Genomic DNA, 72089 nt, shown 5'->3' on the forward strand with positions numbered 1-72089 from the left:
TAAAAAGATGTTGATTAGCAGAGTTGAGTCATTTCTGCATGATGATGAGATTTCAGGACATGAAATTATTCTGAAGGAGGTTTGGTATTGGAGTTGAAACCAAGAACAAGTTTCAGATAGAAAATGAAAGGGAAAAGAGAGTATTCCAGAAGATGGAGAAATTAATAGCATCAAAAACTGCAGAGAAGATGACTAAAGATGAGAATTTTTAAGGAGATCATTATGTATAGCAAGCTTAAGTTCAACATATGCAGTATAAAAGTCAATAGATTTCCCCCTCCAGCTTCCTTCTTCCTAAATTGCTTATTTCTGATTGCGACATCATCATCCTCACAGTCCCACAGACTCTCATCTTCAGAATCATTTTATACTAATCCCTCTATTGTGTTATTCTTGTCACCAGGTCTTTTCAATTTTCTTACACAGAATCTCTTAACACGCCCCTCCTTCCTCTTTTTGCATTATATGGCCATCTACATAATTCAAGCCCTCATCCCTTATCACTTGGACTATCTCAATAGCATCCTAATATAACTATCTGATTGTAACCTCTCCCCTTTTGCACCTATCCTCCATGTAGCTGCCAAATTTATATAGTAAAGGACAGTTTTGATCTGTCTTACTATGCTACTCTCCTGACCCCAACATGCATGCACATGCCCACACACACACACACACACACACACACACACACACACCAGAAAACTCCAGTGTATCCCTCTTTCTTCTCTGACTTTTAAAGCTCTTCACATCCTATCTTTCTAAACATTTCATACTCTTCTATGTTGTTCGATGTTGTTTCAGCCAAATTGGCCTCCATGCTGTTTCCTGTGTACACATTCTATTTCCCATTACCAAGTTTTTAAAAGGTTGTCTCTCATGCCTAATGAACATTCTTTTTCTGAACCTACCTTGTAGAATCACGAAAGGGCCATAATAGGCTATCCCCTCAGTTGCCAGGATCATTCTACCCATAAATTTCTGTGTTTTACATGGTATGTATTTTGTACCTTCCTGTATACAACTTTCCCCCAGTGAAATGCTAGCTCTTTGCGGGCAGGAAATTTCCTTTTTCTATTTTTATCCTTAGAGCTTAGAACATTCTAGTTGTTTACTCAATGGTTTTTTAATGAATGATCATTGGTGATCTTGGAGGGAGAAGTTTATCTATTTCTGTGTTATTCCTCCCTTAGAATATAGAATCTTGAGATTAGGAACAATTTAACTTTTGTCTTTGTGTCATCAGCACTTACCACAATGCTTTATTGTTTTAAGTCCCACTTTGGGTAAAATTGCTTATTCGGTTTAAAGCTTTTATTTCACCAAACCCAATCCCTGTTAGAATGGATTCCCTTATAATCATCCAGACATAATGTACGCTCTAGAAAACTGGGACTGAAACTCAAGTTCAAGTAAAAGATTTCTAGGCTCTCATATTAGTTTTGAATATGTCATCTTCCATATTATTTATTTCGAACTGGAAAATACTTTAAAGGTCACCATGCCCAAACACTCTCATTTTATAGATAAGAAAACTAAAGCTCAATGAGGTTATCCAACTTCTCAGAGTCACACAGTTAGTAATTAATTTTCTGAGGTAAGATTTGAACCTGGACCCCACTGATCCTAAGTATAATACTCTCTCCACTAAGTCCCTTCACCTTTCATGTGCCTATTATTTAGCCCTGATTTATTTTCATATCTCAAATATCTTTCCTTTGTTCATCAAAAAAACCACATCATCAATTCTTTTATTGTCCTGTTCTCAACTTGTCTCTGAACCTGAGTCAGTTTCATTATCTTGACACAGCACATTCCTCTTGCAATTGCTTCCCAATATCTCCCCTCCTATTTTAATGTCAGGAAGACTTTGTACCAAGAGAAGAGTGCATCTGAGTCAGAATGCGTTGAATAAATGGTAAGATAGAGCTTGAAAACCAATTAAATAATAAACACCAATTCTGCAGATGTGGACATCATCGACCCATTCTGATGTCCTACATTCTTGCTTATTTGGTCTGTTTTATTTGAGATGAAATCCCATAAGGATAAGAATTGTATCTTCTTTACCATTTTGCATAGCAGTGAATCCTGACCACCCTCCAGAAATCACATGACATTCAATCCATTGGGGATAAAAGTCATTCTCATTCTTTTAGCAACCAGTATGACAAGACTATAGGCTACAGATCAAAAGACCAACTATATAACTAGCTGTAAAATAAGGGATCATTTAATCATACTTGAATCCTTATCTAGGAGTTAATTAACAAGTAGAAAACAGGTCTCTTCCAGCTTTAACATTCTTGTATTGGAGGATAATAATACCTACCTTGTGTATGTTGCATGGTTTTTCTGAGGTTCAAATGATTCCTGGAATCTTATAAGCAGATTCGTATAGTGCCAACATGATATTCACAGCACCTATGGCAGCCATGAGTATCCTGGCGAAATTCTGAATCACGAAATACAACAGACTCTCCACATGGGAGACAGAAGAAAAACATTTATTCAGACACTATAAAGCCAAATCCCAGCACCAGAAAACCAAATCCATCACAGCAACAAACATGTATACACATTAATAATGTGGAGGACAACATCAGCCCCAAACCAGCTTCCTTAAACAAATCACAAACAAGCTTCCCTTAAACAATTTGTCCTCATCTCACTCACAACCAGCTGTGGGCTTGCCTGCATCCTTTAATTCTGACTGCTCTCTTACTAATTTCTTCTCAGCTTTGCTCTAGATCCGTTTCCTCCTGTTCCACCCTTCCTGTTTAAACCGTTCAGCAAATTCCTCTCACCACAGGGTCCACGTGACTCAAATCTCCATGTGACCCATGCAGGTGACTTTGGCCTATTAATAAATCACCATACAAAACAGTACTTTGGTTGAATTAACTAAATATCAGATGTAACCCCATGCAATGCTATTGCTGGAAGGTGATCTTCATACCTATTTTAAACTCTTTCAATGAGTAGATGCTTACTATTTAGAAGATAAACCATTCTACTATATTAAAAATAAAAATAATGATGACATCATTATTTTCCTCCTCCTCCTCCTCAACAGCAATAATAACTAGAATTGATAATAGAACTTTAAGGTTTAAGATTTACAAAGTAGATTATCTATTTTCTGATTTGATCTTTATAGTAATACATAGTATATCTTCCTTGTACAAATGGGAAAACTGAAACTAGGAGAGGTTTTGTGACTTGTCCAGGGTCTCACAGGTAGTGTATGAGAAAGGATTTGAAGTCAGATATTCCTGAATCTAAATCCAGCCACCTATCCACTATGCAACCTAGTTATCTCAACGTATAACCCTAATTGATAGAAAGTTTTCCTTATATGGAACAGAATTCTGCTTCTATATAACTTCAACACAGTCGTCTCAGGAAATGTGCTCTGAAGAAATGCAGATTAAGTCTCATCTCTCTTACAAAGGATAGCCCATCACATATTTGTGGACAACTGTCATGGTTATATTACCAGGAGCACCACCTCTTTAGATAAAATATCCCTAATTCCATCAACTATTCCTTACATGGTTTGGGTTCCAAATGCCTTCGATCACAGTGTTCACTCTCTTCTGAAACCTCTCTAGCTTGCCAGTAATGCTTTTAAAGAATGATAAACCAAGATGGGAACAGCACTCCTTCTGATGTAATTTGACCATTGGATTATACATAGGGGATTATCAATGTATTTGATTTGAATACTGTATTTATAATAATGTGTCCAAATAGCAAATAGTTTTTTGTTGATAGCCACATCACACTGCAGACAAATTAATTATATTTATGATCACCAAAAATACTGCATTTAAGACTTTATTGTATTAACTGCTATTAATTCAAATATTCTTCTATCCTGTAATTGTGCAATTGATTTATTTAGTAACAAATGCAGAAATTTATCTTTATCTCGGTTAGAAATTTTTCTTGTCAGGTTTTGACTCTGTCATCCCAAACCATTAGGTTTTATTTATACTTCATTCTCTCTTCAAATGTATTTTCTGTTGCTCCTAATTTTATATTATCTGCATATTTCATGGTGTACTTTCTTTATCTTCATCCAAGCCACTGAAGAAAATATTGAAAGGGTCAGGACCAAGGACAAAACCCTATGACATTACTCTAGCTACTTCCTTCTCAAATTGTAAATACACATTAATCACCTCTCTTTGTAACAGCTGTGCAACCACCTCTCAATGCATCTAAATGTCTCATCAGTCAGCCCTCATTTTTGCTAATTAAAAAACATTAACACTCAGGTGTAGCAGCAGGACATAGTGAATGGGGGTTTGAATTTGATGTAAGGAAGGTATGAATTTGAATCCATCCTCTGATTAACTAGCTGTATTATATTGGGCAAGTTACTTAAACTCCTTGGACTTTGTCCTTGGACCTTGATTTCCTCATCTTTAAAATAAAGGGGATTAAATATGTTGACATGTAAGATTTTTTTCAGTTCTGCTTCTATTATCCTGTGAAGTGCTATAAAATGCAAGAAAATATTCAATTTTCATTGCTAGCCCATTGTTCAAAAGATATGTCATGGCACAACTTTCTATTATTTCAAAGGAAATTTATAATCCAGATTTCACTTTGTTTCATTAGTAGTATTGTTATGATAAAGTGCTACTTGGGTTCCTGTCAGTTCTGAGTCCCCAGTAAATTGAAGCAAGCAAGTATTTTACAAGAGTTAGTAGCTAAACCAGAAATGGCTGCTTAAGTCCCTGAGGAAGAGGACTAGAGATAGAGTGGCATAATTAATTGTATGAAGCAAGTCACTGACAAGAAAAGACATTGTGGGATTAAGTTAAGAATTATATTTATTGTCTACATGAGTCACCTTTGTTCACAACCTCTGAGACATCCTCAGTTCTTCTGTGTACCTTATTGTCCAACTCTGATCAATTGTGAAATCTTGTTGATTCAATCAATCAGCGTTTACTAAGTGGGCCTACTACATGTCAGGTACTTCACATCTCTCTCACATATCTCCTTCTCTCCATTCCCATGGCCACCACCATCATTCAGATCTTCATCATCACCTGTTGCCTGAACCATCGCAGTAGTCTCCTAATCCATGTTCCTATGTCAAACTGCTCCCTATCTGTGGTTCAAAAACCTGAGAAGACTTATATGAATTGAGGCAAAGTGAAGCATGCAAAACAAGGAAAGCTTTGTACTCAGCAACAGCAACGTTGTAATGATAATCATCGGTGAAAAACTTAGCTACTCTGGTCAATGCAATGGTCCATGTCAGTTTCAAAAGACTAATGATGAAAAGCTCTGCTTACCTTCAGAGACAAAACAGATGAACTCTGAGTACATATTTAAGTATATTGCTTTTCATTTTATTTTTTCTGCCTTTTTTTTTTTGGAACATGGCTAATACAGAAATGTTTTGCCTGGCTTCACATATATAATTAAGTATTATGTTGTTTGCCTTCTTAATGGGTGCGAGAAGAGTTGAAAGGATGGGAAGAGTTTGCAGCTTCAAATAAAAGAAGAGTTAATTTAAAAAAAGTTTCTCTCCCCTCTCCATTCCATTCATCATACAACTGCCAATTTGATATTCCGAAATCACAGCTATGACTTTGTTTCCACCCTGCTCGATTCTTCATTGACTCTCCATGATTCCTTGTATAAAATCCAAGTTACTGTGCTTGACATCTAAAATCATCACAATTGTTGAGTTTTGGGGTGCTAGGGACCCCAAAATACTGACATGCTGAATCCAACTCTTCTTTCAACCAAAGTAAAATAAAGTTTATTAAAAATTTACCATATTGGGTTGACTCTTAAGAAGCTTCCCTATTTGTGGTTCTTGTATTAACAAACAGGCCAGGTACAATCTGGGCTAGATTGAGTCTGAGCTGGATTGAATCTGAGTTCCTTCATGGAATCAAGATGGATCTTATATACAGAAAGACTGTGTGAAGCATCTGAGGGTGGTCTAGTAATCTGGGGGTTCCAGGGATGGTCTTAATGGGAGTGGTCAGTAGCCTGCAGTATCTAGAGGTCTTGATGGGAATGACTAGTACCCTGGGCTGAATAAAGATGGAATCTAGGGAGGATCTTGATGGGAGTGGCCAGTAGCCTGGAAAAGGGGATTTTGAGAGGATCAAGGGTGGGAAGTATAACAGAGATTTGGGCATAGTGATAATGAAAAGCTTATGGGCCTCCTGAGACTGGCAGATGAAGTGGGAAGATTCAAGGAGAGTTCAAAGAGTTTCCCAGACTCTCTACCCCATCAATATGACTCTAAATAATTTATCCAGAATGATTTCAAGTTATTTCCCCTCACACCCTTTATACTATTCCCAATACACTGGTTTACTTGCTATTCTCTACAGATGGCATTCCATCATCTATCCCCACAAGTTGTTTTCATTTCTAGAATGTTCCCCTTCACAATCTTCATTTTTTAGAATTTCCAGCTTCCTTCAAGGCTTAGCTCAAGTATTCTTTTTCCACAGAAGGTCTTTCTTGAGTCCTTTTATTGTTATTATCTCTTTGGGCTTAAACCTCAATGTTTGTATCTTTGCAAATGTGCCAACTTATCTTGCTATTTTAAAGTTCAAGTATGCATATGTATGTTTGTGTGCATATATATAGATATGTATAAAAACATATTTACATATCTATATGCATTTATTTGATGCTTTAAGCTTTGCAAAATGTTTTATAGTATTTTTTCATTTGTCCTTCAGAACAACTCTGGGAATTAGGTGCTATTATCATCTCCATTTATAGATGCAGAGATTAAGTGACTTGCTCAGGGTCACTCATTTAGGAAGTGCCTGGGGCTGAAGATGAACTCAGGTCTTCTTGACTCCTGGCCCAGTGCTCTAACCACTTTGCCAACTAAGTGCCTATCTCCATACAGATGAATTTATGGGTCTTTGAATTAAGGACATAAGGTTCATGTACGTTAAGTGCTTTAAAATTCACAAAGTTCAAGTCTCATTTCAATTCTAAACCCTGTGATCTATAACATAAGTGTGCCACCATGCCAAGGAATCACAGGGAGTCAAATTCAGCTTGGGTTATTCACATAGTGAGTGGCAGGGATGCAGGGACAGCATTGTATCAGATATTAACACCAGCTGAGAGATGAGGAACCAGGGGACAGAAAGCTATTCAGAGTAAAGCAGCTACTGACTGATAACAAAGCTGTTAAGAACCCATGCATTTCTCATTGGTTAGTTAGATCTTAGCTTCTATGAGTATTCTATAACCTTCTGGACATTTTAATTCTACTTGTGGCTGGTGCAAATGGCAGGAATCTGCAGAATTTCAGTTCATGGAAACTACCCTGCGATTTCTAGGAGAGAAAAAGGGTCTGCTAAGGGCACAGTGGGGGCTTGCATCTTTGCAAATATGCCACTTTGTCTTGTATTCAAGTTGAAGTCAGAAACCTGTAGTCAACCACCTACTTACATCTGTGAATAAGCACACAGTCAACTGTAAGGTTGTGCCTGCAAAACAGATGGGCAGTCCTATCAGGAACAGATTGCAGGCGAGTTGGAATGTAGGATGGAATGCCACCCCCTCTGAACTGAGAAACTTATTCAGCCTGAGGAAAGACAGCCATGGTAATCTGCATATTCTGTTTTAACATTCTACATTTCACTGTTTCTGAGGGAAGGTTAAAACCTCTTCCTCCTTTGAAAAATGAGCTTGTGCTTCAGCCTTTTACTTTACTCTTACAGATTTAGACCCAATTGTTTCTTCAATAACAGTTAAAGATAGTGTGCCCTAATGTTATCCCATGTATAATCAGAAAAGTCCATTAGCTAAATTACTCAACAGAAAGGTTATGAACTAAGGACAATTCATACTTCAGAATGAGTAGGCTTCAAATATACAAGTCTATAATCTGAGGTGTAATATGATGAATAGATCTGAAACCTATCTTTGAAAAATAGAGATAGAGACAAAGGGAGAGACAGACAGAGAGACAGAGACAGAGAGAGAGAATAGTTATTTTTGCATAATATGGAAATATGGAGGTTCTAATCTGACATTCAACTGTGGGTGCAGTTTTATTCTTTTTATAAGTTGCATACGGGAAGAAAAAAATTCTTAAGAATAAATAGTAAGTTAGTGTGCTGGAAGAGAACAATTAATAATTATTTTCTAGACTTTTTTAGACAGGATTTTATAAGTGTCTGAAAATATCAATTTGTAGAAGGCCAGTTTTCTACTTTAGATTAAAAATTCTTTTTTCTTAGCATTTTAGATCTAGAAGGAATTGTAGAGATTTTCTAGCCCAACTCATTTATTTTATCAATGAGGTAACTAATGTGTCTGAAAAACACACAGCTAGTTAGTGCTGGAGTGGGGACTACAAACCATTTTCTTGATTTCCAATTCAGTGCTCTTTCATGGCTACAACTGTCTCTCTAGCTACCTCTTACAACCTTTTTTCTGACAACTGCAATTGCCAAAGGGTTTGATTAAAAGGGAAAGCACATGAACATTTAATTTAAAAAAATATGACTATCTCTAAAGTCTTATTTCTAATGTTTGATTTTTGTGATGTGAAGATGAACCTAGGTTTCTAAAGGCTTTGGTAACAGAGTGTCCTCTCTGGCTGGTACTATAAAGCTAGAAATGTGACTACTCCATCACCAATAGAGGGAGAACGCATATGCAGAGAACACATAAGATAAAGGGTCATGTGTGAAGAGCATCTATATGAAGGGAACACATGTGGCCAGAGAAAATGCATAAAAGTGAATGAAGGACATTTATGGATATGGCCAACATACATAGTAGAAGGGCATCTATGATAGTAATCCATGTGATCAGGGAATATGCATAAATAAAACATGCCAAGAGGCACATATAAACAGGGTACCCATGTGGCTGACACATGCTGAAGATCTACTGATGTCTTCTGGTGATATTGGTCTTCTCTGTGCCTCTCTCTGTTGAGTGTCACATCTCTACTTTCATGGACATTACATCATTTCTGCTGGTCTTGTATTTTTTAAAGTGATTTCTGTTAGCATCTGTTGAGCTTTACCTCCTCAGGGCCATCTGCTATTCTCTGCTCCTATCTCCTAGGAGTATGAGACCTTTTCTTGAGAAATGTCATCTGACATTATATTTGTGTACAGCTGATGCTATGAACCACCACTCCCAGAATTACAATGAGCAAAAACTAGGAGAGTGTCCTGGATTAATATTAAATCTATCCTTTGGACCACTTGTGACTGATGCTTTTTTTAAGTTCTTGGTGCTAACCAGTTATCCGATTCATGTATAGAAAGTACCCTGTTGGTTCCAAACAATCCCTATTATGAAGGTATATGTTCAAATCCTGTCTTAGGGAATACATTTCATAAGGGTCATGTGGGAAACTAGGATGACATGGCCTCCCTTTCCCTGATAATATAGGAACAGATCACAAAACTAGAGCTGGACTAGATCTTAGTGCCAATCTAGTTCAATTTCTTCATTTTAACAGAGAGAAAACTGTCTGTATCTGGCAAGTAAATGAAGCTGCAGCAGAAATAAAAGAGAGATACAGCAATTCTCAGAGTCCTTGTTCCTGCCTTAATAACGGCTATTTAGCAACACCAAAATTATTGAACCTTTCAGTGGTACTTTCCTTCAAGCACAAAACTCACTACACAACGGCTAACACAGTTAAGTTCACAAATTCTCCTTAGCAGAAGACTGGTGGCTAGAGGAACTTTTTTTTATCCTTTAATCATTTATTTATTTTTAATCATTAATTTTATTTATTTTCAGTGTTCTACAATCAGTACCAAATAACTTAGATTTTTTTTTCCCCTACCTCCCTACTCCATCCCTCCTCCTTTCCCAAGACAGTGTACAATTTTATATAGGTTCTACACATACATTCTCATTCCTTGCTCCACCAATTTGTCCATAGTGTTAATCTTTATATCTAGATCCTGTACCCATTTGAACTTTACTCTTGTGTACAGTGTCATGCATTGATCTATGCCTAGTTTCTGCCACACTGTTATCCAGTTTTCCCAGAAATTTTTGTCAAACAGTGAGTTCTTATCCCAGAAGCTGGGGTCCCTGGGTTTATCAAACAGTAGATTGCTATATTCATTGGCTACTGTGTCTTGAGTATCCAACCATCCCACTGCTCTGTCCTTCTGTTTCTTAGACAGAACCAAGTGCTTTTGAAAATCGCTGCTTTATAATACTATCTGAGTTCTGGTGGAGCTAGGCTACCTTCCCTAGAATTTCTTTTCATTAGTTGCCTTGATATTCTGGATCTTTTGTTCTTCCAGATGAATTTTGATATTATTTTTTCCAGTTCTAGAAAACAATTACCTGATAGTTTAATTGGTATGGCACTACATAAGTAAATTACTTTAGGTAGAATTTTCATTTTTATAATATTGGCTAGGCCTACCCACAAGCAACTGATGTTTTTCCATTAACTTAGATCTAACTTTATTTGTGGGAAAAGTGTCTTGTAATTGTGTTCATATAGTCCCTGGATTTGTTTTGGCAGGTGAACTCCCAAATATTTTATAATGTCTGCCCTTGCTTTAAATGGGATTTCTCTTTCTATCTCTTGCTGTTAGACTTGGTTAGTAATATATAAAAATGCAGAAGATTTCTGTGGGTTTATTTTGTAGCCTTCAACTTTGCCAAAGTTGTTTATTATTTCAAGTAGACTTTTACTTGAATCTCTGGGATTCTCTAAGTATATCTTCACATCATCTGCAAAGAGTGATAACTTAGTTTCTGCTTTGCCTATTCTAATTCCTTTAGTTTCTTTATTTTGTCTAATTCCTACAGCTAGCATTTCTAGCACCATATTGAATAATAGTGGTGATAGTGGACATCCTTATTTCACCTCCGATATTATTGGAAATGCATCTAGCTTATCTCCATTGCATAGAATGCTTGCTGAAGGTTTTAGGTAGATACTGTTTATTTTATGGAAATTTCCCTTTATTCCTATGTTCTCCAGTGTTTTTAATAGGAATGGGTGCTGTATTTTGTCAAAAACCTTTTCTGCATCTATTGAGATAATCATGTGGTTTTTGTTAGTTTTGTTGTTGATATGATCAATAATGGTAATAGTTTTCCTACTGTTGAAGCAGCCCTGCATTCCTGATATGAATTCTACCTGATCATAATGTATTATTCTCATGATAAATTGGTGTATTCTTTTTGCTAAAATCTTACTTAAAATTTTTGCATCTATATTCATTAGAGAAATTGGTCTATAATTTTCTTTCTCTATTCTGTCTCTTCTTGGTTTAGGTATCAAGACCATATTTGTACCATAAAAAGAATTTGGGAGAATTCCTTCTTCCCCAATTTTCCCAAATAGTGTATATAGTATTGGAATTAACTCTTCTTTAAATGTTTGATAGAATTCACTTGTAAATCCATCCGGCCCTGGAGATTTTTCCCTAGGGAGTTCATTGATGGCTTCTTCAATTTCTTTTTCTGAGATGGGGTTGTTTAAGTGTTCAACTTCCTCTTCTGTGAATCTAGGCAATTTATATTTTTGGAAATACTCATCCATCTCATTTAGATTGTAGAATTTATGGGCATAAAATTGGGCAAAGTAATGTCTAATTATTGCTTTAATTCCTGCTCATTGGAGGTGAGTTCACCTCTTTCATTTTTGATATTGGTAATTTGGTTTTCTCTTTTTTTTAATCAAATTGACCAAAGGCTCATCAATTTTACTAGTTTTTTTTTCATAAAACCAACTATCAGTTTTATTTATTAGTTCAGTAGTTTTCTTAATTTCAATTTTATTAATCTCTCCTTTGGTTTTCAGTATTTCTAATTTGGTATTTACTTGGGGATTTTCAATTTGTTCTTTTTCTAGCTTTTTCAGCTGCATGCCCAAGTCCTTGATCTCCTCTTTCTCTATTTTATTCATTTAGGCATTTCAAAGATATAAAACTTCCCCTAAGAACTGCTTTTGCAGCATCCTATAAGATTTGGTAAGTTATTTCATTATTGTCATTCTCTTGAATGAAGTTATTGATTGTTTCTTTGATTTGTTGTTTAACCTATTCCTTCTTTAGGATTAGATTGTTTAGTTTCCAATTAATTTTTTATCTTTCCATGGCCTCTTATTACATATAATTTTTATTGCATTATGATTTGAGAAGGATATATTGACTATCTCTGCCTTTCTGCACTGGATTGGGAGGTTTTTATGCCCTAGTACATGGTCAATTTTTGTAAAAGTGCCATGTACCACTGAGAAAAAGGTATATTCCTTTCTATCCCCATTCAGTTTTCTCCAGAGATCTATCATATCTACCTTATACAGAGTTTTACTCACTTCCTTAGCTTCTTTCTTGTTTATTTTGAGGTTAGATTTATCAAGTTCAGAGAAGGAGAGGCTGAGGTCCCCTACTAGTATAATTTTGCTGTCTATTTCTTCCTGCAATTCCCCCAACTTCTCCTCTAAAAATTTGGATGCTATACCACTTGAAGCATAGCTTGTTTAGTAATGATATTGCCTCATTGTCTATGGTGTCTTTTAGCAGGATATGGTTTCCTTCCTTATATCTTTTGATTAGATCAATTTCTGCTTTTGTTTTGTCTGAAATTAGGCTTGCTACCCAGCTTTTCATACATCAGCTGAAACACAATATATTCTCCTCCAACCTTTTACCTTTACCCTGTGTGTATCCCCCCTTTTCAAATGTGTTTCTTGTAAACAACATATTGTTGGATTACGACTTTTAATCCATTCTGCTATCAGTCTCCATTTTAGGGGAGAATTTAATCCATTCAAATTCACAGTTGTGATTGCAATCCGTGTCTTTCCCTCCGTTCTCTTTCCCACCATTTGTGCTTTTAGTTCTCCTGTCTCTCTTCCCCTCCTCAATAGAGATTTTACTTTTCACCACCACTTCCCAGTCTTTCTTTCCTTCTTTCATTCCCCTTCCCTTTTATTCCCCTTTGCCCTTACTACTTCTTCTCTCCCTTTTAGCTTCCCCTCTCCTTTCTTCCCCCTTCCCCTCCTATTGCCTATAGAGCTAGTTAGATTTATATACTTAATTAAGTGTATTGTTCCCTCCTTGAACCAAATCAGGTGAGAGTACCTCTCAAACAAAGCTCATCTCCCTTCCCTTTTTTCCTCTCTTCTAATATAATTTTGTACTGCTTCCTGTGATGTAATTTGCCATTTTCTGCTTCCTCCTTTTCACATCTCCTGTTACAATCCCTTTGCATGCTTAAATCACATTTTTAATCATCATATCATTTACTTTATACTTATTCCCTCTATCTACGTAGAACCCTTTTATATTTCATAATACATGTACAATTCTCAAGATTAACAAGTATCATCTTCCCTTATAGGGAGGCAAACAGTTTGCCCAAATTGAGTAACTAGTTTTTCTTTCCCCTGTTTACCTTCTTATGCCTCTCTTGAGACCTGGGTTTGAAGATCAAATTTTCTACTGAGTTCTGGCCTTCTTGTCAGGCAGGTCTGGAAATCCTAATTTCATTGAATGTCCATCTCCTTGCCTGAAATGTTATTCTTAACTTTTCTGGGCAATTGATCCTTGATTGTAGTCCCAGTTCCTTTGTCTTACGGAATACTCTATTCCAAGTCCTTCTATCTTTTAATGTATAAGCTGAGAGGTCCTGTGTGATCCTGATTGTAGCTCTTTGATATTTGAATGGTTTCTTTCTGGTTGTCTGTAGTATTTTCTCCTTTACTTGATAGTTCTGGAATTTGGCAACGTTATTTCTTGGTGTTTTTAGTTTGGGACCTTTTTTTACAGTCAAAAAACTCATGAAGTCCGGTAAAGATAGAGAGATAACTGCTTGGCCTGGAGTCAGGAAAACTCATTTTCAGGAGTTCTAATCTGGACTTAGACACTAACTAGCTGGATGACCCTGGGGAAGTCCCTTAACCCTTTTTGCCTCAGTTACTCATCTGTAAAATGAGCTGGAGAAGGAAATGGCAAGCCATGCCTAAATCTTTTCCAAGAAAACTCCAACTGGAGTCACACAGAGTTGGACATGACTGAAAAGTTGGAAGAGCAGGAGGAGCAGGAACAATTTCAGGAGCTCATAGCACAGAAATGGTAAAAGGGATTAGACAACTGGTCAAATAGAGATTACAGGGCACTGTTTTCTGGCATTGGCTACAGCTGGTGGCAATTGCAACTCTGTTGCCCATTCATAGCTCTGGGTTGTAGTTCCAGTACAGAGAAGAGTGCTTATGGCTAGTTATAAGAGCAGGGACATTGATCTCCCTTCCAAGGAAAAGAAGAGAGCTAGTTGTTGTGGATGCAGGAGAATAGAGGAGTTGGTCATAGCTCCAGGGTCAAGAGGAGGTCTACTACTTGTGACTAGAGGGAATAAGGGACGTTTCCTTGGCAAAAACTAGAGTACAGACCAAGAGATGTGACCATACCTCTCCTGTTTCATACAAACTTGGAAATACTAAAAACTTGAAGAACCCCAGTGTTAGTTCTGAAAATAGTAGCATGAAAAAGCTTAATGCAAGGAATAGTACCTCTCCACCTCCAGGACAGAAGAATCCACCTTCAACATAAAGTTCAAATTCAGGAAATCGTCTAGAAAAAAATGAGCAAACAAAAAAAGTAGAATACCCAGAAGGTAAAATAGAAATAGAACCCACAAATCATCTCCTGAAAGAAATTCCAAAATGAAAACCCCCAGAAATATTATAGCCTAATTCCAGAGCTTCCATTTCAAGGAAAGAAAATATTGCAAGCAGTCAGAAGGAAACAATTCAAATATCATGGATCCGCAATCAGAATCACAAAAAATTTAGGTGCTTCTACATTAAAGGAGAAAAGGGATTAACATTCCAAAAGTCAAAGGAGCTAGGAATACCAAAATTATACTACCTGACAAAATTGAGGATAATCCTTCAGGAGAATATGGATATTTAACAAAATAGAGGAATTCAAAAATTATTGATTGAGATGTCAAAGCTAAAGAGAAAAAATCTGACATTTAAATACAGGACTCAAGAGAACTATAAAAAACATAAACATAAAAGAGGAAGTGTAAGGGACTCAATAAAGTTATTCTGTTTACATATATGTAACTTCAAAGAGCATTATCATTATTAGGATAGTTAAAAGAGATTTACAAAGACATAGGGCATGGCTGGGAGTCAATTATCTTGAAAGGATCTCCAAAAAACTGAAGGAAAAGGATGAAATAGAGATAGAATGGGAAAATTTTTCTCCCATAAAAGAAGGAGAGAGAGAGAGAGAGAGAGAGAGAGAGAGACAGAGAGAGAGAGACAGAGAGAGAGAGAGACATTCATTCCTCAATTGAAAATTGACCAATGGATATGAATAGGCAGTTTTTACAAGAAGAAATCATAACTATTGTGATGTGAGAAAATGCTATAGATCACTATTGATTAGAGAAATATAAACTGAATATCAATCTGGATTGTAATCTGGAAATATGCCAGAAGGGTTATGAATCTGTACATATGTACAGATGTATGTACACCCATACACACTGAGCAATACCACTACTTGAGGTTTGAAGTGTTCAAGGAAATCTACTACCTCTGGTGTGAGGGCAGCCAAGACTTTTTCAGGCTTGCTTTCCACCTTCAGTATCTACCTGATTCACCTAACTTTCACTAGTGTCTCCAAGAATTGCAGAATGTACAGTGGTTACACGCTGGTAAACCATTTTGGCAGACTGACTGAACCAAGTTAAGGGTAACCACGGACTCTCAAACCCATGGATAAGTTGGGGGGGAGGGTATCTACTCCAAGCATGTGAAGACTTCCCATGGTGGAATGGGCCGATAAGAGTAATTTGTTCCAGAGGCCATGAAGAATGCTGAAGCAGGCACTGTGAAGTGCTTAGAACTTGTTCCAACATCTAAGATGCTATGGTCATCTACTACATCCTGAGCCATCACCAGTTATTTTAATTTTTGCATTGTCTCTGTACTCTGATGGCTCGGGAAGATAGTGAGGACAATGATTTCACACAACTTTGCCTCACTTAAATCCAATTTATGCACAAATTAAAAGACATCACCTTACAATTTTACCATTTTTACCTACTTTAATGTCCTGTGGTGATAGGCAAGTGATGAAGCAGCAGATGCAGATACACCAGGAGCTGTAGTCACAACATTGTACACAAGTGACTCAGGTCATAGGGTTCTCTTCTCCCTGGACTGAAGCAGCAGTGAGATATACCTGTCCCAGGGGTATATGAGCAGCTGTTTATAAGAACTACACAGCTCCTCCTAGCATAAGGAAGGGGCTAGAAAATATGCCCTTAAAATTTTCTGCTTTATCTAAGTCTGGTTTGTTTGCTATGGCAGCATGGATCATCCTGCAGTTAAAATAGGCAAAATATGTGTACAAAAACTTTTGCAAATATGATTCCACTCATCATTTGGTACATGGAATATGTGCATGGTTATGGACAACATAAAATCCAGTAGACCTAAGAGACAAGCAACTCTTGTGAGAGAATATATCACGTATTGCACAAAACTAGGAGTGAAACAAAGCTGACAAATGAAAGCTAGCTTACCAAAGACAGAGCTGGACACACATTTTTCTAGAGTGGCTGCAGTGATGGGAAGCACCGTGAAGGAGCCTAGGTTTTTCAATCAAAACTAATTTAGTCAACAAGCTTGTATGCCTACCAAAAGGAGTGAATGACAGACTCATGACAATGTGATTGTCACTGGCAAGACAGTACCATGTCACCATCATCAGTGCCTATGCTCCCACTATGATGGACATTGATGCAGTCAAAGAAAAATTTTAGGAAGACCTGGAGACCCTCATTATCAATGTGCCAAAACAGGAGGAGCCTATAATTCTGGGTGACTTTAATACTAGAGTAGGAACATACTATCAGGCATGATAGGGAGGCCTTGGCAAGAATGGAGTTAGAAACAGTAGCAGCAAAATGGTCACTTACTACTGTAGACTTGTGCATATCATGACCTTTTCATCACCAATGCTGTCTTCCATTTATCTAAAAATGACAAAATTCCATGGATATAGCTTTGTAGATAATATTAACATTTAATAGATTATGTCAGGTCAGCTAGGTGGCACAGGGGTTAGAGCACTACTCCTGGCATCAGGAGGACCAGAGTTCAAATCTGACCTCAGACACTTGACAGTCACTAGCTGAGTGACCCTGGACAAGTCACTTAACCTTGATTGCCTCATCAAAAAAAAAAAAAAAAGACTATCATCGTAAGCAAAAGAGATAGACAGGTTGTGAGGGTGACAAAAGTGATATTCAGTGCAGAGAGCTGGACTGATAACAGACTTATTCTCTCCAAGCTAAATATTTGCATTCAACAAAATTGGTGGCCCCAAGGCATGACTATCAAAAGGCTTAATGTCATCACATTAGAGCACTTCTCTAAGCCTGAACAGTTTGTTGCTTACTTAGAGGGAAAGCTGAGTCAGTTCATAATTGACAACAGTAGAACAGAAAAGGAGTGGGTAACTTTCAGACATTTGTTGCATAGCACTGCATTTACTCATTTGTGTCAGAACACACAGAAACATCAAGACTGGCTTGATAAAAATGAAAGCGAAATTCAGAAGCTGCTAAAGGAAAAATTGGAACTTCCCAGGGTTTGCAAGCAGAATAGTTTGTCCATATCTAGAAGTTAGTGTTTAACTCCATCAAAAGTATAGTGCATACAAAGCTTGAGAGGTGCAAGATTCTTGGCTCAGTAAGAGGATAGATGAAATTAAGCTTTACACTGGTAGTAACAATCCAAAATACTTTTATGGTGCACTGAAGGCTATTTATGGGCCAAAGACCTATGGTACATAGGGCTCATGGAAAATATGGTAAAATTTGGTTAGCTAGAGAAGTTCATCAACATTCTATGTCATTTTCATGATAGCATATGCTCATACAGTTTCTGGGTAATGGACTGTGTTCTCATGCTTTCCTAATCACCAATGGAGTGAAGCAGGACTGTATGCTTATTCTCTGTTTTTTAGCATATTTTCAGTGATGTTGCTAGACACCTTCAAGGAGGATAAAAACTGCATCAAGGTCAACTATTGAACTGATGGCAAATTATTTAAATTGAAAAGGCTACAAGCCAAGACAAAAGTGGAGGGAGAGTTGGTGTATGGCTTTTTGTTCATACATAACTGTGCATTCAATGCAGCTTCTGAGGTTGAGATTCAACAAAGTATGGATCAATTCTCTACTGCTTATGCTAATTTTGGCCTAATAATTAACACTAAGAAAATACAGGTTTTCCACCAGCCATCACTATATCATCCATACATGGAGCCATCTGTTATAGCAGCAACTGGAGAAATTTTGAATGCTCTGGATAAAGAGTATATTTTCTAGGGTTGTACATATAGATGACAAGTTTAATGCACACATTGCTGGAGCTACCTCAATATTTGTAAGACTTTGAAAGAAAGTGTGAGAGAGAAGAGGTATTAAACTGCCTACCAAAGAGAAAGTCTACATAGATATTGTGCTGACCTCATTGCTGTATGCCTGTAAAACTCCAGTGCCATGCCAGGAAATTGAATCGTTTTCATTTGAACTGTCTTAGGAAGAGTCTGAAAATCACCTGGCAAAATAAGGTACTGAACACTGATGTCTTTTCTCAAGCTGAACTGCCAAGCATTCAAACTCTACAGCAGAGGGTACAGCTCCAAATGGGCTGGGCATGGTGCTTTAATGTCAAAATTATATTTGCCTAAAAGATTATTTTATGGGGAACTCACACAAGCAAGCACTCATATGCAGGTCAGAAAAAAGGACACAAGGACACTCTCTGAAGAACCTGGAATTGATTGTGAGACATGAGAAACACTGGTACAGGACCACCAGCATGGTGTGCCTGCATCAAAGAAGCTGTGCTCGATAAGGAAAACAGAATTGCAGTAACTCAAAAATAATATAAGATGTGCAAATTTAGATATATTTCCACTCCCAATGTTCATATGGACTATTTGTGCCCGACCTGTGGGAGAACTCCTGAGAGAGAGAGGAAGAGAGAAAGAGAGACAGAGAGAGACAGAGAGAGAGAGAGAGAGACACAGAGAGAGAGACAGAGAGAGAGAGAGAGAAGAGTGTTTTCATTTCACAAAATCATGCTTGGTGCTATTATTATGGATCTTGGAGTCACAAATACCCAGATGGAGTCCACGCTTCAACAATTAGTATTCAACACACAGTATTTGGCTCATAGGGAACACTCAGTAAATGATTTTCAAGTATTCATACATTCATTCATTATTTCATTCCTCTTTGTGGCATTGGGCAAACCTCATAGCTGTTTTAATCCTCAGTTTTCTCATCTGCTAAATGTGTATAATAATGCATGTTCTAACTCCCCCATGGGTCTACTGGGATGACAATTCTTATAGGACCATTTCAATGTGAGCTTTTATTTATTTGCTCAAATATTTGTGGAGCAGATCTGTGATTTCATCAATACTGGAAATTCCTTGTGTAAAACTCCCCTAACCAAGGCAAATCAGTAATATTTCTCTAATTTAGAGGAATTCCTTTGAGTAAATCTAGATTAAAAGACTTACCCTTGGTCAAAATTGTCATATGTTAAGAGCAGGACTTGAACCAGTTCTTACTGACCTTAAGGTCACAGCTCTCTTTATTAACAGTGGCATATTACTTCTTGATTATCTTTTTTATAATTATTAAAAATGATAATCATCCATCAGGTGAGTAATGCTTCATTCCCCTCCTTTCTGTACTCTGACTCTCTGGACTTTGCCACCATGACGCAGCTGTCTTTTCACCTTGGAACTTCCCCCAGTATCTAGAGATTCATTGCCCAGGATCACCCATCTACAGTGCTTGCCCAGGTAAATCTCATAGTCAAAAGTCCTGAATATGAATGGCAAGGTCTCCAGCGTTATGTAGCCACATCAAATTCTCAGGTCCTACAATGGAAAGAATGAACTAAGTCTCACTGTTGGTCCATGATTCCATCTTGTCAACTCTCAAGTCTGTCACATATCACTGGGGAGGTATCTAAAATAACAGCAATACCAACAGATTGAGACACAGCTCATGGGACAGTCCTGTGGGAACAGCTCTTCCTTCTTCCCATTCCCATCTTCTTTCTGCTCCATCTTACCCCTGGCATTTCTTCTTCCTACTCTTCTCATTTGAATTCATGCTAACCTGTGTGATTTCTATACTTGAAGGAAAACTTCCACTAGAGTAGCTGTGAAAAACAGTTCACAAAATTGATCTGATCTGAAAAACAATGAGGGTTGGCTATAACTATTAAGATACAGTATCAAACTGAATTAGACTCAACACACAGGTAAAGCTCTGAACTTGATGTATGTAGGTCAGTGATCAAAATACATTGAGTACTAGTGTTTGGTGCCACCCAGTACTCTATCTCTTGCCTTGACCTTCTGAGAGAGTTATTCTCATTGGCAGGTCATTGTGCTACTAGTACTTCCTGGTTAAAAATAGGCTAAGCTGCAAAATACCAGACCAAAATAAATGTAGATAGTATTATTTTTCTCACTTGATGAATTAGAAAACGGAGACACTATGAGGTTAAATGATTTGCCCATGGTCACATATCTAGAAAATGGCAAAATCAAGTATAGCTCAGGCACACTGCCCCAGAGTCCAGGACTCTGTTCATTATGTCATGCAAAAGAGAAAAAAATGCAAACCCGAGGCAAAAAGATGTTTTGAGATGATTATCAATCCCTTTAATACTGCATCATTCTGAGACTGGACTGCCTAATCTAAACGTGTAGTTTAAGACTAATTATTATTTTTCAGACATCTCCAATCGAGAGACTGAGATTCATGATAATCTTCTAGCTTCTTACTTCTTTTGGTTCTCACCTCCCAGAATGTATAGAGGAGGAAGAGTTTACAGATCTCTAAGCAAATTTTATATGCCATCTTAACATGTTTATCAGTTGTTTTTCTGGCTCCATTACTTCATAATAATGGCACTGGGTAAAGTTAAAAAAAAACCTTCACTAATATGAAAGTTGCTGATATTAGTCTCTAATTAGTCCCCAAGTATTCTTGACCAAAATACAATGATGTGAGAGTTTTTAAAACTGTATTATTCAAATAAATCACTCTCAGAAAAAATAATTACCGTGTAAAATCGTCCCCTAGCTCCAAATTTCAATCCAATAAGGAACATTTGTAGGATTTTTTAAAAATTTTATTGTTGTGTTCCCAGAGTCTGGTACAGTATTTTGCACAGGGTAACTGGTTAATCAGTGAGCTTGGATTGTTTAATTACATTCAAAAACTGTTTAGGTTTTTTTCCCTCTCCCCTTGAATTAATTTCTCTTTTGACTTCTCTGATCTTCTAAGTATTTCATTGGGAGTTTTAGAAGATGCCACAGTTTAGGAATCTTGAATTCAGATATTTATGAAAATTTATGATAACCCTGTAAAAAATAGAATTCCCTAGATTTCTTGAGATAATACTATCTGGCAGTAATGTTCTGCAGAAGCCTCACACCCCTTTTTTCCTTTGGATTTGGAAAAATAATGATTAAAAGAAATTACCATATACACCCACATCCATAATACCTTTTTTATTCCCTCCCCCTTTGACTAGAAAATGCTACAGTGATAGATTATAGTTATGTTGTTAATTACCTATAATAGATTATATTTATGTTGTTAACTACCTATACATTGCTTTTGATTTTCTCAAAGATCTCCTAATACTGTTGATAAATATAGCCTAGTTTTACTATATCCGAATCTTCTTAACAAAATGATATTCATCGCATCATAATATTTACATTTTGCTAAAAAAATTTACATATTTTTTCATGTATTCTGATGAGTTATAAGGGCTTGATAAACAAATCATACTGAAATGTAGGCTTCTGGATGACAACTAGTATATGTCCCAATGCCACATATACGTGTTATATAACACCTCAGTGTCTTCCACTGACAGTGTAGCAGATGGTGACATCTTGCTCTGTTGGGAAACCAAGGATCTGGTGCTGCTTTTCCAATTAGAATGTTTTACCTCATTATAGAGCTTGTGGAACAGAATCAGAGCTCAGAGGTGTTGTTAGAAGTGAGAGAGAATTTACTTGCGATATGAACATATAAGAGCTCATGGGAGGTTTCATTGATAACAGAAGGTGTTGCAGATACAGAAAAGCCCCACAAAGCTGGAAAGCATTGCCATCTATTATCAGAGAAATACAGAGACAGAAAAAGGATACTCAATTCAAAACTCATGTAGGAGCTGTGGTCACTGAATCAAAGCTTAAGCCTCATAACTAATAAAGGTCTTGTAAAGAAGTCACTGAAATATGTGTTTAATTCAAACATTTAGCAGTGGGAGATAGGTTAGCAAGGAATACTGTGGCCTCTGATTTATGTGAGCAATTGCAGTGTACTATGGGGAAACTCAATTAGTTGTGGACTCAGGAAGTTCTAGATTCCAATACCTTCTCTGATACTTACTACCATTATGAAGACAGCAAATTTTTTCATCTATCTGGGCCTCCATTTTCTCATCTATAAAATAGCTGTAGTTTACATTTTGACATCACATGAAAATTACAAGCAACTTTTGCCTATATATTACTTCATTTGATTCTGCAACAAAGTTGTGAAATAGATGATTTTGCTTTCTCTATTTAATAGATGAGGAAACTAAGGATAGGGGGTTAAGTGATGTGTCAAGCACCACTAAGCTGTTAAGTATCTGAAGTTTATTTGAACTCTCTGACTCTAAGTTTCAACCTTTATCTACTCTACCAGCCAGTTATGGCATCTATCTTACAAGGACATTGTCAGTAAAGGAAAAGATATTTCTTATGCAGGTATGCTAAAATCCCATTTTCTTTTTAAGCTATTTTTGTTTTGATTTTTGTTAAATATTTCCCAATGAATATAAAAATATAAACTCATTTTTTAGAATATTGAGTTTCAAATTCTCTCTCTCCCTCCCACCCTCACTCCTTCTTTGAGAAGACATTATTGATCATATCAGCAACACAACTAATAGAAACCATATGATTGTCCGAATAAATACAGAAAAAGCCTTTGACAAAATACAACACCCATTCCTGTTAAAAACACTGGAGAACACAGGAAGAAATGGAGTCTTCCATGAAATAATAAGCAGTATGTACCTAAAACCATCAGCAAGCATCATACATGATGGGGATAAGCTGGATAGATTTCCAATAAGATCAGGGGTGAAACAAGTATGCCCATTATCACCACTGTTATTCAATATGGTACAAGAAATGTTAGCTGTAGCAATAAGAGGAGAAAAAGAAATTGAAGGAATTAGATTAGGCAAGGAAGAAACTAAGTTATCACTCTTTGCAGATGATATGATGATATACTTAGAGAATCCCAGAGAATTAGGTAAAAAAAAAATGACTTGAAATAATAATCAACTTTGACAAAGTTGCAGGTTACAAAATAAACACAGATAAATCATCTGCATTTCTGTACGTTACTAACAAAGTCCAACAGCAAGAGATAAAGAAAACCCATTTAAAGCTGTCTGAGACACTGTAAAATATCTGGAAGCCAATCTGCCAAAACAAACCTAGGGACTGTAATGAGCATAATTACAAAACACTTTTTGCACAAATAAAGTCATATCTAAGTAAATGGAAAAACATCAGTTGTTTCTTGGGTAGGTTGAAGTAATATAATAAAAATGACAATCTTACCTAAATTAATTTGCCTATTCAGTGGCATCCCAAATGACTGACGAGATAATTATTTTTTAGAGATAGAAAAAATATCAAAATTTATTTGGAAGAAGAAAAGGTCCAGAATATTAAGGGAACTAATGAAAAGAAATTGTAGGGAAGGTGGTCTACTACCCTATCTCAAGTTGTATTATAAAGCTGCAATCATCAAAACCTCTTAATACTGACTAAGAAAAAGAGGGGTAGACCAATGGAATAGCTTAGGTATTCAAGAAACAGCAGTCAAAGAATACAGTAGTCTACTGTTGGATAAACCAAAAGACCTCAGTTTCTGGGATAAGAACTCACTGTTTAACCAAAATTTCTGGAAATACTCGATAGCAGTGTGGTGGAAACTGAACATAGACTAATGTCAGACACTGTACACAAGAATAAAGTCCAATGAGTACATGATCTAGGGATAGAGATTGATACTATAAACAAATTAGGAGGACAAAGAACGATGTATGAGTCAGATTTATGAAGAAGGGAGAAATTTACGACCAAACAAGAGAGAGAGGACATAAGGAAGTACAAAATAGATAATTTTGATTATATTAAATTGAAAAGTTTTGCACCACCAAACCCAATGCAACCAAGATTAGGAGGGAAGCAGAAAACTAGGAAAGAGTTTTTGCGACTCATATCTGTGATAAAGGCATCATTTCTAAAATATATAGAGATCTGAGTTAAATGTACAAGAATACAAGTCATTCCCCAATTGACAAATTGTCAGAGGGTATGAACAGGGAATTTCCAGAGCAAGAAATTAAAACTATCTATAGTCATATGAAAAAATGCTCTAGATCACTATTTAGAGAGGTGCAAATCAAAACAGCTCTGAGATACCACATCACCCCTATCAGATTGGCTAACATGACAAAACAGGAAGATGATAAATATTGGAGAAGATGTGGGAGAGTTGGAACACTAATTCATTGTTGATGGAGTTGTGAGCTTCTCCAACCATTCTGGAGAACAATTTGGAACTATGCCCAAAGGGGCTACAAAAATGTGCATACCCTTTGACCCAGCAATATCACTTCTAGGACTGTATCCCCAAGAGATCATAAAAATGGGAAGGGGTCTCACATGTACAAAAATATTTATAGTAGCTCTCTTTGTGGTGGCCAAGAACTGGAAATTGAGGGGATGTCCATCAATTGAGGAATGACTGAACAAGCTGTGGTATATGAATGTAATGGAATATTATTGTGCTATAAGAAGAGAAGCCTGGAAGGACCTATATGAACTGATACAGAGTGAAAAGAGCAGAACCAGGAGAACTTTGTTTATAGCAACAACCACAGTGTGCAAGGAATTTTTCTGTTAAACATCCCTTCACTGCAATGCAAGGACCAAAAAAATTCCCAATGGACTCTTGAGACAAAATGCCTTCCACATCCAGAGAAAGAACTATGGAATTAGATCAAAGAATGAAGCAGAATATTTTCTCTTTTGTTATGTTTTGTTTTGTTTTCATGGTTTCTCTCATTCATTTTAATTCTATGCAACATGACTAAGGTGAAAATGTATTTAATAAGAATGTATATGTAGAACCTATATAAGATTGCATGCTGTCTCAGGGAGGGAGGGAGAATGGAGAGGCAAAGGTGGGGAAGGGAGGGGGGAAAATCTAAGATATATGGAAATGATTGGATAAAAATAAATGTTTTTTTTTAAAGAAGAAAGAAGGTATACCATCACATCATCTTTAAGTTTTGTTTCTTCATTGCCTATTTTTATTTGTTCATGTTTTTTCTTATTGCTTTAGCTAGTAATTCTAACACAATACTGAATAATATTTATTATAGGCACCCTTATTTCACTACTGATCTTATTGGGAAGGCTTCAAATTTATTCCTATTACAGATAATGCCTGCTCTTGGTTTTTGATAAATACTAATCATTTTAAGAAAAGGCTGCATTTATACCTATGCCTTTTCATGTTTTCAATAGGAATGCCTAGTAATTCTTCTTTCTACATGTATTGATATAATTATATGATTTCTGATGCTTTTGTTATTGACATGGTAAATTATGATAGCTTTCTTAATAATTGGATCAGCCCTAATTTCTTGGTATAAATTCCACCTGGTCATCATGTTAGATCTTTGCTATATATATATTGTAATCTCCATGCTAGTATTTTATTTTAAAAACTTACATTGACATTAGCATTTCATTAAGGAAATTTGTCTTTTTGTTTTTGTTCTCCCTTATTGAGTTATCAAAACCATATTTGTGTCATGAAGGCAACTTGGTAGGACTCAGTTTACCTATTTTTTTGTTTCAAAAATTTATATAATATTGGAATTAAGAGTTCCTTAAAGGTTTTATAGAATTCACTTGTAAATCCATCTGGTCGTTGGGATAAAATCCCACTTTCTAAAAGAAGTCATTCCCAATCTACTTTAGTGTTAATATCATCTCTCTGTTAATTACCTCCAATGTACTCATTATTTATCTTTTTTTAAAGTACACAATTGTTCTTGCACCCTCCTGCAATTAGATTGTGAACTTCTTGAAAGCAGGGATTGGTTTTTTCTATTTATTTTAATTTTTAGTATCTAGAACATAGTAATCCCTTAATACGTGTTTGCTGACTAACTACTAAATGCTTTGGACACACATGCACATGCACACGCACACACACACAGAATACAGTAGCTGACTTTGTAACGGGAATCAGGCAAAATAAAACACAAAAAAGAGTTGCAATAACGGAAAGGAATTTTGATCCAGAGAATTTCAGGGATGGTGACTAAAGTCATAGGGAAAAAGTTTGATAAATCCCATTCAGGAACAATAACAGAATTGATTTGATCATGATTCATAATTCCAGAACTAAAAGGGAGAATGAGTGGAAGCGAAGTAAGCATGAAGCAAGAAAAAGGATGACCAGGCAGTCACCACTTTGGAGGGTGATCACAGAATCAAACATGGAAATATATGTGATATATTTATAATATATGCATGTAAACATTAAAGAGCTACTTAAAAGGAACATGTCTAATTCTGGTGAAGGGAATAGTGACATAGTAAACAACATGTTTGTGTTGTTTATAAATAGCTAAAGTAACTTTATGACACCATGAACATTTCTTGCATTCTGCCAGAATTCTGATAGAATTTTCTATCAGAACTGTTTTTGAGAATACTCCTTATATTCTCTAACAGAACTAGTCTTATAAAGGATCACTCTTGGCAAAGCCCAGCTGGGCAGATTGTATCTAACAAATTAAATACACACAGATTTATCCTTGAAATACGGGGTACATATTTATCCAACACACAAGACTAAAATTTGCATTGATTATTTTAAGAATTATTCCACTACAAAAACAACATTCCAGGAGACCTGGGATTGAGCAAGGAATATGGCACAATAGCAGTGTGACAATGGGCAAGTTTGCCGTCGTCATTAAGTTGCACTTTTCTATGTGAAAAATGGAGAAAATTACAATTGCACAATTGAAGTGCACTCCCTATCCCTTACTTTGATACTCTTCTTCTACCTTATATTATACCCTACACAAAGACTTCCAATCAGTGACTCTGGCCTTCTTTCTGTTTTTCCCAGAAGATATTCTATATTGTAACACTGAACATTTATTTATTTTATTTTTTTGCTATACCAAAATCCTGGAACACTTTTTCATCATCTCAGTCTCTAGAATTCCTTCAATTTTCTGTTAAAATCCCTTTTATACAGAAAGCCATTCCTGAGTCCCCTTAAGTCTTGTGCTTTCTCTCTATTGATTATTTCCATTTTAATCTGTATAAAGTTTTTTTTTTTTTTAAACATGATTGTTTGCATGTTGTCTTCCCTCATTAGACTATGAGTTCCCTGAGGGCAGGAATTATTTTTGCCTTTCTTTGTATCCCCAGTGCTTAATACAGTGCCTGGCACATTTTGGGCACTGAGTAAATGCTTATAGACTGATTTACATAAGTATACACATATTCAAATATTTTAAAGGCTGCCATATCTTGTTTATCTCCAGTAGACAGAACTAAGAAGAGTCAGCAGAAGTTGCACAAAGGCAGATCTTAGACACGTTGTAAATAAGAATTTTCTTAGTATTTGACCTATCCAGTAGTGAAGTGAACTATTTTAGGAGAAAGGAGATTCTGTCTAATAGGAGGTTTTCAAGGAAAGGTAAGATGATCCCTTGGCAGAAAGCATAGAGGACTCATCAGGTGTACATCAGACCACTTCATCTCTCTTTTTTGTTATTATTATTTTATTTGTTTTCAATGTTCTACAATCACTTCCATATAACTAAGATTTTTTCCACTCCTTCCCACTCCTTGACCCCTCCCTCAATCCACCTCCCTGAGGTGGCATAGAATTTTATATAGGTTCTACACATATATTCCTATTAAATACATTTTCACCTTAGTCATGTTGCATAGAAGAATTAAAATGAATGGGAGAAATCAAAAATAAACCAAAACATATTACAAAAGAAAATAACATGCTTCATTCTGCAATTGAATTCCATAGTTCTTTCTCTGAATGTGGAAGACATTTTGCCTTAAAGGACCACTGGGAATTTTTTTAAGTCCTTGCATTGCAATGAAGTTCCAAGTCTACCAGAAAAACTCTCGTACACTGAGGTTGGTCATTGCTGTGCACAAAGTTCTCCTAGTTCTTCTCCTTTCACTCAGAATCAGATCACATAAGTCTTTCCAGGACTCTCTGAAGTCTTCTTGTTCATCATTATTAATAGCACAATAGTATTCCATTACATTCATATCCCCCAATTTTATCAAGCCATTCTTCAACTGATGGGTATCCCCTTGAGTTCAGTTTTTGGCCACCACAAAAAGAACTGCTATAAATATTTTTATACATGTGGGACCCTTTCCCATTTTTATGATCTCTGGGGATATGGTCCTAGAAGTGGTATTGCTGGATCAAAGTGTATGCACATTTTTGTAGCCCTTTGGGCATAGTTCCGCAGCTCCATCAACGATGAATTAGTGTTCCAACTCTCCTACATCTTCTCCAACATTTATCATCATCCTATTTTGTCATGTTAGTCAATCTCATGGGTGTGAAGTGGTATCTCAGAATTGTTTTGATTTCCATCTCTCTAATCAATAGTGATCTAGAGCGTTTTTTCATATGACTATAGACAGCTTTAATTTCTTCCATTGAAAAGTGCCTCATCATATCCTTTGACCATTTGTCAATTGGGGAATGACTTGTATTGTTGTACATTTGACTCAGTTCTCTATATAGTTTAGAAATGAGGCCTTTATCACAGATATGAATTGCAAAAATTTCCAGTTTTCTGCTTCCCTACTAATCTTGATGGCATTGGGTTTGGTGGTGCAGAAACTTATCAATTTAATGTAATCAAAATTATTTATTTTGTACTTCACAATGTTTTCTATCTCTTGTTTAGTCAAAAAGTCTTCACTTCTCAATAAATCTGATAAATAAACAACTACTTGATCCCCTAATTTGTTTATAGTATCAATCTTTATACCTAGATCATGTACCATTTGGACTTTATTCTTGTGTACAGTGTCAGACATTGCTCTAGGCCTAGTTTCCACCACATTGTTATCCAGTTTTCTCAGCAATTTTTGTTGAACAGTGAGTTCTTATCCCAGAAGCTGAGGTCCTTGAGTTTATCAAACAGTAGATTGCAATATTCATTGACTACTCTGTCTTGAGTACCTAACCTATCCCACTGGTCTGCCCTTCTGTTTCTTAGACAGTACCAAGTGCTGTTGAAAATTGCTGCTTTATAATGCAATTTGAGTTCTGGTAGAGCTAGGCCACCTTCCCTAGAATTTCCTTTCATTAATTCCTTTGATATTATGGACCTTTTGTTCTTCCAGATGAATTGTGATATTGTTTGTTCTAGCTCTACAAAATAATCATCTGATAGTTTGATTGATATTGCACTAAGTAAATTAATTTAAGTAAAATTGTTATTTTTATTATATTGGTTTGGCCTATGCTTGAGCAATTGATGTTTTTCCACTTACTTAGATATGACTTTATTAATGGGAAAAGTGTTTTGTCATTGTATTCATATAGTCCCTGGGTTTGTTTTGGCAGGTACACTCCCAAATATTTTATAGTGTCTACCCTAGCTTTAAAGGGGATTTCTCTTTCTATCTCTTGCTATTGGTCATTGTTAGTAATATATAGAAATGCAGATTTCTGTGGGTTTGTTTTGTAGCCTTCAACTTTGCCAAAGTTGTTTATTATTTCATGTAGTTTTTTACTTGAATCTCTGGAATTCTCTAAGTATGTCATCATATCATCTGCAAAGAGTGATAACTTAGTTTCTTCTTTGCCTATTCTAATTCTTTCAGTTTCTTTATTTTGTCTAATTGCTACAACTAGCATTTCTACTACCACATTGAATAACAGAAGTGGTAATGGACATTCTTGTTTCACCCTGATCTTATTGGAAATGCATCTAGCTTATCTGCATTGCATATAATCCTTGCTGAAGGTTTTAGATAGATACTGCTTATTATTTTATGGAAAGTTCCATTTATTCATATGCTCTCCAGTTTTTCAATAGGAATGAGTGTTGTATTTTGTCAAAAGCTTTTTCTGCATCTATTGAAATAATCATGTGGTTTTTGTTAGTTTTGTTGTTGATATGGTTGATAATGCTCATAGTTTTCCTACTATTGAACCAGCCCTGCCTTCCTGGTGCAAATCCTACCTGATCATAAAGTATTATTTTCGTGATAAGTTGCTATATTCTTTTTGCTAAAATTTTATTTAAAATTTTTGTATCTATAATCATTAGATAAATTGGTTTACAATTTTCTTTCTCTGTTTTGTCTCTTCCTGGTTTAGGTATCAAAGCCATATTTGTGTCATAAAAATAATTTATGAGGACTCCTCCTCCAGTTTCCCCAAATAGTCTGTATTTTAAATAATGTATGATAGAATTCACTTGTAAATTCATCTGTCCCTGGAGATTTTTTCTTAGGGAGTTCATTGATGGCTTGTTCAATTTTTTTTTTCTGAGATGGAGTCATTTAAGTATTCAACATTCTCTTCTGTTAATCTGGGCAATTTATATTTTTTAAAATAATCATCCATCTCATTTGGATTGTTGAATTTATAGGCATACTGTTGGGCAAAGTAATTTCTAGCTATTATTTGAATTTCTTCCATACTGGAGGTGAGTTCACCCTTCTCATTTTTGACATTGATAATTTGGTTTGTTTCTTTTTTTTTAATCAAATTGGTCAAAGATTTATCAGTTTTATTGGGTTTTTCATAAAACCAACTATTAGTTTTATTTACTAGTTCAATAGTTTTCCTAATTTCAATTTTATTAATCTCTCCTTTGGTTTTAAGTATTTCTAATTTGGTATTTACTTGGGGATTTTTAATTTTTTTCTTTTTCAAGCTTTTTCAACTGCATGCTCAATTCATTGATCTCCTCTTTCTCAATTTATTCATGTGGGCATTCAAAGATATAAAACTTCCCCTAAGAACTGCTTTTTCAGTATCTCATAATATTTAGTAGGTTGTCTCATTATTGTCATTCTCTTGAATGAAGTTGTTGATTTTTTCTGTGATTTGTTGTTTAACCCATTCCTTCTTTAGGATTAGATTATTTAGTTTCCAGTTAATTTTTGGTTTATCTTTTCATGGCCTTTTATTACATATAATCTTTATTGTATTAAGATCTGAGAAGAATGTATTGACTATCTCTGCCTTCTGCCCTCAAATTTGAGGTTTTTATGGCTTAGTACATGGTCAATTTTTGTATATGTGCCATGTACCACTAAGAAAAAGATATATTCTTTTCTATCTCTATTCAGTTTTCTCCAGATATCTATCATATCTACCTTATCCAGAGTTCTATTCATCTCCTTAACTTCTTTCTTGTTTATTTTGAGGTTAAATTTATCAAGTTCATAGAGGGGGAGGTTGAGGTCCCCCACTGGTATGGCTTTGCTGTCTCTTTTTTCCTGTAGCTTCCTTACCTTCTCCTCTAAGAATCTGGATGCTATATCATTTGGGAGAGATATGTTTAGTAATGACATTGCTTCATTATCTGTGGTGTCTTTTAGCAGGATATATTTTCCTTTCTTATCTCTTTTGATTAGATCTATTTCTGCTTTTTGCTTTGTATGAGATTAGAATTGTTACCCTTGCTTTTTTTTTTTTTACCTCAGATGAAGCACAATATATTCTGCTCCAACCTTTTTCCTTTACCCTTTGTGTATGCCCCCATTTCAAATGCGTTTCTTGTAAACAACATATTGTTAGATTATGGTTTTTAATCCATTCTGCTAATCCTTTCTGCTATCTCTGTTTTATGTGAGAGTTCATCCCATTCACATTCACAGTTATGATTGCTGTCCCTCCATTCACTTTCTCTCATTTGTGCTCTTAGTTCTCCCTTCTCCCTTCCCCTGAACAATAGAGTTTTAATTTTTTGCCACCACCTCCCACAGTCTTCCCTTCCTTCTTTTATCCCCCTTCCCTTTTACTCCCCTTAACATTTCCTTCTTCTTCTCTGCCTTGCAGGCTCCCCTCCCTTTTCTTTCCCCGTTCCCCTCCTACTGCCTATAGAGCTAGTTAGATTTATATACATTACTAAGTTTGTCGTTCCCTTCTTGAACCAAGTCAGGTTAGAGTGAGTATCAAATAATTCTCATCTACCTCCCCTATTTCCCTTCACTGTAATATAATTTTGTGCCTATTCCTGTTACATAATTTACCTATTACTGCCTCCTCCTTTTCACATCTCCTGTTACAATCCCTTTGCATCCTTAAATCATATTTTTAACATGACATCATTTACTTTATGCCCACTCCCTCTACCTAAGTATATCACTTTTATATTTCATAATAAATACGGTGTTCTCAAGATTAACAAGTATCATCTTCCTTTACAGGGAGGTAAACAGTTTGCCCATATTGAGTAACAAGTTTTCTTTTTTTCCTGTTTACCTTTTTATGCCTTGCTTGAGATCTGCATTTGAAGATCAAATTTTCTGTTGAATTCTGGCTTTTTCATCAGGAATGTCTAGAAATCCCTTATTTCACTGAACGTCCATTTCCTTGCTGAAATATTACGCTTAACTTTGCTGGGCAATTGATCCTTTGTTGTAGTCCTGGCTCCCTTGCCTTATGGAATATTGTATTCCAATTCCTTTCATCTTTTAATATAGAAGCTGCAAGATGATCATCTTCTGTGATCCTGACTGTAGCTCCTCGATATTTGAATGGCTTCTTTCTGGCTGCCTGTAGTGTTTTGTCCTTCACTTGATAGTTCTGGAATTTGGCAACAATATTCCTTGGTGTTTTGAGTTTGAGATTCCTTTCAGGAGGTGAACGGTGAATTGTTTCAAAGATTATTTCACTCTCTGGATGTAGGACTTCAGGGCAATTTTCCTTGATGACCTCTTGGAAGATATTGTCCAGGTTCTTTTTTCTATCATGGCTTTCTGGTAAACCAATAATTCTTAGATTTTCTCTCCTGGACCTATTTTACAGGTTGATTGTTTGTCCAATTATATATCTTACATTTTCTTCTATCTTTTCATTCTTTAGATTTTTTTTGACTGATATTTGATGTCTCATAGAGTTATTAAGTTCTACTTGCTCAATTCTAATTTCTATCAAATTGTTTTCTTCAGTTAGCTTTGGCCTGTCCTTTTCTATCTATCCAATTATTCCTTTTAAGGACTTATTTTCTCTAGTTAATTTTTGTACTTTCTTTTCCATGTGTCCAGTTTTTCCTTTTTAAGAAGCTGTTCTCTTCAGTGAATTAGTTTTTCATACTTTTAAAATCATTGGCCAGTTTTTCTTCTATTTCTCTAATTTGACTCTTAAAATCCTTCTTCAGGTCTTCCACGAGTACTCTTTGTACTTGTGACCAGTTCATAGTCCCTTCTGATGTTTCAGAGGGATTACAGTCTCAATGCTGACCCCTTTGGTATTCATTCTATGGTCTTTTCTTGCTTGCTTTGTTTCTTACTCAAGATGATGATAAACACCCTTTCCCTTGCTTTTAAAGTAGATCTCTGCTTTTAGGGTGAGAGGGGCTCTGTCCCACAGTTCTTTTACCTTAAACTTGGATCTCTCTGTGTTGTGACCTCTGGTTCTTTCAGCTAGAAGCTAAAGTGCTGCAGTTTACCTGGCGCTGAGCTGACTGGTGTGAGAAAACAGAGGCTAGGTGAAGTCTTTTTGTTTTTCCCTACATTTACCCTGGAGCTAGCCTGTTAAATGTGGGGGAGGGGTGGTCTGGGCACAGGAGGTCTCCTCTGCTGAACTAGAGCATAGGCAAGCTCAGTGGTTGGTGATCCCAGCTGCCCTAGTGTCTTCCCAATTCTGCTGTGATGCTGAGGCATGCCTGGGATCCTAGTGTTGGTGGTTATGGGACTCCAACCCCTCTGGGGTTCCAGATACCCTCCTGGTTTGCTGAGGTGGGGCTGTCTGGGACAGCTCCCAAGAGACACCCTCCTTAGTGATTTTCCTAACCTTAACTGCTGACAGACTGTTTGCCCCTTCTGCTAATCCCACTGTTACAGGATTTTTCTGGGGAAATATTTTATGGTTCTCTCAAGGTCAGCAAGGGGAGGGGGGAGAGAATTTACTGATCACTCCACCATCTTGGCTCCCAGAAGTTCAAGTAGGTGACTTACAGACATTTAACCTGTGAGCTGGTAGTCTCAGGAGCAGCTGCTCCTGAGAAATACCTGGGGCTCCATGGCTCTCACTCTCTCAATTCTGCTGGACTCCCATCCCAGGCTGATATGCCTGAGATTCCACAGTGCATCTGCTGCCTCAGACTGCCTGGGCTACCAGCTTGGCCTTGTCATGGAGTGGACACACTGGTACAGCCTGTGTGCTGTGTGCTCCTCCAGCCTCATGGAACAGATTTTTCCCATCGACCTTCCAGTCTGTCCTGGGCTGTGAATTTGCCACAGTCTGTCTCCTATTGGATTCTGTCCCTCCAAAATCTGGTCAGATTCTATTTTTCGAGGTATCTGAAGGAGTTTGTCTAAGAGCTTAGGTGAGTAGTTGCTCTCACTCCACCATCTTGCCTCAGCCCTTAGACTACTTCCTCTCTGAGCTACTTTCCCCAGCTTTAAGACTCTATGATTCTATCATTTGAATTGAACATTGAGATTCTTTTATTTTCCACATACATGTATGTTTGCACTTTTGTCAGAATATATGTATCACTTAAACCTCACTTAATAGAGTACTGAACTTGGAGTCAGAAAGACCTGAGTCCAAATTCTCTCTAAGACAGTTATTAGCCATGTGGCATTGGACAGCTCATTTAATCTTTCTCAAACAGTTTTTTTTATGTCAAAATGGTGACAATAATAGTACTCATCTCACAAAGTTGTAAGAATAAAGTGAGATAATATATGTGAAATACTTTGCAAACCTTAAAAGTCACATTTCTATGCTATCAATTAATATAAAATGGAAGGAGTTTGGTTATTTTCTAATTTTTTTCTTCTTTGTTAATTTAATCAATTGTCTATTTTGCCATCTCTTCGATGGTAGGAATTTATTAATTTATTCCATCATTTATGGCATTTCCCTTTATTTTTACTTTTATTTCACTTTTTTTGATCCCTACCCAATGTTTCCTTAAGCCTTTACCTCAGACTTAAGTAAGGATATAGGACCCAACTGTCTCCAAGGTCTACTTCCCATGTACTAATAGAGATAAAGAAAAACATTCAAGTACCATCGAATTTCACCCTATAAAATATCTCCTCATTGACCTCTAGAAGATAATTTTACCTTGAATTAATGACAAGTTGTTTCTTTTGTTGTTGTTGTAATTATGGTTTGTTTTGTTTTTATTTTTTTCCAATAAATAAATAAATTGAAAGAAAATTGTGCAAAACAAGGGCTGGAAAATATGATCAAGCTTCTGAACAAGGAATATGGACCTTAGAATGATGGGTTTCTAGCAGAGATTTATAAGGAATTGGAAGACTGTCTAAGTAAACTTCTAGCCAAGTCTATTTAATGAAATATGCTGAAATGACTAAAATGACTCAGTAGCTACTGACTGATATTTCAAAAAAGGAGAAAGGGAAGATGTAGGAAATGGAATAAATAATCTCTCCATGTCAGAGAAAGCTTGTAGAAAAAAATGGTGTGGTAGCTCAAGAGAAAAAGAAAGAAAAGTGAGAAAAACCACTAGTGTGCCTATCAGTTTGAGAACATCCAAAAAAGATAGAAAAAATCCACAAAAATATTTATAACAGCTCTTTTTTTATTATAGCAAAAAACTGGAAACACGGAGACTAATCATTGGAATGAGAACAAATTTGTTGCCTTGATATAACCAACTCCGTTTCGTAGTAGGCTACCAGCCTATGATGAAATTGTTTGATGTTTGTTTTCTAGAGCTTATTTTTTTCATTATTAAGATAATCATATCTTTGATATAGGTTGTTAAACAACATGAGAATTTATAAACCCCTGATAAATACATGGAAGCCTCAGGTAGTGGTCTTGTGTTTCTTCTGCCTAACATTGGGGTAAATTCACTAGAGATATGTGTTGATTGTTACAAACCCAACTTGCCAGGCAACCACCTTCAAAGAAGATATATGACCTCCAACAGTACAAAGCTGAAACCTCACCTTTTAAAAAAAAAAGTATAAAATGCTTACTGAGAAGTCTTATAAAAGCAGGTTGGTGATTGTTTGAAGATGCTTGATCAATAAAATTTGATTGCACTCATTAAGAAGTATAAGTCTAATGACTTTTATCCATTGTGCCAGTTAGCATGTAAAATAATTTCACGGTACACATCCTTCATACATTACAATAATTAATCAGGAAATGGCTAAATGATCATGGTATATAACTAGAATGGAATGGTATTTTAATATTTCATAAGAAACAATGAAAGGGATGATTTCAGAGAAATCTAGGAGGATTCATGGGAACTGATGCAGAATGAAAGGAAATGAAAAGAAGCAGGAAAATGATATATACAATAATGATATTGTAAAAAAAAAGAACTTTGAAAGACTTAACAACTCTGATTTATGATATCAATATCCAACCTTGATTCCAGAAGAGTAATGTTGAAGCATTCTATCCATCTTTTGACAGAGAGGTGATGTACTCAAAGTGTATGTAACGAGACTTATTTTCAGTCATGGGGAACAGAGGAAAGTGTTTGTGCATATTTCTTATAAGACCTTTCCTTTTCTTTTCAATTTGAGGAGGTAGAGTTGGTTGAGAGAATATGGCTAATGCAAAGTGTTGTTAAATTGAAAAGAAAAAAAAAAGATGGTCATTGAAGTATTTAAAAACTCACAGAATGTATGTGGAGTAGTGGTATATTTTTGCAACTCCAACTACTGGAGAGGCTGAGGCTAAAGAACTTTTTGAGCATGAGAGTTCTAAGCTATTACAATAGTTTGTTTATTTTAAGTCCGTGATTTTTGTAAGTTCAACCTCAATATAGTATGCCCATCAGAGTGAGTAGCCAACATACTTCCAAATGTGTGAATCCACCCAAATCTAAATTTTCATTCATTTGTTAAAAATAATAATAATTTGTTTAGTACCTACTAAATAGAAGAGATCATGCTAGGAGCTATAACTATAAACAAACAAACAGCCCTTGTTCTCTAGAAGCTCATATTGGAGAATATTAGCATGTACAGATAAAATTAAGTATAAAATATATACAACAAAATTTTGGGAAGATGATAGTAGCAACAGAGGTATCAAGAGAGATTTCTTATAGAAGGTGGCTTTTGAACTGAGTATTTGAAAGTAAAAAGGGATTCAAGCAATTGTAAATGAAAGGGAGTACATACTAGGCATAAGGTCAAGCTAGAACAAAGTCATAGAGACTGGAAATGGAATGTACAAGATAGAGGAAATGAATAAATTGAATTTGTCTAGAAAGTACAATGGTGAGGGCAAATCTCATGAAATGACCCATAAAAGTAATCTAAAGGCATATTTGGATGGGTTTTAAAAAGCAAATAAAAGAGTATACATTTTATTCCAGAGGTAAAAGGGAAACATTGAAGCTTTTTGTTAAAAGTGACAGGGTCAGATGGGTGTTTTAGGACCTTCAATTTGTGTGTAGGGTTGATTGGCGAATGAAGAGGCTGGTATGATGATAGTCTGATGTAAGGTAATATTAATTATATAACTAACATTTATATGATACTTTAAGGTTTCTCTATATATTCTACATACAAAACATTACATATATAATATAGATATAGATATATTATCTAATCTGCTTCTTATAACAACCCTTTGGAATAGGGTGTACTATTATCCCTGTTACAGAACTAAGGGCACTAAAGCTGAGAGAGGTACATGACTTTTCCCAGAGTCAGAGCTAATTAATTTTTGAAACAATATCAAGCTTTCAGAGGAGACAACACACACACATATATCCAGGTATCCACAAAGTATATTCATATTAAATTCAAGGTACTCTACAAGATGTAAGCAACTGAAAAAATCAGAAAAGATTTCAGGTAGAAGTTGAGTTCTAAAGCTAAGTAATTCTGTCTTGAGCCCTAGATTTATGTGGAACAGATTTCAAGGACTTGAAAGAAATTATAAGAAGAATAAAATAAGAATGTTTAGATAGAAAGTCAATCAAAGAAGAATGAAATTCATGAATGAATTTCTGATAATGTAAGAGACATAATTCTAATGAGGGGAAAAATTGTCTAAAAAGAGTAATGTGAATTAATGGGGAAGAAATCAGCAAATATTTATTTTAAAAAGACACATATAGAAACCAGAAGCAAAAATATATAATACAGAATAAATACAAAAGCAAAAATTCCAAAAAATAATACTTTCAATACTGTTAAAGTTCAGAATGAGCTGAGGCTGGAAGGAAAAAAAAACTACAGATTAATACATATCTTATTGGGTTAAAAGGGAATGAAAGTAGTGATAAGATTATTCCTGGGGGTTGATGGTAAGTATTATTAGACAGCAAAGAGGAAGTAGGCTTATTCAATTCTTAACCAGTTCAAATGAGGTAAAATATGTAAAATATTTTGTAATGCTTAAGTCTACATCCAAGTCTATAGTTTTAACAATAATAATCATTTTATGTGTATAGAACATAGTATAGGTTTAATACATTCTTATTGACTGTCTGTACCTCAGTTTTCTTTTTGTTTCTCTTTATTTTGACAAGAATAATATTATTTGGCCTATAATGGATATGATGATGACTACAAAAGGTAAGTAAGGAGTTAAACCTCAAGATAAATAAGGATATAATAAGGTATTACCTAGTTCTTCTGATGATTTTACATCATCAGGACAAAATAAGCTATTTCCCAAGCACCTGAAAGAATTAGTGGATAAGATAATTGGAAAATCATGACAAATAGAAGTGCTACAGGGTTGAAGAATGGCAAATGTGCCAATTTTCAAGAAAAAGGAGATGACAGTGCAATCTGCAAACCATGGTCCAATGGATATGAACTCAATTTCTGGAAAATAATTGAAAACTTATTATTGTTAAGGTGGTGAATTATGAAAGGTCACAGTAATTTTAATACAAGAATGAAGGAACCAACATCACTTTGCCAAGAACAGGTTATATCCAGAATAACTGGAATTTGAATTTTTGACATGGTTATAAGCACAGTAAATGAAAGTAATAACCTAGATTGAGATTAACCAATTTTTCAGCAAAGTATTAAACAAAGTCTCTTATGTTATCCTTATGGACATAGATAAATCTCTAATAGTACAGATAGGGAGATTTAGAAATAGCTGAATGACAAGGCTTAAGGAAGTCATTCATGGCTTAATTAATTATCTTTAGTAAAATTGTCCATAGAACTGCTCTGAACTCTGTGCAGTTTAATATTTTTATCAAAGAAGTATTTAAAACTAGATAGGATGCTAACCAATTTTTTAGGAGACAAAAATCTGGGAAGAATAGCTGATACGTTAGATGACATGAGGATCCAAAAAGATTTTGATAGGCTAGAATATTTATCTAAGTCCAATAAAGTAAAATTCTAATATGGATAATTAATCAGTGAATCAATAACCATTTATTAAGTGTTTACTACATTCCAGGAACTGTTTACTGAATTTTGAGAATATAACTAAAGGCAAAAAAAGTCCCTGACTTCAAGCAGTATACACTCTCAAAACTGGGTAAATGCAAAATACAAACAATTGAATAGATGAAAGAAAAAAAGGAACATGGATAGGAAAACATTACTAATGCAAGGAATGGTGAGGATGAGGTAAAGTCTCCTTTTTAAGGTGTTCTTTGAGCTGATTGCTAAAGGATAGTCAAACCTATCCTTTACAAAGATCATCTTGGCAGTCGAATATAGTACATATTGGAAGGAGGAGACATTTGAGGCAATTATATTCTCACAAGATAGTCTAGGTTAGAGGTTATAGATATATAATCTAGGGCTTTGGATGTATGAGTGGAGAGAAAGGTTCATATGTGAGATGTTTTGAAGATAGTAACAACACATTCTGGCAATTGATTGGATATGTTGATTCGATATGATTGGCTAGTGAGGAACTGAGACTAGAACAAAGCTTATGAGCCTGCATTGATTATAGTGCTCTAGACAGTGATAGGGGAATTTGGAGAGGGAAAGGAAAAAAGACAAAGGCTGGATTTAGTGATCTTGTGAAATCTTATATTGGTATTGAAAAATCAATTTCACAAATTTAAAAATTAGGGGGGAAAAGCTAGATAATAGTCCTGCAGCATTTGAACTTGTTTTTACTGGACTACAAAATGGATGAGAATCAACAGTATAATATAAAGTCAAAAATCAGTTAATGTCATCTTGATTGTATTAAAGAAGGAATAGGGGTGGAGCCAAGATGGCAGAGTAAAAGCAGGGACTTCTCTGAGCTCTACCCCAAATCCCTCCAAATACTTGTGAAAAATTACTGTAAACACCTGCTAGAGATAGAGAACACACAAAATTACAAGGTGAAACAAATCTCCAGGTCAAGACAACCTGGAAAATCAACAGGAATAGTCTTTCACACCAGGCAGGGAGCAGAAGACAGTGGAATGTGGGCCACACCTGCACAGACTGGCTGGAGTAGACTTCAGGGGACTGAATCATTGGCAGGTGTGGTAGTTTCCAGACTTCTCAACCTAAAAACAACAAAAAGGTCAGTGGGAAACTTCTGTGGGATCTGGAAGAAAGAGGAGCGAACAGTCTGATTGGGTCTGGCCCCAATCTCAGGCCCTGGGGATTGGCAGAGAAGGCCAATGGAGGTGGCAGCAGTAGAAGCAGTGGCAATGGTGGTGGCTGAAGCAGCTTTCAGAGCTCTGGGCCCACAGATGGTGAGGGATTGAGTGACTGAAGTAGAGTTCTACCATGACAAAGAGTTAGAAAGTCAAGTGTTAGGCTGAGAAAATGAATAAGGAGAATAAAAAAAAACTCTCAAACTATAGAATCTGACTTTGGTGACAAGAAAGATCAGGGCACGCAATGAGAGAAGGAAAACAGAGTCAAAACTCTTACATCCAAAACCTCCAAGAAGAATAGAAATTGATCACAGGACATGGAGGAGCTCAAAAAGGATTTTGAAAATCAAATAAGAGAAGTAGAGGAAAAATGGGGAAGGGAAATGATAGTGATGCAAGAAAATCATGAAAAACCAGTCAACAGTTTGCGAAAGGAGACCTCCCCCCAAATAGTGAAGAAAATAATACTTTAAGACTAATACAAATAGCAAAAGAAGTCCAAAAAGCCAATGAGGAGAAGAATACCTTAAAAAACAACCTTTGTCAAATGGAAAAGGAGGTCTAAAAGCTCACTGAAGAAAAGAATTCCTTAAAAATTATAATGGAGCCAATGTAAGCTAATGACTTTATGATAAATCCAGAAATAATAAAACAAAACCAATAGAATAAAAAAAAAAGACGATATGAAATATATCATTGGAAAAATGACTGGCCTGGAAATGAGATCTGGGAGATATAATTTTAAAAGTATTGGACTACCTAAAAGCCATGATTAAAAAAAGAACCTAGACATCATCTTTCAAGAAATTATCAAGAAAAACTGTCCTGATATTCTAGAACCAGAGGGTACAAAAGAAGTGAAAAGACTCCACCAATCACCTCCTGAAAGAGATTACAAAAGGAAAACTCCCAGGAATATTATAGCCAAATTCCAGAGTTACTGGTTCAAGAAGAAAATGTTTCTAGCAGTCAGAAAGAAACAATTTAAGTATTGTGGAAATATAATCTGGATAATACACAATCTAGTAGCTTCCACATTAAGGGACTGAAGGACGTGCAATATTGTATTCTGCAGGTCAGAGGAGCTAGGATTAAAACCAATAATCATTTACCCAGCAAAACTAAATATAATCGTTCAAGGCAAAAAAATGGACATTCAATGAAATAGAGGTCTTTCAAGCATTCTTGATGAAAAGACCGAGCTGAATAGAAAATTTGACTTTCAAATACAAGAATCTAGAAAAGCATAAAAGGTAAAGAGGAAAAAGAAATCCGAAGTGGCTTATTAAAGTTGAACTGCTTACATTCCTGCATGGAAAGATGATATTTGTAATTCATCATACCTTTCTCAGTATTAGGGTAGTTGAAGGAGATAGATAGATAAATAGACAGACAGACAGACAGACAGACAGACAGACAGACAGATAGATAGATAGATAGATAGACAGACAGACAGACAGACAGATACATAGATAGATAGACAGACAGACAGACAGACAGATAGATGGCAAAAGGTAAGTTGAATATGAAGAGATAATATTTAAAAATTTAAGGGTGGAAGAGGAATATATTGGAAGAAGGAGAAAGGGAGAGATAGAATGGGGTAAATTATCTCACACAAAAGAAGCAAGTAAAAGGTTTTACAGTGGAGAGGAAGAGGGAGAAAGTGAGAAGGAATGAATTAACCTTACTTTCATCAGATTTGCCTTAAGGAGGAAATAATATATACATTCAACTGGGTATCTTACCCTACGGGAAAGTAGAGGGGGAAGGAGGAAATAGGGGAATGAGAGAAGAGCAGACAGATTGGGGGATAGTCAGAATCAAACTCTTTAGAAAAGGGACAGGGTCAAAGGAGAAAATAGAATAATTTGGGGGAATAGGATGGAAGAAATATAGTTAGTCTTTCACAACATGACTGTTATGGAGTTGTTTTGCATAACTACATATATATATGTATATATATATATATATATATATATATATATATATATATATATATATATATACATATATATATGTAAAACCTATTTTAAAGGATGTATCAATGGTAAAAACTGATGATTGTAAGGGAAAATACAGCTTTCTCTAGGAAATTTCATTTAGCGCCTACATATTAGCTTTGACAAAAAAAAATTTCAATGGAACTATTTAAAAAATAACTATAGTTGACATAATGTACAATTCTAAATTACTTAAAAAGGTAAGTCTCTAGAGTAATTCTGTGATAATCATTTGGCCAAAGATGGTTATGTGAGAAGATGTTTATTGTTATTGATGTTATTCACAACAATTGACATTGATGCATCCTTCAAATTTCTTCCTCCAGCTGTTAAGGTTATTTAAACATCAATTTTAAAGGCAGAGTACTTGTTAATATGAAAGAAAGAAGAATAAGTAGCAAAATGACGAACAGGCATTTTGTTATCACTTCATTGTTCAAGATAACACTTTGCCCTGAGTGCAAATCTATTGCAATCAAAGCCATTGTTCATAGATAAGGGAAATTGTGTTAGAACAGAATATTTTTCTTAGAAGTTACTAAGTTGTATTTTTGCTTTTGTACATTTTGGAATACATTTGGGAAAATGTAAAAGAATGAATTGTAATCCTATACATTTTGTGAAAAATAATCATTTCCTTGTGTTGTGCACACAATTATACAGTGATATCTATGGATTTATGGGGACTACTTGTATTTAGTTTTGGCCTTCTAAAGAAGAAAAAGGTTCTGAAACTCTATTCCATATGACCTTTCCAAAACATTTCAATATCATGAGTCTTTACATACTTTTGATCTCCATGACCGTATTCCTTCCAGAGTTGGAGACTACAACCCATCCACACCTCAGCATCCCTTATCTATTGTCTCCTAGAAATTCCTGCAAGAGATCCTTCCATTGTTTCTTGGCATTACATAGCTGTCAATAGAGCAGACAGGTATCTATTTTTATTTTCCCTTGATTTTATTACAGAAGTAGCTCATGACCTATAAAAATACTTGCAAATGAAACCCAAGAGAGAATCCTAACGAAATTCTCGTTGAGCTGCACCTAACCTGATTCCTGGAGTTTGATGAACTGTATTTTGTCAATCCTTTGATAACCACCCCCATTTTTTGAAAATCTGAAAACTCTAAACTCAATTATCTGAATTAAGCTTGGGGGATTTAGCAGATTTTTTTTACTACCATTGAATTACTTTAGAATGGCCTGGTGTGGTAGGTATGATGATATTGAGTCAAGATGTACTTGATATGATATCAAGGCTTCAGAAGAGAACCCAGTACTATGCTTAGAGGGATGGAGGGGGAATGGATCCATTGCTGTGAAAATACCAAATAAACAGAAGAGGCATGACCTTTTTTTAAGTTGTACTAGGCAAGGTTCTTAATGAATATTTGCATTGCATGAAATCTATATGCAGGCATGAATGTTTCTGTTCTTATGAGAAATAAAGTTTCATAAATAAATTTGCTTACCCATAGACTGACTTTAGGTGGCAGTGACATTGATGGAACTAAACTTGTCAAATATGCTGATAGATTTGAAATGTCAGATCTCTCATTATGCCCCCAAGTAATGCTATTTAAATTATAACCTTTATTTAGTGTTTCTGATGAATGCATTAACTGCTCATTTTAATAAGCCTCCATGAATTTTTGCATCCTGGGAAAGTTTAATTTTCACATGGTTCCAAATGATTGCCTTAGGTTCATCCCCATGCCAGATTTAGATTGGACATGGAAATACTTTCCTAATAACTTCTCTTTCATTCCCTTTTTTCTATATAGGATCTCTTCATCTATTTAAAAAGAAAATGAGATAAGATTAATTTATTTATTACTGAAGGGTTGTCTTTTTCTCATCTGTATTAAGAAATAGCAGGAGACAAGTACTTAGCACATTCATAGAATCCAGACTTTTTTAATTTTTAATTTATTTAACACAGTTTTTTTAAAATAAATTTTGAATTCTAAATTCTACCTCTCCTTCCTATCCCTCTCCTATCACTTGAGAAGCCAATCAATATGAAACTAACTATACATGAGCAGTCATGCAAAACATATTTCCATATTAGACATGTTGGGAAACATGAAACAAACAACAAGAAGCTAAAGAAAGTGAAAAAATCTGCTTCAATTTGCAGAATTCAGAAGTTTTCTCGCTAGAGGTAGATTGAATTTTTCATCATGGGTCCTTTAGATTATTTTGGATAATTTTATTGATTAGAGTAGCTAAGTTTTTCACATTTGATCTTCCTTAGATCATTGTGGCTGCCATTTAAAATGTTCCCCTGGTTCTGCTCACTATATTTTACATTAATTCATATAAGTCTTCTCAAGCTTTTCTGGAATCATTTTCCTTGTCACTTCTTATAGGACAATTGTATTCCATCACTATCATGTACCATTCCTCAATCGATGGATAATTCTTTTGATTGTCAATTCTTTGCCACCACAAAAAAAGCTATAAATATTTTTGTACAACTAGGTCATTTTTCTTTTATCTCTCTGGCATACAAAACTAGAAGTGGTATTACTGGGTCAAAGACTATGCAAAGTTTTATAGCCCTTTAGAGGTAGTTTCAAATTGTTCTCCAGAAAGGTTGTATTAGTATACAATTCCACCAACAGCACACCAACAAATTTTTTCCTTTGCTCTCGATTCTTTATGTCATTTTCTCTTTCACTACTCATTTAACTTTGAAAATAATATTTTAGCTCTTCCAGGAATTGTTGTTGGACTTGTGTTCAATTCACATTTTTTCTTTCAGGTTTTTCTTGTAGCTATTCTAACTTCATGGTCTTCTGAATTTCGGTCTTCATCCTTTCAATGATTCCAGTAGATTTTTAAGATCAGGTTCGTCTTTCTGTTGTCGTCTCATTTTTCACACTCTTTATTTTGAAATTTATGTTAAAATTTGCCTCTGTTCTTCACATGAGGATGAAGTGGCACTGTTTAAAGGTTCAGACTATTTTGCATTGATGTTTTCAGAACTAGTTCTCAGGATTTGGAAGTTTCGGATGCTCCAAGGTTATGGGATCTGGGGGTTGAGGGGAAGCGTAGTCACTCTCCTCCTGGTCTGCAGTCTGGTCCTTACACAGAAAAAAATTTCCTAATCCCTTGACATTGCATTCTATGCTGCTTCTCAGGAGTCCTGCTCTCTTGAAATCAAAAGCGATAATGCTCCTCAGACCTACTGTTCACTCTTGACCAAAATTGCTTCTCTCTGCTCTTGAACTCTAACCCACAAGCGGGCATAGGTAATGGATTTGGTACTGCATTTAGTGTTAGGACAGTAATTCCCTGTAATCTCTTTTGAACCAGCTTTCATTTTCCTTTACCATCTCTGACTTGAGAGTTCCTGAAGCTATTAGTGTTTCTCTCATTATCACCTAATCCCACTACTGCTGTTCCTTCCACATGGTCCAGCTTCCATCGTCATATCATTCCAACTTCTTAAGTTGTCTTAACTCAAAAAATGCCTCACCCTGATTTGAGGCATTACTTTAAAGTGGTTTGGAGGAGAACGTTGAGAGAATTCAGCTGAGTGTTTACTGTAGTTGGCCATCTTGGCTCCACTCCAAGAAATTGCATTTGTGTTTCCAATGTTCCCTCTACCTCTCTTATTTGATTTTGGGGGAAAATAGTGCTTCCGGGAAGTTTTCTTTGACGTGTACAATTCATATTTCTTTTTCTTTGAAGCTTTGCTTACAGCTAAGATATTATCTTCTTTTGACTTTGTGGCTTAATTTTCCCTGTCACCATAATAGCTTCTTTTATATTCTGCTTCTTTATTATTGTTGTTGTTTGGTCTTTTTTTCCAGCTTATTTCTTGGCTTTGAATTTCATGTTAAAGTTGGGCTCTGTTCCTGGTTTGTGGGTGGGAAAGCACTGTACTAAGCAGCAGGTTTTTTTCATACTGCCGATTTTAGAGCTAGCTGGGGGCGGGGGAGGAAGGGGTGTAAGTTTTTGATGCCTTCAAGTCAGTGTGGTCACTGGTCTTTTGGTCTGTGCTCTGATCCTTACCCAGTCAGGATCCCTGAGGCCTTTCAGCCACAAGTAATACTGCTCCTCGGAATTCCTGCTTCCTTGGGAATGCAAACATTTCTCTTTGCCCTGGAACTGTAACCCAGAAGTGGGTATGGATAATGGAACTGGCAAATGATGCCCTGTCCTGCACACAGTGATAGGACAGATATTTCCTTGTAATTTTTTTCTGATCATTTGCCAGATTTCCTTACTGTCTCTGGCTTGAGAGGTCTTGAAGCTGCTGTTGCTGCTGCTGTTGCTACTTCCAAGGCCCATATCTGGTTTTGCCATCAATGAAGGTTTCAGGCCAGACCAGGATTCAAGTACCCACATCTTACACTTACTGACTGTGTGATGCTATGCAGATCACTTAACCTCTCACTAATCTAGGCAAGCCCATATGATCATAAATTGCAGAGAAGGTGTCAGCATTAATTGGTAGAGAGAGTTTTATCATCTAAGAGCTTCCTACATTTATGAAATCAGAGAGCCATTCTCTATTCCTAGCCTAAGTGAGTTCATTCCAAAATTCTAGTAACTTAATCTGTCATTCCTGCCAAGAGTAAATTACATTTTAAAAGAAGTTATCTAGAAAGAGTTATACTCCACCTAAAGGTATGAATACATAATAGTAGAATTTCAAGTATTATAGAACTGATTTGGGGAAGGAATTTTGAAAGAGGGAGTCCTTCCTGGCACCCTCAAATCCAACCTACTTATACCGCCAGGCTTACCTAAAATAACTTCCAATCTTTAAGCCATAAGCTTTGCAGATAAAACTCTGTTTGTTCGGGATATTATATAAGAGACACACCATATGCTGTGTGATGAGTGATAAGGTCTGGAAAAGACTCTCATTGCGGTCATTTTATTTCACATACCTGAATTTTAAAAGACAAGACTTCAAGACCACAAACTTAGTGCCATCCTTGAAGTAATAAATTAATTTTAAATTATTTTCAAAATTTTACAGCAATTTAAATTATTTAAAATTTTTAAAATGATTTTTATTTTACATACATACACATATATCTATATCTATATCTATATCTATATCTATATCTATCTATCTATCTATCTATCTATCTATATATATACGCTTATCATGACTGTCTCCTCCATTTAGGAATGTTAGTGATGGCTACTAAATGCAGTGTTCTGCATTGAAAGTCAAAAACCAACCACATTTATATATAAACAAATAATATCCTTTTAAAATGTTCAATATTTTTAAAGATACAATTACATGCATAGTAGGATGTTTCTGTCATAAATAAACTCTGGCAAAATGCCATATTTCCTTCCCTGCTATGAAGGATTACTTCTAGTGAGTCCTATTTAAAGGCAGCTTCATAATATGAATATATTTCTTTTTCTTATCAGGTACTAATAGTTGCATATAAACTTCATAAGAAGCATTTAAGCATATTTTTTCTCAATACGTAAGTGCTTTCAATGAGAAAGAGATAGAGAGAGACAGAAATGGAGATAGAGAGATATCCAAGTCTATCTTTATAAAAGAGATGTTATATCAGAAATATAATCTGCAAAACAGGAGTAATTAAAAGCTAGACTTGGAGTTAGGAAGGGTCTATTTGCAGCCCATGTCTGATACTCATAAACCATATGACCTGGAGAAAATAACTTCTTTTCACTAAATTCTGTTGTTGTTTTATAAATTTACAAAACTAGCACAATAATACCTCTAGTAGCTCCATCACATGGTTATTGAGAATTAAGCAAGTTAATATATGTAATGCATTTTTCAAAAATTAAAATGTGAACTAGATTACAACTATTTTTCCTGCTATTATCATCATGATCATCATGATCATGATCATGATCATGATCATGATCATCATCATCATCATCATTACTGTGAAGCACAATAGTATAGTTCAAAGGATATGAGATTTTGATTTCAAAGACTTGGATTTGAATCCAGCCTCTGACACTGACTTCCTGCATAAACTCAGAGAAATCACAGCCTCACTCAGTTTCCTCCCCTATAAAATGAGGGTGTTGAACCCATTATTTTTCACCTCCCTTCTAGCTCTAAATTTATGAGTCTATAGGGTTCTCCCATTTTTATGATTCTATTAAGAACTGATCTCTGAATCAGGATAATCAAGGTTCATATTCTCCATCTGACACAGAGTGACTCAATAAACCTAAGCAAATCATTTCATTGCAGTGCCCTAAGTGATTTTCTATTACTATATATTGAAGAGCAAGTACCAATCTTCATTGATAATCAATCAATCAATAAGCATTTATTGGCATGATTGGTAAAGATTGTTTCTTCACCAGGAATGCCCTATTTTATTGATATAAAATTGGGCCCAGTTAAAAAAAAAATCATCATTATTGCCATCATCACCATCAATGAGACTGTCAAATCATCCTATGAAGATTGGATAGAGCAGAAATTTACTTCAAAGACTATAAAGCACTTGTTAGTAGGATCCCGAGATTTTGAGACAGGGGATATAACTATGTCATACTGTCATTGCTAACCACAGTGGTTTACTTCTGCTCATTGGATATGTTAAACTATGTCACTATATGTGACTGAGTAAAATCACTTATTCTTTTTATCTTCTGATATTCTGTTATGTCATATTAGAAATGAATATTCTAATGAATATTTTTTTTCCTTTTTTCAGTTAAGAAAATAACATTATGGATAGCTCTGGTGTAATCTCATTGAGCCCCTCATTATTTGCCAAAGGCTTCTGGAGGATGTTCAGATGACTGCAGTAACATGGCCACTAATGTTGAAGAGACCACAGCTTAATGTGAGTCAAATCTCATTAGAGGAATGACTAAACATCATCAAATGGCAACCAATGAACATAAATCTGTGGAGACCCTGAGGAAGACCATATCTGGAGCTTTATTATAGTATCTTAGTCCTCCTTGTGGCAAGGAATCCTATTTGTAAGTACTAATGCCAACATCAAATGGGCAAATTTCTGTAATATTTTATATGAGTCCAACTTCAACATGGTAGGCTCTTACCAGGTAAAAAAAATACAAGAACAATTTGAATAACTCCTTCCCATCTGTTTAAAAATTCACCAAGGAACCCCTCATACTAAATTACCTTCCCTTTATTCCAATGTGGAATGTGTGCTTTTTGCTTACCCAAATTTTGTTGAATGCTTATATTTAACCTACTAAAGAACATTTAGGGCAACATTTGGAAACTACTCACATTTGGGCTCCTCTACTTGCCCTTGTTTGAACTTTATATAATGTGAGACTTAATTGAGATTGGGGGGAGCCACAACTTTTTTTTACCTCTCCTCTCTGTGAAGTGACTTAATTAAATTCTTTCTAAAAACTTTTCTTAGGTGTATGGATTTGTTCTGGACTGACAAACAAAATCTGTTCATCTTGTAATTTCCTCCGTTCCAAACAAAATGAAAAAGCAGAACATAGAACTTGTAATCACTGGACACTTCCTCCAAGTGCAGAACCCTTCCTTAAAGGGCTTCCAAACAGACTATCTGAGGAAAATAGAGGGGTAGTGTTGAATTTCTCCAGTGTAATTTGTACAGTTTATGGCATGCTAAGATGCCAACACTTAGTTGAAGGGGACAGGTTGGGAGCTTGTGCATCGAGAAAAGAAGTCAAGGAATATTAATGATTAAAGAGAGGCTTGATTGTGTTGGAAATAAGTCAAATGAAGAGTCATTCATTTGAAATAATATAGTCCTCACTTTAGTGGATAGAAAGACAGATTTGGAGTACAGAAGCCCTTGAGTCAACTTCTGACTCATACTAGCCATGGGATATTGGGCAAATCATCCAATCCTTTAGTATCCTGAACAACTCATGAGGCCAAGAGGAACTGATGTGCATCAGGAGAGAGTTGTTTCCACACAGGAAGTTGGATTAAATCAATATCCTAACCCATAACTCATCAGGAAGTGACAATGATGTGAAAAAAATCAGCATCAATAAACATTAATTTTTAAAAATATCTATATCTGATGCTTCCATTTCCTGGACACATACTTTCCTTTCAACATCTTGAAATCAAACTTCTGATCCCTTCATTCTACTGAAACTGTCCTCTCAAAGTTTACCAGTAATCTCATTTGTTCTCTGTTTTTTAATCTTCCTTGTTCATCACCCCCCTAAAGCAAATGATCCTCACTTCTACTGAATGCCCTCTCTTCCTTTGGCTTTAGATTCTCTTCTTTCCTTCTTCTCTCATCATTCTTGTCTCTAACATACTCCTTTTGTCCACTGGTTTATCATCTTCAGAGTTCTATCCCTTTAAGAAGCAGGAGTATGCCTAGTCAGCATGTGAAAGACCAAAGTTAAAAGGCTGTAATGATGGAGGAGCTGAGCATGGCAAACTGCCATTCAGTTGATAGCTCTGAGCTCTCCCTTTGACCTTTCTTCTCTAGTTTTCCTGACCTGGTCTTAGCTTGACATTCCCTACTTTTCCTAGGCCCTGCTCCTGTCTGTCTGCTTCTGTTTTAGCCACCCAGTTTGATATGTCTAACTTCCACTTATGCTGATCTGTTTCCAACTTTCTTATTTTGAAGTCTGTGGCCGTATATTTCCACTCTCACTTTGGTTAACACCAGTGTTACCGCTGACACTGAATTCTCCCTTGTGCGATGAACAGCTGCTCCTGACCACCAGGCATTTCACTCAACTGGCGTCAATTGAGAGAATGTGACATTCAGCACCATGCGTTCATATATGTATTCACTGTCCCTTTTAAAATATATTGCTTCTCCTGAGGTATTATTTTATTTAAAAGAGATTTGAACTAGACTCTAGCAGATAGAATCTAAAACAAGGATTTTTAGCCAAGGTCTACAGACCCCTAAGGGATCCCTGGAAGCATTTCAGGGTGTCTGTGAACTTCAATGGGAAAAACTACATGTTGATTTCCTAATTATTTTCCTTTGTAATAGTATGCAATTCATTTTTTATATTTGAAATGCTGCTTTGAAAAGGAGTCCATAGGCTTCATCAGATTATCAAAGGAGACCATGATTAAGAAAAGTTTAAAAATCCCTGCAGTAATGTAATAGCTAATTTGGGGTCTTTTTTTTTTACCTTTTGTTCAATTGACATTGCTGACAACCATGATTGATTTATTTTCTTATTAGTTAACACGGTAAAGACACCTACCTTCTCAGATATGAGGGCACTAGTCTACTTTGACTTCACTTCTTGAAAGGTTCTATTATCTATTAGTAGCTTCTTAGGAAGTCTAGCCACAGATTGTTCTCCTCCCCGCAGCAAAACCCTACAACACTGTCACCAGTCCTCCATCCTGATATGAGCCCTCCTCCCAGCCTTGCCTTGTCATTCATTGTGTTAACCATTGTCTGGTAACTTTCCTGCCATAGTTGCACTGTTCTCAATGACATTAGCAAAGTCTGGGTTTGATCCTTTCTCCCACTCTGCATGCAACTTATCTAGCTACCATCAACCAATCTGTTTAATGACTTTCTGTGACTAACAATCAGAACCGGTTTGGGGCTCAAATGCTAAGAATAAATACTTCCCTGTTTGTCTCTGTTCTTTCTGTCTGCTTAAGTCCTTGCTTTTCTTAGGAAATTTGTATTTATTTTAAACCCTGTCTGCTTTGAAACTCCACAACAGAGCTGGAGTGCTGCTAGCAGAAACATTTTGTGACTGTTTTCACTCCATTCATTTAGAAGTACCACATTTTTTGCTTCTCATTGAGACATTTTCAAACAATATATCCGTTCTTATTTCAATATCTAGCAGCTTAAGAGTGCCTTCATTTTACATGCATCAATTTTGTATTAAGAAGACACATTTCCATGAAACAAAATAATATATGGGAAATAGGAGTCTTTTGCTTATTCTGGGGAATGAAGCATGCATTTCCTGAAAACAGTGGAAAAGGATCGTCTACTGACTTATCTTTCTCCATGTTTCTTCCTTAACCTCATCATCACCTTTCCCAGGGTTCCCTCCTGGGTAAAGTTAAGAACTTTCTGGTTGCTCCTGGGAATTATCTTCATATTTTCCCGACATTATTTAGTAAGAAGACTTTCCCTGAACAGACATTTTATAGAAGGGTTCAAATCCCACTTTAGTAACTTGCTAGGCCTAGAGGCCTGTGGGATACCTGAGTCTTCTTACCTCACCTCCCGAGGTCTTCGGTTGGCCAAACCGGATGCTCGTATGAGAGAAAGGACGTTCCAGAGTCGAACAAGGGTTGAGCTTTATTTCAGGGTCTAGTTACAAGTGCAGGGGAATTCTTCCTTAGGAGGGAAAGAGAAAGATCTCCCAAGGAGGCAAAGATCTTACAAAAAGAGATTGGAAGTAGAAGTATAAGTGGGGAGAGAGGGGGAGGGGAGAGAAGAGAGAGGAAAAGCGGAGCCTTGTTGTCCTGTCTGCTCCGCGCCCCTCCGCCCAAGAGAACTTTCAGGCTTTCCTGATCCTACCTAAACTCTCCAGCAGCATAGTTTGCATCTGAATACCGTGCTGTTAGATAACAATAGTGTGCCCAGATCCGGGACAATCTCGAGGGCAGGGAGAGCTCTCTCCCATCACGTTTCTGACAGGAAGAGGCGGAAATACACGAGATACCTCGGTTCACCTTGATTCCCAGCTGTTTCCTGGGGGGTCTCGTGAGAACTCTAAGATTTAGAAGTTCCCACCTTTACCCGCCCGAGACTGTCCACCTGGAATTGAGCTTCCAACCCTAGCAGTAACTTAATAGTTGTGAGACCCCTGAACAGGTTGCTTAAATTATCTGGTCCTCTCCAACTTATTGCCTATGAAAAGTCTTAAATATGAGTGCATACAGCTGTGTGACCATGTTTGTCTCCGTCTAACTTCCCCATGCCTGTAAGAGGACTTCAATTCAGAAGCCAGGCAAAGCAATTTTTGCTAGACTGGCATATGTATTCAGAGTCAATGACAGTAGGTAATTTTAGGCACTTTATGTTATTTTGGTCAATACGTGTGTGGTTGAACTAGCTACAACTTCTCTCTCCAGGATTTCTATTTGTAACCTTTGACAACAGTTTCTTTTTTTTTTTTCAATTACAGGTAAAAAATTTTAACATTGATTTAAAAAAAAAAAGTTAAGTGCCAAAGTCTCTCCCTGCCTCCCTTCTCACTTCCTTGAAAAGGCAAGCAATTTGATGTAGATTATATTTGTACAGTCATGCAAAGTATATTTCCATATTAGCCATATTGCAAAAGAAAAGACATTAAAAACCCACAAAATAAGAAAAAATGAAAGTTAAAAATGTATACTTCAATCTGCATTGAAGTATAGTGCATTGAAATATGCATTGAAGATTGAAACTCTATCAGTTTTTTCTCTGGAAGTGGATAGCATTATTCATTATAAATCATCTGAGATTGTCTTTCATCATTGTATTGTTGAAAATAGTCATCATTCACAGTTGATCATGTTACAATATTGTTGTTACTATGTATAATGTTCTCCTGGTTTTGCTCAGTTAACTTTGTGTCAGTCATGTAGTCTTCTCAGGTTTTTCTGAAAGCATACTGCTTGTCATTTCTAATGGCACACTAGTATACCATCACAATCTTTTACCACAATTTGTTCAGTTAATTGATGCGCATCCCCTCAATTTCTAATTCTTTGCCACCACAGAAAGAGCTGCAATAAATATTTTTGTACACATAGTTACTTTTACCCTTATCTTTAATCTCTTTGGGACAAATTCTAGTAGAGCTACTGTTGGACCAAAAGATAAGGACAATAGTTTCATTTTTAAAGCAGCAAGAACTTGCTGAGTGAGATTAATCAAAGCAATGATTAAGCAGGTGAAAGGGACTGAGAAACTGTTACTGCCTTATGTTTAGCTTTTTGGATAAACACATTTGCTTATGGGTAAGGCTTCTAGACAGGTTGAATCAAAGTCACAGGACTGGAGATACAGAGCTGGAAATGACCTCACACACTATCTGGCCCATCCCTCTCCTTTTACAGAAGAGGAAAGAGTCAGAGGAGTTTTAAATGACTCGTCCAAGGTCCAAAAGGTACTTTCAAGGGTGGAATGTGAATGCAGGTCCCTTGACTCCTGAAAGAAATAGTTCAAAATGGAAGCCTAGAAGAAAAGAGGATTCTGAGATTGATACATGTAAAGATATGATCGAAGTGAACCAGAGCAAAAAATTTTTGAACCATTGGGACTAAACCACAGGTATGGGGTTCTGCTCATAGAAAAAAAAAAAAGGAGATACCATCTCTTACATGACAGTTTTATGAGGAGGATTCACAAATGTTAAAAGGTGGGAGGGAATCAGAACAAAGGAACCAAAGTTGTGCTTGGCAACTCACTGTAGAGGGTTATGAAGATGGGTTTATGTAGAACTTGGGATCTCTGAACTTTCAAAATAAATTGATGATTATATAATATTGGCTTTCTTTATAATCCCTTGTATTTAATTTTATACATTTAAAAACCTTATAATGAGAAGTGGGGAGGGGATCTATAATAAAAAATGTAATTAATAATAACCCTTGTTTTTGCATACTAGTTTCTAGTAAAACATAAAAAATCATGAGAATATGTCTAAGAAAAACATCACGTACTTCAAGGGGTTTTAAATGATAATTTGAGGGGAAAAGAGAACAATTGCCATATGAGAGAGTAAAAGCAGATACTCTGGTAAACAATTATGATATAGAAGTCAGATTAAGATTAGTAGAGATGCACGATAATTCACAGGGAAAAAAATACTAGCTTAAAGGCCAACCAAAAAGTTAAGATATCAACAAAAATGAGCTCCTCACCATCAAAAGTCCTGCTTCTTTCCAGCACAAAAAAGGGAAGGGTTTTGGAGGGTGAGATTCAGAAACAAATGAGGTTCCACTTAGAGGTTTTGAATGTAGGGTTCACCCCTAACTCTTAGCATCTTAAATCATAAGATTTTAAATATACAACTTGAATGGACACTTAGAACCATCAGTCGGGGTGTGCTAGAGCCTGCTCAAATCTGCAGCTGAAAATTAATTGTTAAATTTATAGCATGAACATTTAAACCTTGAAAATTGGCAAACATTACAAATTGGAGGCTTGTTTTGTTTTTGTTTCTGTTGTTGTTGCTGTTGTTGATAGTCTAGACTTAAGAAACAAACAGAAAACCACCACAAACTAAATCTCTTGTGCTTACTCAGTCATCTATAGTTCTAAACTGACTTTTTGTTTAGACTCCAAACTCTCATATTGCCTTGAACCTACAGGATGTAAATATCTCTGAAGACTATTTTATAAATAGCCCCAAAGTGGGAGACCACAGATGATGTATTATAGATTGTAATTCAAGAGCTGAAAGGGATATCAGAAACCCTCCAGTCTTATCCAGGTGATGAAGTTGAGACACAAGGAGATTAAGTGATTGTCCATGGTCATCTGGGTTTTAAGGGTTAAAGACAGTATCTGTACCAAGATTATCTGACTTTATAGCTAGCATACCTTCCATTCTACCAATTTCTCACCCCCAAGAGACTTGAAAACTCCCATGGTTCACTAATTTCTTGTTTTAGTGTCTTTTCCCTGAAATTTTTCATTTTGCTTCAGCCTCTTCCATGGAGACATCACCTTTAATTAGGTGCTTACTCAAATACTTTGCCTAACTTCATTATTTCATTCTACTTTTTGAGAATCTCATCAGGACCCCAGAAGTATAACTTTATGTGAATAGGATCAATGGCGACATCTCTTTCTTTTTTGTCTCATCATATATTGGATTAGAAATATGGAGAAAACAAGTGCGATCTGGGCTTCTTGTCAAGAGATCTTACATTTTTAGAGCTGGGTTTTATTTAGCATTCAAAGACTGGATTTTACCTAGACAAACACTTTATTATTTTTTTTGTTAGAGAAGGAAACAAAGGCCCAAAGGAATGGAAAGATTTGTCCCATATCACATAAGTTATAAGAAGCAGAGATAGGATTTAGTGGCGTTCCTCCAACACAAATCTCATCCAGTGAAAATTTTAATGAGATATTGAGTTGGATGAAGACAGGTACAGTCCAAAGGAATGAAGATGTGGTACTGCTCATCAAATTGCATCTAGGTTATTGTGTTCATTTTGGAGTTCTCCAAATTAAGAACGACATTGATCATTTGAAGAACATCCAGTGGTGAAAAACTAAAATGATCAAATTAGGATTATTTGAAGGTATGGATATACCTACTATAGAGAATAAAGATTTAAGGGAGGCTATGCTAATTGACCTCAAATATTAGAAAAGTTGTACACACATACACACATGCACATATACAATGAATATATACACACATGTGTGTATGTGTGTATATATGTATGCATGTGTAAACACATACAGATAAGTATATATAGATGCATACATACATATACATACATATGTACACATACATATTTAAGTATATTGTGTATTATATATGTGTATTATGTATATTATATGTATATGTCTGTGTGTATATGCACACATATATACATATACACATACATATACACATATACACACATACATGTGCGGACACGTGTATAAAATGCATCCACATGTGTACATGTACACACATACATATACATATATGTATATAAATATGCATATACATGCATGCATGCATTGCATGTATGCATACTCATGTGGGGATTGGCGTTATTAAGCTTGGTCCAGAGGGCCAAAATGTGAACAATGAGTAGAATTTGAAAAATAGAAATTTAGATGTTTTTCTTGAAAAATTCCCTAATAATTAGAGCAATTCAAAAATGAATGAACTCCTTGTGAGGTAGTGGGCCCTACACTATTGGAGTCCTTGAGTGATAGTGTATAATAGAAAGAACATAGGATTTGGAATCAGAGGACTTAGCTTTGAATCCAGTCTTAGTAAATTACTCAAACCATGCAACTTTCATGTGCCTCATTTTCCCTGTCTAGAAGATGAGTGCACTGGACTAAATGCCTTTCTGGTCTATTCAAGTTTTAATATATGATTATATGATACTAAACAAAAATTGCACTTATAAATTGTACAAATGTCACTTGGACACCAATAACACTTCCAAAAGGAACCTAAAATGTATCAGCAATAATTACAAAGTCTTGAGGAAAAACTGAAGTCCACAAGAGTTCATTTTGTGTCTTGCTGACATTTGTCTACCAAAGCCAAGAGAGATAGGAGAGAAAAAAATAATTTTTGAAGTGTACAATTGACTGAGTAGATAATGTCTGTAAATGGCATTTGGATTCCTGGACCATAGGGTGATAGAATCTTGGCCAGGGATAAAGTTTTCCAGAAAATTGCTGGTAAGAATGTATTTGCCAAGTAAATTGAAAGTCTATGCACAAAAAGTATCAACTAAAAATAATGGGAGAAGCCTTTATGAATAAATTGGTCATGAAAGAGATTAGACACAGACAAACACACATACACAAATGACAATGAATAGCAACTGTGGTACCTCAAAATACACATAAGGCCAAATTCAAGAAACAATCTTGAGTCCTAAATGGGTATACACAAATCTCCCTAAATAAGGCAATAAATAAGCAACTAAGTTCCTAATGCAAAGGGAAAATTTTTGACTTCGTAGGTATAACTAAAACTTGTCTGGTGGAAATGCTTGACTAGACCAGGACTCCAGGTGAATATACTTTACTGAAAAAGAAGAGGATAGATAAAAGGAAGAAGGAAAATAATACTGAAACAAGATATACTCATGAAAGGAAAACTAGGAACTAGATTAAGAAGCATATTGGAGGATATTTTGGTGAAGATTCCCTCCTTTAATCCCTGCTTTTGTTCTATGAACATTCTATTGAATACAAGAACAGAAAGAGAACAGCAATTAGGAGTTTGGGAAATAGATCCCAAGCCTGACACATGAGAACGATATAATGATGAGGAGGGAGTTTAATTACACAAATGTCTGCTGATAATTTTAACTTTCTTTTTTTAAATATAATTTATTTATTTTCAGTTTTCAACATTCACTTCCACAAGGTTTTGAAATCCAAATTTTCTCTATATTTCTCCCCTACACCCACCCAGGACAGAATGTACTCCAATGACCCCTTTCCCTAATCTTCCCCCATTCTATCACCTTCCCTTCTACTCTCTATTTTCCAGTAGGGCAAGAAAGGTGTCTATATCCCATTGCCAGTACAATTTATTTCCCAGTTGCATGAAAAAAAGTTTTTAACATTCATTTTTAAAGCCTTGAGTTCCACATTCTCTCCCTTCCTCCTTCCCCACCCATCCTCATTGAGAAAGCAATCAGTTCAATATAGCTCATACATCTGTAGCCATGGAAAACATTTTCGTAACAGTTATGTTGTGGACTAACCACATTTCCCTCTTTCCTGTCCTCCCCTCCATGTATTCCATTCTCTCCCTTGATCTATTCCCCCCACAATAGTGTATGCTTCTGATTATCCCTTCCCCCTCTTTTCCTTCCCTTCTATTACCTTCTCTCTCCTCTCTCCTTCCCTCCTGCCTTCCTGCAAGGTAAGATAGATTTCCAACACCAGTTGAATGTGTGTCATTGACTCCTTAAGCCAAATTCAATGAGAGTAAGGCTCACTTATTTCCTCTCACCTTTCCCCTCTTCCCCTCCATTGTAAAAGCTTTTTCCTGCCTCTTTTATGTGAGATGACTTATTACATTCTACCTCTCCCTTTCTTTTTCTCCCAGTACATTCCTCACAGTACTTAATTTTCTTTTTTAGGTATCCTTGCTTTATAATGAGCTTATTCTGTGCCTTCTATCTGTCTATCTATGTATCTATGTATGTATGTATGTATCTATCTATCTATCTTTCTATCTATCTCTATAAATCTGTATACATGTATATATACATACATATACACAAGTATATATACACACATACACAAATGTATATATATATGTGTGTGTGCATGTGCATATGTGTGTATAAATATATGTGTGTATAAACAAACACATATGTGTGTATGTGTTTATCTATGTGTGTTTACATATATGTATATATGCATGTATATATGTATATGTATGTGTATGTGCATATGTCTATTCCCTCTAAATACCCTAATCTTAAGAAAGGTCTCATGAGTTACAAATACCATCTTTCTGTGTAGGAATGTAAACAATTCAACTTTGATGCCCTCTTTCTGGTTTACTTTTTTCATTTTTTCCTTGATTCTTATATTTGAAAGGCAAATTTTCTATTTCATTCTGGTCTTTATAACAAGAATGCTTGGAAGTCCTCTATTTCATTGAAATTCCATTTTTCCCCTGAAAAAAGTTTTGCTAGGTAGGTGATTCTTGTTTTTAATCCTAATTCCTTTCACTTCTGGAATATCATATTTGAAGCCCTTCACTCCCTTAAGGCGGAAGCTGGTACATCTTGTGTTACCCTGATTGTATTTCCACAATACTCAAATTGTTTCTTTCTGGCTACTTGCAACATTTTTTCTTTGACCTAGGAGCTCTGGAATTTGACTACAATATTCCTAGGAGTTTTCCTTTTCAGATCTCCTTCAGGAGGTGACAAGTGAATTCTTTCAATATTTATTTTACCCTCTGGTTCTAGAATATCGGGACAGTTTTCTTTGATAATTTCATAAAAGATGACATCCAGGCTCTTTTTATGAACATGACTTTCAGGTAGTCCCACAATTTTTAAATTGTCTCTCCTTGATCTATTTTCCAGGTCAGTTGGTGTTCCAATGAGATAATTCACGTTGCCTTCAATTTTTTCATTCTTTTGGTTTTGTTTTATAACTTCTTAGTTTCTCATAAAGAGATTCCATATGCTTCCATTTGTTCCATTCTAATTTTTAAAGAACAATTTTCTTCAGTGAGTTTGTGGAGCTCATTTCTCATCTGGCAAATTCTGTTTTTTAAAGCATTCTCCTCATTGGTTTTTTGGACCTCTTTTCCCATTTGAGTTAGTCTGTTTTTAAAGGTATTATTTTCTTCAGTGTTTTTGGTTCTCCTTTAGCAAGCTATTGACTCACTTTTCATGATTTTCTTATATTGTTCTCATTTTTCTTCCCAATTTTTCCTCCATGATTTTCAAAATCATTTTTGAGCTCTTCCATGCCCTGAGACCATTGCATATTTATTGGAGGTTTTGGATGTAGAAGCCTTGACTTTGATGTTTTCCTCTGATGGTATGCTTTGTTCCTCCTCATCTGAGAGGGTAGAAGAGAATACCTTTGAATCAAGAAAGTAACCTTCTATAGTCTTGTTTTTTTCCCCTCTTTGGGACATTTTCCCAGCTAGTTACTTGACTTTTGAGTCCTTTGTCAAGTGGAGCATATAATCTAGGGACCTGTAATTTCTCAGTTCCTCCAAGGTGGCACAATCAAGGGAGAGGTGTTTCATCCTCACCTGATCTATGCTCTGGACTGTGAGCAATCACAAGCACTCTTTTCTGCCCTGGAAGTGCAAGTAGGATTCCCTCTCCACTGTCACCATCAGCTCCACCACCATTGCTCCTCCTCACCCCAGGACATTTGGGTTAATTTATTTTTAAAGATGTTAATTTTTTTTAGCATTTTTGGATTTGCTTTAGCAAGCTCTTGACAGGTTTTTCATGATTTTCTTGAATTACTCTCATTTCTCTTTCAATTTTTCTTCTACTTCTCTTACTTGATTTTCAAAACCTTTTTTGAGCTCTTCCATGGCTTGAGACCATTTCATATTGGAGACTTTGGATGTACAAGGCTTGACCTTGTTATCTCCCTCCAGTTGTATGGTTTGGTCTTCTTCATCTTAAGAGAATACCTTTTCACCAAGAAAGTAACCTTCTACAGTCCCATTCTTTCCCCTTTTGGGTCATTTTCCTGGACAATCACTTGACTTTTGACTTCTTTGTTAAGTGGAGAGTGTAGTGCCTCCAGTTTCAGGGGTTTTGTGCAGCTGTATCTGTAAATTCTCAGTTCCTCCAAAGTGGTATGATCAAAGGAGAGGTGTTTACTCCTCTCCTGTCCTGTGCTCTGGCCTGTGAGCATCCAAGAGCACTCTTTTCTGCCCTGGAACGGTGAATAGGATTCCCTCTCCACAACTGCCACCAGCTCTGCCTTACCAGCACTCCTCATCGCCCAGGACTATCACCCAGGAATGTGACCCAGATTAGCCACTCAATTCCCCCACTGTCTGTAGGCTGTTAGGGTTGGAGGTAGACCACATTTATCTCTCACCCAGATGAGAGAGTTTTTCATTGACCTCTGAAGCTATCTTTGGAGTTTCTGGCTTGAGACGTCTGCAGACTACTACAGCTGCCAGTGATTCAGTACCCTCAGACCTGCTCCAGTGCCTGTTCAGATGCAGCCCATGGTAGGTTGGGCTCTGCTCTGAGCCTGGTGCAATAGAGCCTTCCTTTCAGCCTTCCAGATTGTCATGGGCTGGAAATCTTCCTCATCTTGTTATTTTGTGACCTCTCTTCTACAATTTGTTTAGAGTCATTTTTACAGATATTTTTGAGGGGTTTGGGGAAAAGCTCAAGCAGATTCCTGCTTCTACTCTGACATCCTGGCTTCACCCCACAATTTTAACTTTAAAAAGTTGGAGTTATCAACAAAGTGGAAAATAGATTCTTGATGCAATTCTTACTAAGAGGGAGGAATTGGATGATAATATGAAAAACTAGGGAAAATTGGGGTGGGGAAGTCACCACTCTATCATAAAATTCATGATGGAGAAAAAGGAAATATGGACATAGTCCAGCATTCCCCTTAGATTTGGGGAAAATATATTTGAAAGGATTTAGAGGAAAGATAAATAGGATCCTAGGGACTAGAACCCTTCAGAAGTCAGCCCAAGAAGGACAGAAAATGATCATGATGGAACTTCTGAAAGCACAAAGGAAACCATTCTTGTAATGAAAGAAAAATGGATTTTTCTGAAAAGATTACCACAGTGGAAAAGAAAATCTCACCCACCAATCTAGACTTTGAAAAGAAATATACAAAAAAAAAAAAACACAACACAAAACAAAAAAGCAAGATCAGGAAGTAAACAATGAACATAGGAGAATAATGAGCCTGTAAACTTATTCCAGGGATGCTAAAGTAGAAAACTAAAGACAACAAATGATGATTTCTAAAATAAGTTTTGAAGAAAGGAAGATTAAAAAAGTAATGGGACCTTTTGTTTTAAGTGAACAATGACAACAATTTTAGGTGAAAATGACAACAATTAACATCCAGGCACCTCCTCTGCATCCTTTTCTTCAACCACCTCATTGCCCAAACCAGAGATCATTCCATGACAGAATTCTTGCCATAGACCTATGTTCTCCAAATTGATCATCATTTCAGGAAAGCCCCAGCTATCTTCACTTCCCTTCCTCCTCTCTCATCTTGGTGAATTTAAGTCACCTGGTCCAAATGATCTACATTATCCAGTCCCAAAATAACAGGAGGTATGATTGCTAAGTTACAGGCAGGTAAAGCAAGAGAGGTACAACAAAGATTGAAGATGAGCAAATTTCTGAATTTCCAAAAAAAGAAAAGAAAGAAAATATATTTGAAATCTATATGCCAATGAGCCTGAGTATGATGGCTGGGAAAGTTCTAGAAGGGATCAATAAAGATCTGTTTGCAAAATAGCTACGAAGACAAGTGACAACTATAGAAAATCAATATGGCTTCAACGAGTAGAATTCACGGTGGATTAAATTTATTCTCTTTTTAAATGTGATTCTATAAATTAATAGAAGGAAGGAATATTTTGAATGGAATTTACCCAGATTGTAGAAAAAAAAAAAAACTTTGGCCAAAGTATCACCTCTTATTTTCATGGAAAAGTTAGAGAGCTATGGATTAACGAATAGTACAATCATGAATATTTAAAACTAGTTGCATGGCTGGATTCAAAAAGCAGTTGCTATTCTTCTAATGTAAATGTTGGGTTTTTTTCCAGTTTTTAAACATTTTATTTAAAGTTCTGAGTTCCAAATTCTCTCTCTCTCTCTCTCTCTCTCTCTCTCTCTCTCTCTCTGTCTCTGTCTCTTTCTCTGTCTCTCTCTGTCTCTCTGTCTATCTCTCTATCTGTCTCTCTCTCTGTCTCTCTCTCACCCCTCTCTCCTCCCAGAAATGGTAAGCAATCAAATATAGGTTATACATTTGCAATTGTGTAAAACATTTCCATATTAGTCATTTTGTTTAAGAAGATTCAAATAAAAAATGAGGGAAAGTGAATGCTTCAGTCTGTATTCAATCAATTGCAGTTCTTTCTCTGGAGGTGGATGCTATGTTATCATTAGGCTTTTGGGATTATCTTGGATCATTGTATTGCTGAGAATAGCTAAACCATTCACTTTTCTTCATTAAACAATATTGCTGTTACTGTCTACAGTCTTCTCCTGGTTCTGTTATCTAATGTCAGTTTGGCTGGTGATCTCCAGCCTTGTGCTGGAGCCCTGTCCATTTTTTTTCTGTGTCTTGGAAGTGCATAACATGAACAAGAAAAACAGCAGGTTGGACTAGATGGCCATTGAAGTCCTTTTCAATAATTTAAAAATTTCTTCAATTCTATAATTCTATATGATTTCACAGGTATTCTTCTTTGGATATTGGCTAGACCAGATAACAACTACAATTACTCTAAACTCTGAAATTCTGTGATTCTGTGATTCTTTGTCCAAAAGGGATTCAATCTTATTTTCTCCTTGCTTTGTCAGGTTCTCCTTTTCCCTGAACTACTTTGAGCATAGCACCAAGTACAATGAATTCATTTTCTTTACTTAAATTGGCAATTTTAGTATTTTACTAAGAGAGGTCTTTTTTAGCATTCTGCTAAGTAAGGGGCATTGCTCCAACTCCCACATGCACCCCATAAACCTTTCATCATTCATCCCAACATTTCCAAACTCCTTTTAACATGTTGTGAGCAATCAGGACCTAAAATAATCCTCCACAGTTGTTTTCTTCCTCAAGTTGAAAGAGAATTCTAAAAAATATTGGTATCCTGCCAAGAAGATCAATATGAACACTCAATATCAATAATCAATAAAATGTATTTAAAATATATTGAGATTAAGAGAGCGAGAAAGTGGGAAAATGTTTCAGTAATTAAACCAATTTTTCTCGTAGAATTTTGTTTACTGCTTCTGTCTTCCTCAGGAGACATTTTTTAAACTATTTAATCAGAATTCTCCCAGTGAAATTTGTAGTGAATTGAAAGTCTTTGCTACAAAACTACTATATCAATTTTGATAACTATCTTCCACACTGATCCTACTCTTCCTGTTCCCCATCCATTCAATCCTTTATTTGAATATTCTTTATTAAAGCTTTCTTCTACTTGCACTTGTCTACTTCAGTGCATCATAAGTCAGATATTTAAAAATCATATGTTCATCAAGCATTTTTCTTGTATATCCACAAAAATGGAGTCAACATTGGCTACTGTCTCATGGTTAATAGTTTGGTTTTGTTCCCTAACAAGGACTAAACTTTAAAAATAGAACCCCAGAATTCCAGAGTTGGAAGGGATCTCAGAATTCACCTGGTCCAATCCATAACTGAAGAGGAATCTCATGAACAACATTCCTGACACAAGACCATCTAGCTTTTATGTAAAGGTTTCCATTGATGAGAAACTCACTCTTTCCTGAGGCAGAGCATTCATTTGTTTCAGTCAGTTCTAATTATTAAGGGGGCAGTTAAGTAGCACAATGTGTAGAATGCTGGGTTTGGAGTCAGAAAAACTCATGTTTGTGAGTTCACATCTGACCTCAGACACTTACTGTATGTGTGACCCTGGGCCAATGACTTAATCCTGTTTGTCTCAGTTCTTTCATCAGTATAATGAGCTGGAGAAAGAAACAGCAAACCCCTCCAGTATCTTTGCCAAGAAAACCTCCAATGGGTTTATATAGTGTTGGATATGACTAAAAATGACACAATAACAACAAAAATATTAAGGTACTTTTTGTTAACTTTATATTGATTGGAATCTGCCTTTCACCCATTGTTCTTAATTCAACAACCTGAGGTCAAAGAAATCCAATGCTTCCAAGTGGCTGCTCTTCAAGTACGTGAATGTTGCTATCAATTTTCTGCTAATTCTTCCCTTCCCCCATCTAATTATCTTAAGTTTCTTCAACTGAACCTTTGGTATAATTTTCATTCCTCTTTCTGAATCATAGAAGCATAACATGCTTATACTTGGAAGGACCCCTAATTGATGTTTCATCTAGACTCCACCTAGCAATAGTCTCCTGAAAAATACCCCCAAAGTAGTCATCCAGCCTTTTACCAGAGACTGCCAATGAAGGGGACCCACTAGTTCCAGTGGAAGCATATTCCATTTTTGATAGCTCTGTTTTTAGTAAGTTCTCCCTTTATATTCAATCCCAAATTGCCTCTGCATCCCTTCAATTTATCCCAGTTTATCTTTTGGGGGCTAATTTATTAATACTTCTTATATCTGACAGACATTCAAATGTTAGGTTTTTCAGGATTCAATCCAATTTATTAATATGTTTCCTAAAATAACAATGAACAATTACAACAACAAACATATTAATGCTTACTTTATATTGAGCTCCTTGATAGGTGTTGGGAAAAATATGAAGCTTAGATACCATACAATCCTTGAATACAGTTTAATTCAATTTTAAAAGAGTATCTGTTCCATTAAGATTTTATCAGGGTACAGATAAGATGCAATCTGCATCTGTCGTAAGGTTGTTTAAGGTTCTTTAACATGGAATACAGAAGGATTTGTGCCTCCCTCCATAGGAAGAGGAAATATAGCATAGCAGATAGAGAAACAACCTTACTGTGAGGAAGAAGTGGATTCAGGTTATGCCTTTCTAATACTTGGGAGAAGTCAGTTAACCTCTTGGTGTCCCAAGTGACTCACTAAGAATAAGTTTTAGCCATGGTGATATTCTCTGTCATTTGAAGGAGTTCCTATGCCAGGGATTCCCAATATGGATAAAGTCTGAGATCAATATCAAAATTTTAAAATGACCACTTTTTTCTTCTTGAATTTTATTTTTTTATGTTTTACACTGTTGATCTACATTGAATTTATAATTCACTAAAAGCCCAATTCTTTTTTCACAAAAACTATTGACTAGTGGTGTCTCTTCTATTCTGTACTTATGTACTCATTTTTAAACCAAAATTTTGATCATTATATGCCTCTCTAATCTCAATAAGATTCAGCCTGTCATTAATCTAGCCTGTTGAGATATGTGTTGATCTCATGTTTGTAGTCCAACCTGGTAACTAGGACTTTATATTTTGTGTTTTTCTATTTTTAATCTATTTCCACATAGCTATTCCTTGATAATTTTCTGGATCTAATTGTTCTTTGTTGTTGTTGTTGTTGTTTAGGAATTCATTTTTCACTTCTAAATGTGACATTATTATTCATTCTTGCATTCCATAAGTCTATAATAATGGTAGCACAGATGATGAAAGTTGTCTTAAATATTTCAAAGAGCACTAGAATGAACTGTGAAGGAATGGCTTCAATTCTTGGTTCAACCAATGGCCCTGCAACTTTGGACTAGTTATTTAGCCCCTATGAACCTCAAATTCCTTTTTAAGAAATAAAAATATAGACACATGTACTACATACATGAATGCATGAGGTCAAATAAGAAATGCATGTAAAATATTATATAAGTATAATATTTATACATATTATAAATATTATGTATATTATATCATATATATAAGTGTAAAGGTCCATGTAAAGGTATTATTGTTATTTCTATTATTTCAATACTTCAAGAAACATATGATTTTATCAGTGTTGTTGCTCCCTCTCTAATGGATATGACATTCTATTTACACCTCAGCTAACCTTGTCCTAAAATAATAAACAATCTATAACCAAGTTTGATGTCAAACCATTTGTGTTTTGTTAAGATTCAACAAAACTAACTTCCCATAGGCATAATCTTATAGATAGACAGATAAATAGATAGGTAGGTAGGTAGATGATAGATAGATAGAAGATAGATAGATAGATAGATAGATAGATAGATAGATAGATAGATAGATAGATAGATAGATTGGATGGATGGATGGATGGATGGATGGAGAGAGGGATATGGATAGAACATTTATTAAGCACTTTATATGTGTCAGTCAATATGTTAAAGTCTTGGGATAGAAATATAAACAAACAAAACAAAAGATGGTACTTAACCTCAAGGAGCTTATATTCTAATATGTGAAGACAATACATAAAAGGGGGAACAGGAGAAGTCAGACTTCTGTGGTCTGGTGAAGACAGATGATATTTGAACCTGTCACCTCCCCATTCCTAGAAGCTATGCCACTCAGAAAACAACCATAGAATATGTTAGCTTTTTGATTGCATCTTTACTCTTCTGACTCATTTAGGCTAGAACTGACTAAAACTCCCAGATATTTTCAGAACCATTACTATCTATCCATATTTCTTCATATTATTTAGTTGATGCTTTGTGCTCAAGTACAACTTTGTATTCCTACCTATTGAATTTCATCTTCTCTTTGAATAAGCATATCACATATGCTTTTATCCAAATCTTTGATAAAAATGCTAAACAGCTCAGGGACAAGCACAAATTCCTGGGATATTCCATATTGACATTGATTCATTAAAATTTTTTCTTTGAATTTTCTCATGCAAACATTTCATAATTCAATTATTTTATCATTGAATCCATATTTTCATAGTTTCTCCATAAGAAGAGTATAAGATACTTTATGAAAAGTTTTGCTAAGACGGAAATAAATCATCTACACAGCACTGCTCTCACCTAATATATAAACTAGTAATCCTAAGGGGAAAAAGGGAAATAAGGTTAGTCCAGCATGACTTCTTCTTGGTGACTCTATTATGGCTCTTTGTAACCATACTTTCTTTTATAGATTGCATGAAACATGACTTTTGATAATATTATCTTGGAGATTCAGAGTTTCCCTCCACCCTTTTCTTCCAAAGTTCAGTTTTTCTTCAGGACATTACTGATAATGAAATTGCATTGGCTCTCTTTATCCTGGTCAAACCCCAACCATCTTGCAAGTAATTTAATCTAAGGTACGGAAGATTTGATAGAGACACATTCTTCTGTCTAGATAGCCCAGGTCCTGGGGGTGGTCTGATAAAAGAGATATTTCCTCTTTTCAGAGGTAAAATGATGTTGAAGTGACATCAAGATTTTTGAACTGTGCACACAAAACCCAAAATGATCTCTCAGTTCCAAACCGTTATCTCCCATGCTTGTGTGCTGCCAGCTTTGAGAGAGATAGAACAATGAACACAGCCTCATCTTGTTTGTCTTTCATTGACCAATCTCTGGGAATTGTTGACAATAGATATTAGTAAGCCTCAAATATTTCTTTGGTCTGAAAAAATTAACTATAAATTTATACATCTATCTTCACATAGTAGCATAAAAAACTGGAAGAAAAAAAAAAAACTCCAAAAGTTACTAGTCAATGTCCCTGCTTCTAGCCAGGACTTGCTAATTCATTCAGATATATGGCAACTTTCCTTAGTATTTATTAATTATCCCTCAAACTTCACAGTTAAATTGTTCCTGCTTTTACAACTTATCACTATGCAGACATAATAATGTGTAGATGATAATATGACTGACTATCTTAGGCATTTAATGGAGCATGGAATTCACAGGCTGTCAGTTCACCTATGGAAGTAGCCCTAGTCTGCCCTGGGGAACAACTCTGAAGGGATCATTTCTAGGTAAATAGCCTGCTTCCAGGGAGCAAGGTGAGAAATGTACGTACTTTTCCTCAAGCAAGAATTCCCTCTTTTCGTTCCCCAAAAGCTACTGCCATATTTTTTCTTGGCATTTCTTTTGTTATTTGAAATTGATAGCACATTTTGTTTCCTTCTAAAGAGCTCTCCCAGGAACAGCCTACGTCCCCCCAAAGCTCTCAAGCCTGTTTAATTCTCTGCTCGCCTCCAGCACTTCTGATACCCCTTGACAAGTCTTTTCAGATTTTTTTACTCACTGTAACTGACAAGAGCAAAGCCTTCTGGGGCACCACAGTGCTGTTTTAGACTGCAGACTGAGCATGGAGGCACTGATGGGTTCTGTAGCTCTGAGGATAGTTTGTGGGTTTTAAAGAAGGGAATTGTGACAGAAAATAAATTTAGTTATTTATAGGAGAATAGTATTGTTTTCCTTCTTTTCAGCTTTCCAAGGTGATCAATTTTATAATGCTGCCCAATTCTTCTGCTAGAAATGGACTTCACTACAGGGTAATGATGAAATTGTCCAACTGTCCTGCGGGAGAACCTGCACTTTGTATATTTTCTAAGGAAAAATAGCTTTGAGCAGGAGAGAAGGAGAGGAATGAAACTATGACTTATTGCTAGAAATTCTACTTAGTGAACTGGCATCATGAGGATCTGCCAGGGCTGCTTTGTTGCTACAATCCTCTCTGTTTCTGCTCATATCACCCTAGTATAGACCCTCATTATCAACCAACTGGATTATTGCAATCATCCCCGTAAAGGTCTTCCCTATATCTTTCCTCTCCCTGCTTCTATCTATCCTATATACTGCTACCAGGATGATTGGCTTTGTTCTCCTGTGAAACATATCTGGTCATATGGTTTGGAAGAAAAATTCCTTCTATTGGAGTTGACAGACCTGAGTTCAAAAACTGATTCTTCTACTTACTGTGTCTGATTTTGTGCAAGTCATTTAACAATTTTGGATCTTAGTTCTGATCTGTACAATGAAGATGTTGGACTAGATGATCATTCTTGCTCCACTTTTATGTTCTTTTCATCCTCTTATGTCACTCACCTGCTTAAAAAATTTTTTAGAGGTTCTCTATTGTCAGCTGGATCAACTATGGATTCCTCATGATGGCATTCAAGGTCCTCCAGAATGTGTCAGGACCCAACTCTTGTAATTTTATTTCATTTTACTCCCCTCACTGAGCTGCCAAATTGAAGTTCTCCCTCTACTGACTGAAAAAGTCCTGTGTTTTCCTTCCTTAAGCTTCCCACACTTCAGTTCACAATAACCGTCTTCACCTGTTTCCCAAAATCTAACATCAGCTACTATTTTGAGTTTCATTTCTCATGTCATAGTGTATATTTAAAATGCCCTAGCTTTTATTTCACTGCATATTTGACAAGAAGAGAAGGAAAACTAAAATTTGTATCTTTCTCTCAGGGTCTAGCATGGTATTCCTCACATAACAGATGCTTCATTAATATTTGTTGAATGAATAAATCCAGTCCTGATGATGTTCCCCCCACCCCTAGAAAATGCTCCCTTGACCAAAACTAAATTTAGGTGTATAAGGTGTTAAAAAGTACTGTGTTCTATGTACAATAAGTTTATTTTTATGGAAAATATATTTTATTCATGAAAGATTATTTTTCCAGTTTTCTCCCAAGTAATAATCTTTATTACTTTTTTCTTATTAGTCCTGATCATTCTCAAATATGTTCATGTCTTGATCCCCTTTTTGTCCCCTTCAAGCCACTTGGAGTAAATATTTTATTGCTTAAGCCTGAGTCAAAGTTACAAGTCATACTTTAGAAATGAAGGATTTGGAATTGCAAAGTACTGAAGTTGGAAGCAGAGGACCTCGGTCTCTGCCACCTGTGTGCTTTTAGTCAAATCACATAACTTCTCTGGCCCTCAACTTTGTCTCTGGGAATATAAGAGAGTTAGGCTAGATGACCTTTAAGTTCTATGAGTCTTCTCTGTGATCACCTAATCTAATCTTCTATTTTAGAGATGACCGAACTGAGGCTTAGAGAGCTTGTATCACTTCTTTGAATACATGGGTATATTTCATGAGAACCTAGGTATATTAGAGGTTACTTCACACTCTAATCAAATTTGTTCAGATATAATCATATTTTGCTTTAGTTGTCTTCTGTGGACTTACCATTTCTTCCTGTTACCTAGACCAGTTGGAGTATAATCATTTTTTTTTGTCAGAACTGGCCCAAAGTGCAATAATTGATTTTAAACTGCATTTGTTGACTATCAGGATCATTGTATTACAAAATCCCAAACACCAAAACTATTGTGCCTGATTTCAAACACAAAGAAACTTCCATTCTTAGCTCCTTGTGTGGTTTTCCTCTTTATAAAA

The sequence above is a fragment of the Notamacropus eugenii genome, chromosome 4 (assembly GCF_028372415.1).
Source record: "Notamacropus eugenii isolate mMacEug1 chromosome 4, mMacEug1.pri_v2, whole genome shotgun sequence".
In the NCBI taxonomy this organism is placed as follows: domain Eukaryota; kingdom Metazoa; phylum Chordata; class Mammalia; order Diprotodontia; family Macropodidae; genus Notamacropus; species Notamacropus eugenii.